This window comes from Anopheles stephensi, chromosome 3, assembly GCF_013141755.1.
Source record: "Anopheles stephensi strain Indian chromosome 3, UCI_ANSTEP_V1.0, whole genome shotgun sequence".
In the NCBI taxonomy this organism is placed as follows: Eukaryota; Metazoa; Arthropoda; class Insecta; order Diptera; family Culicidae; genus Anopheles; species Anopheles stephensi.
In genome coordinates, this window is record NC_050203.1 from 70,364,491 (window position 1) to 70,436,579 (window position 72,089).

At 42.7% G+C, this 72,089-nt stretch overlaps 1 protein-coding gene across 5 annotated transcripts; it reads right to left on the minus strand.

Moving 5' to 3' along the window:
* Positions 1-4,109: 4,109 nt before the first annotated feature.
* LOC118512546 (uncharacterized protein DDB_G0271670-like) lies at positions 4,110-47,064 on the minus strand. Of its 5 annotated transcripts, none has more exons than XM_036057123.1 (9): positions 46,910-47,064; positions 43,531-44,193; positions 18,035-18,804; positions 13,599-14,446; positions 13,403-13,504; positions 7,594-7,702; positions 7,269-7,445; positions 6,888-7,001; positions 4,110-6,004 (listed from the first exon to the last, which is right to left on the minus strand). In XM_036057123.1, the coding sequence occupies exons 3-9, from the start codon at positions 18,189-18,191 to the stop codon at positions 5,880-5,882; spliced, it is 1,632 nt and encodes a 543-aa protein (XP_035913016.1). In that variant the 5' UTR covers positions 18,192-18,804; positions 43,531-44,193; positions 46,910-47,064; the 3' UTR covers positions 4,110-5,879. The 5 variants fall into 5 exon arrangements, with proteins under 5 accessions (XP_035913016.1, XP_035913015.1, XP_035913014.1 ...); XM_036057122.1 differs by having other exon boundaries at positions 43,531-44,186; positions 46,807-47,064; XM_036057121.1 differs by having other exon boundaries at positions 46,807-47,064.
* Between the last annotated feature and the right edge of the window lie 25,025 nt (positions 47,065-72,089).

Sequence of the window (72,089 nt, forward strand, 5' to 3'; positions counted from 1 at the left end):
TGAAAGCTAGGCCAGCTAACCAGCAGCTGGTTCCGGCCTTACACTCCACCAGCCACATTAGTGTGCAAGTATTTTAAAGCTTCAGTTTTGTGGCCAACCGATCGAAGGCCAGCTGGCAACCGTCCCTATTCCGTTACTGCAAACGCCGACTTATAAACTCTTGCCGCTTGTGTTCCGCACTTTTTCCTTCGGGAAAGCACCATTTCTTCCGGAACATTTGGAACCGATTAGATGAGCCGGGCCGTGGTCAGTTCAGGGCTAGGCTGCACCCAGCTGAATAGGTCGACGATTAAACATATCCACTGCATTAAGCATGCGAAAATCAAGTGCCGGAAGTTTGGGCACAAGCCGAAAACGGTGTCAATTGGAAGGGTTAAAGATGTGGGTCAAATAGCGCTTTGCTCATTCCTTTTCCTTTTTTCCAGGGTCAACAACTGACCATTCAGTTATCCCTTTCGGAAAAAAACTGAGTTACTCCAACCAATGAAACAAAGCGGAAGGAAAAAAGAGGAGACGAAGGATGACATCACACTATCTGTCATCCTTTCTACTACAAAATGGAAACTTTCGGCTTGGGTTTCTTGGGCGCCCGGAAAGTGGTGTGCCAAAGCCGATTAGTTTGTAGGCTTAGTCAAATTGCCATATGTTGTGTTCTGGTTGGGTTCGGCGCTAGGAGGGGAGTAAATGGGACGTTCAACTCCTTTTTACGGTACGGAAGCGTGAGTCAAATCAACGGATACGGACACACAATGAAATTGAAAGTGGCAAGCGTCAAAGTGGCTGTCACGGGACCGTTTTTTGTAGAGAAAAAAAAACCAGGCGCATACGCACACTCAGAGGTAATACGACTCTACACAGCAGCCTTGGGGGGGTGAGGAACGGAAAAATGTAAAGCTTCCACCCAGCTTCTGTCCGGTTCAGTGCCGGGAAAAGGAAAAGGGATAGTAGGATGGAAAAACAAACTCAACCATTTTCTCTGACACTTGATTGGCACAACTTGAATCTATATGCTAATCGTGCATCGTGCGTACCGGGTGCAAGAAACCAGCGCTGTGGCCATTGTGGTCTGCTTCTCTCTCCCTCTCTCTCACTCTCTTTCTCTCTCTTCTCTCTTTCCCAGAGATGAAGTGGCGGTACGGTAAAGGAGCAAGATTCGTTTCACCTTCTGTCAAAGTCGGTTATTTGGAGCTGGGTGATAGAATTTCCCTTCGCACGCAAAACGCACTACACCCGTACGCAGCTCGAATTGGGTGCCAAAAATAGGCATTAGAATCGGGTGCGGTAGGTGAGAAAAAAGCGAGGAAGGACCGAAGTCAAGTCAGTGTGTATGACGAGCCTTATTCGACTTGCAAAACGAACCGGGAACCGGCGACAGGTGCGACACAGGTTCGGACACGGTTTGCGGAACCGACCGTTCCTCTGTGGCTGTGCGCCGGTATGTGTAAAGTCAATTTGCACCTTATGTTGAAGTTGCTGATGAACTGGAAACCATACGGGACACGTGCACATAAACACACACGCATGTGGTGATACAAAAAAATATTTGATGGTGATATTACCGGGTCCGATCAATACCGTTTGGCGGGAAAAATTTGTGCGATGGGAGTGTATTAGACGGCAAGCGCGAATATTTTATGCCCGTGTTGTAAATGTATGCATAAAGCGATAATTTCACGAGCATATTTGAATTCGGTGTATTTGCTTTTGTGGGGTGAAAAACGAGATAGTGGAAAGGGATTATCAAAAACAAATAAATTGGAAAGGAGGGGGAAATGGATTCGTGAAATTTGAAATTATTATCATTTTGAATTTTTTAAATTGTAAAAGTTTACTCTGTCTGATGTTGTGAGCAGCATCATTGGCTGCTAGCGCTACTGATAGCTCTATAGTTTTTTTTCCTCTAATGAACGGAAATCGGTTTGAAGATTTAAAGCAACTGAAAGTATGCAAATGAGATTTCATGGTAATGATCCGTAGTGTTTAATGTCTCTTAGCTGTACCGGCTTTTCACATTGCATGACTGGATGTAGATTTTCGCCGCGAGTTTCGTTCGGGGTTACCCAAGAAAGTAAGGAAAACACAGTCTGTAAGGTTTCAATATCATATTATTTAGACCATTTACGCGCGTTATTCGCACTATATGCTTATTTTATCAGACTTTTATTTGAATTTAAGTAAATAGCTATGACAAATTAACCCAAATTGAAGTAATGTACGAGTTAAACAAGTTTGTTCAAAACTAGTCAAAACTTTTGGTGGAATGGGTAGAATTTCTTTATGTATTGCATACATTCAGGCTAAGCTTAGTAACGCTCTTTTGCACGAATTCCTACCAGAACGTATGACGAATGAAACGAAACTTCGATTAAACTTATCCTCATTTGTGGAGGTTTTTAATCCACATATCAACATTAAATCGTTTTCAAAAATTGGTGTAACTTCCATAAGAACTATATTCTTTTTTTCTGTTTTTTTTTGTTGTTGAATGGTAGTTCTTGCCATTGTTGTGAATCATTGACGAGCTATTACCCCAACGACAAAAGATCGACACAACAGAATAGGTGAAAATTAAAAATCCATATGCTGCTGAAATAAATACGCTCGCTTATTTGCTTTACTCTGCAAAACAAATAAAAAAATCCGTTTCGTTATGCCGTTTTTTGTCGTTTTCTCTGTTCTCAGAGTACAAAAAGTCGGTATCGATTTTTTATGCTAAAAACGACCATAATAGCGGTTCAATGTGCGCCTTGGTACATTCGTTTTTTTCCCCTTTTTTGTTTTTCTATCGCATCTCCCGATACACATCGGCTTTCTTCCGATCAATTTCAGGCACGCAACAGAATTGCGTTGGAAAGAAGGTTCTCTTTAGCATACCGGGAAGCTTACACACACACACTTACTAGCCGTTTTTCGATCGCCAGCAGTCGGAAACCTCATAATCGATAAATTCACCGTAATGCCATTCACCGGATTATTACATTATCACTGTGGCTGTAAATACGCTCTTACCTTACCTTCTTCGACTGCTCCTCGTGTTTGGTTCCCTTTTCCCGGTCTCGATTATTATGCATTGAAAACTGGTGTATAGCGAGCAGAGTAAAATGGTAAAAAAATACAGACAAGAAATGTGAAAACTGTTAACAGCCCTGGGAAAGGTGATCGTGTCGATAAAGAGTGTGAAGGGGGTGGAGCAAGTGTGGGGGCAAATGTTCTCCATTGGCTTACATCGGGAAGATGTAAGTCCTGAAGATCTCAAATACAACCACAAACGCATACCTTCTTCTGGACCTTTACCGTACCGGGTGGGAGCCAGGTGCCAGGATCGGTGAAGAATATGCTGCCAAAGTACCCGCCGAATGAGGTCGTTTGAATGAGCTTTTCCAGGCTGGGTTTTTAAAGGAGGATTACGCAGGTGTTGGCAGGGCAGGGTAAATGTGTTTCAGTGCTTGTTCAGTGTTTCTTTCAGTCGGTTGTTGTTCTTTAGCTTTTATCATTACGGTTCGTTTCCGTTTTTGGAACAAGCGTGTTTTGCAGGAAAGATGGAGGTAGGTAGGAGGGTGGCAGAAGGGAATGCAGATGGTAAATTCCATTTACGGAAGTGAAATCACATTGTTAACATTCGGTATCGACACAGGAACGTTTGGACGGGGCATTCCATCGCTCAACATACCAGTGCGAGGCGGTCGGGTTTTTGCTCGGTACTCGGTGGGAAACGGCACAAATGAAGCTAATATAAATAAAACGAATCAAACCGGTTTATTTGAAACCGATCTTTCGAAGCGCATACTGCAGTACGAGTGAGTTCAAAAACGTGACAAAGGTGTACAGAGATGAAAGATCTAGTAAGTCATGGAAATAGCATAACTTCAGGCGTTGATCAATGAATTCGAATTCTTGAAACGAGTTCGAATGATAAACGGCGTCGCTTAAAGAAATAGCCTTCACTCTCTTTTTTTATTTTAAGCTTATTAATTAGCTTGTTAATTCCTTGTTCAAAGTGTGAAAAGAGTCGTGCAATAGGATGTTCGCTAATATTACTAAATTATGTACTGCGATAAATATAACCAATGATAATTTCTTTTCACGCTATTAAAGACATAACACGATAGTTTATAATCCAAATATATTTACTTTTATTAAACCGCTTTTTATCTCACAGTGGTACGCGGATGGTTGATGTACATCCGCCACAAAAAAAAATCATCGTTCGCCTGCACACTGTTGCATACATTCAGGCGAAAGGTGGTTATGTCCCTTCTCTATCGCATTCTGTACTCTGTTGTTGTTGTTGTTGCTGATGTTGTTGTCGTGTCGTTTTTTTTACTTTGCTTTAAATTTCTTCTTTATTTCCTACTCATTTGTTGGTTGACTTTACGAGAAGTACGTCTTTCGTTTATTCTGTGTACACAGTGTGTTTTACCCTCAATTTTCCCCCTCACCGCTATTTGTATTTGGACATGCTTCGTTTCGTTCTTCCGTTTCCTTTCGACGTATCATTTTCCACTTGTTTAGTTGTTTATTTCTTTTATTTACAATTGTCTTCTGACAGAGTGATCGGCAGGATTTAAAACCTTTGCCTCGCTATGAAGAAGGGTTTTAATCCGTTCCGTTTGCGTTAGAAGGAATGCTTTCAGTAGGTTTTTGGTTTGTTTTTTTTTTCTCTGGTTTTAATGTAGTGATTTTTGCTTGTGGCTCTTTTGTTTTTAGTAATACAATCCTTCACCGCTTCACCGGTTCACCGATCTACACTTAGCTAACAGAGTGGGTTTTTTTTGTCTTCCTTTGTTTATCATGTTTTCAACGTTTATTCTTCACAAACAATGTCCATCAAAGATGGGCAAATGGGTTTTACGGTTGGGTTTTTTTGTGTGTGTGTGCATTTTCGCTCGGTTTTAATTTTACATCGCATTCAGCGTCCCTTTTAAGCTTCGCCGTTGAAGTTAAGTTGGAAGTTTGAAAATTATTTGCTTTACGTCTATCGTTTTCCATGCCGGGGGGTAGTTTTTCATTTTTATTTCTGCTGTTGAAAGAATAACTTAAGTTTGAAGTGTTTTGATATAAGAAATTAAACCCAGCTTTGTGATGTTTCTGTTGCACGAAGAATTTAAAGTGAAGTCCTCAGTGATTCACTCGAGAAAATGGGTTCACCGATTCACATAAATTGTGTTTTTTTTTTTTAACAAAATAGTTTGAAAATTAGAGCTGGCTACTGTCTTGAACAGCTGTTCCTTCCTGTTTTTCTGCAACTAGAGCAGAATGTGGTTTTCGCTCGATAGCTTTATCGGTTCGTTCACCTCGAGTTTGCCACCGATGCTTTATTTACTATCTTTTACAAATACCATACAAAGTTACATCAAACGCTACGTTAAATTTGATTTATGCCATTTCATTTACCTATATTTACAGTGTGTTACTTGTGCTTCGGGGATTTTTCCTTCCTTTTCTCCATGCTCTCACACAACGTTTTTGTGGCTCGTTATGCGGATGGTTACTCACCCGAACTACATCAGCTCGGGTAATTACGATCAGATTCTTTACACATACATCACTCACTCACTCACTGGGGGAAAGAACATTCCCGCTTTGCGTAGAGAAGTGGAGCTTGAATTCGGAAACTAAACTGGGCTCGACATTACACTAGTTTGTTTTTAAAGTTCATTCGAACTGGAAGCTGCAGGGAGCAGCTGTTTTTTCTGTCTTGTGTCCTGGTACCGTTACATCCGCTGCACACCGTACATTTCACACTCCGAAATGCACATGCTTTTAATGTAATTTTATGTGTGTTTGTGTGTGCGTGTTTCAGTTTTATTTTCCCTGTCTCACTACCACTTGTACGCCACTGTTAGTTCGCATCCGTGTGTTCTCGTTGTGCAGTGAACTCAATGCATATTTAAGACGAAATTGATGACCTGATATGTTACAATTGCCAGCGGCAGATGAATATGTGATGCCACCAGGACCGCATTTCCATGATCACCGTGTTGCATGGCTGCCGGGTTTTCGCCTGCAGTGCGAGACGGGGTAAGAGCGGAAACGAGTGAGAAAAAGGGGAAGCTTATATGTGACACAGCGCGAAAAGGACTTGGAGTGGGAGGCCGCTACGATTGTCATACACATTTATCGTTTGGCCCCGTTTGTTTGTAAGGATCATCAGGGGATGTAAAGGGGAGGAAAGGATTGGAGAAACGGAGTGAAAACAGGCGAACAAAAGGTGCCGATAACAGTGAGATGATTGTGCGTGATGGCTGTGCCTGTTAATCGAAACGGTGTATTTTTTATGGTTGTTTGAGATGAAAATAATAATTTAAGAGCCTTTTATCGTACGCTACGTATTTTCTGGTTTTAAAAAGTAGTAAAAACGAAAGATTTATCCCAATTATGGATTAATCAAATTTAAAGAAATAGATATGGCATGAATCGGATTTTATTTAAGTCCTTTGCATGAAACCAGAATCAGATTTTTAAGCCTGAAAGTATGCAATTAATAAAGTTCGAAGGAAAGTCTTATGCAAGACAAGAGAATTGTAAAATGTAAAGCATACCTTCAGGCGCATGCGTTGCAGGAAAAAGATCAGAACTGAACAATAATGGACAGATTTATTGTTGCGGGCGAAATAAAATCTTCAGTCGAGCATCCGACTGTCCCAATGTTTTTTTCCAGTCTTTTTTTTACTCATTTTCTCTTCTCTAAAATATAACAATGAATTCTTAAACCCTCCCAAAGTTCAATAAGAAATCATAAATGTGAACAAGGTTAGTGAAATCATGGGAAAATAAAATAAAATACGATCAAAAACGTGAACAAATTTCGCTTCGAAGATAAATAAGCAACAATCCCCAAAAATACAATTCTGTTTTAAATAACTCAACCATTCAACGCTACTTACCGTTCAGAATGTGCACCAGCGTCGATGCAGCTACAGCATTGTTCGAAACACACGAATAGTTTCCCGAGTTGAGTGTATTCGTGTGTGAAATGACAAGCTCCGAGTACCGGTTGTCTGCAGACACAAAAAAGAGCGAAAAAAAGAGGAATGTGTGTGTTTGTTAGCAAAATACGATTACGGTTAGGGCAACGTCAACAAAAAGCTGAATATGTAAATGATAATGCAATGCAGTCGGGCTTCCCCGTACTGGCTGCCCTGCCAGCTCCGGAATTCAACCAAAGTAAACAAATTTTCATTCGAATTGAATCGACATTAAGGGTGCTGATCATCGTTGTTGTTTGGCAGGATAAAATGTTTATGTGAGAAAAATAAATAACATACCCGCCTCCGTGGACACGTTCACGCCCCGGTGTGCATCGTAGTTGATCATGCGATTGTTGTGGTACCAGAATATGTACAACGGTGGCTCATTGCTCTGCACGACGCGACACGTTAACCGCAGCATCGAGCCCGGCTTGAGATACTTTTCCGACGGTCCAAATATTTCCGCTTTCGCCTCTGCGTGCGCAAAGAATGATAAAACACGAGTCAAATTAATAAATTGGAAAAGGAAGTAACAAAAAAAAAAAATGCTTCATAAAACAACACAGCCCTGGGCAGTGAGTGTTTGCTCGAGAAGAGCAAATGAATTTGGACGTTCACGTACCGACCACGTCGAGCTTGACGAAGATTGACGTCGGTGGATGTGTCGAAACCTGACATTCGTAGAGGCCGGCGTCTCGCAACTGCACGTACTTGATCTGCAGTGGCCATTCCTGGTGAGAAACAAAAATGGTGCAAAGGGAAGCGAAGAATAAATCAATCCATCATGGTCATTTGATGGGGCTACATCGGATTCAATCGTTAAAAAGAAATTTCCTTAATTTATGGGTGTGTCATTGCTAAAACGATTTCATTTCAAGTACTTGAACTGCATTGAGAAAGAACGCTTAGTTGCATACCTTCAGGCGTTTTGATTTCTTTGATCTATTTGTAGGATCACGCCAACGATTCTTATTGAAATAATCAAACTATCACGGTTATGTTTACAGCTCAATTCATCTGCAAAGTGTTTTACATCGGCACAGCAAAAAAAAAATGGTTCATTTGATTGAAATTACCAGCGTATAAATAACCTTTGCCCACCATTATTGTGGCATCATGTTTCGCATCATGCTTTTCTAGCCGGAAAACGACAATAAACATCAATCCTAGCGTTGGCAGTAGAGTCAGATCCGAGGCCGTTCAGCATGCCGTCCCGCCATCGATCGAACGGTCGGTCGGTCGGTCATTATTGGCCGGGTCCGATCGATACGAAAGGCGCTCACTGATAGGGAATGCCGGTCACGACTTAGCACGCTTAATAGTGGCGGCTTCAAACGTTGACCGATGGGACATTATTTCGCTCCACGCCTTCCCGGCGGGACGTGTGGTCTTTCTTGTTAGGTTTTTTTTTGTTGTTGTCGTTTCTTCCCATTGTTGCTGTTTTGCTTCTCGAGCCGCTTGATTCGCCCAAGGACAACAACGAAGCCACCACCAGGCAGAAGGCGATAAAAGCAAATTTTATTGACCACCGTTGCGCTCACAGGAAACGATAGAAGGTGAACGAATCCGAGAATTAGCCCAATTGGGCTCGCCCTGGGTACGCGCGTTCCGTCCCAGTCGTTTAGGGAACTAATGGTTCGGCACGGTACGGGGGCCCACATACACCCGGACCGAAAATTGGCCACACGAAGTTTTGCGTGCTTTGGGGGCGTAAAGCAGAAAACAGAGGAACCAAAAAATAAACGCATAACGAATTCATCTTCTTTCAATGCTTCCGGTTCCGTGTTTGGAGGTTGGAGGAAAAAACAACATCTCTCGCTGCATACCATAACCTTATCCGAAGCAAAACACCACGTACACAAGCTCAGTAGCCGTCCTGCGCACCTTGCCCCAATGCCAACAATCACAAAGTTAGTCCCACTGGTACCTGTAGCAAATTCAGCAGCAAATCGTGCTTGAATAGAAGGAGCACGTTTTTTTCTGTTGCTTTTTTGTTGCCTCGATTTCTCTAAACACATACAGTCCCGACGGAATCTGCTTGTCTTTCGTCACGAAACCTTTGCCGCTGGGTAATTACCAGCTACGTTTGAGCGACGTGCCAAAAACAAATAGGCTACAAAATGTTTTCGTACATCCGTGTTTTATCGTCGCGATAGGAAGCCTTAAACGAAGTGGAACATTTCCTACGGGAGGCTAAATGTTTAAAAATGGAAGCGAAAGTAGATGGTAGAGATTCTGTGGGAGTTTGCGGGGAAGTGATCAGGTAACATGTTTTGAATTTTTCCCGTAAGGAGAAGTTTAATTATGTACAGTAGTTGATAAACGAATGTCTACAGTTTGAAGATAAATATTAAATGAAATTTGAGATGGAGACGCATGGTCGTTCACTGTATTGATCTGGCTGTGTACGTGAAAAAAATCTCTTACTTTTGAAGTAAATAGTAATGTAATAAAATTAATGTTCATATAAAGCTTTTAAAATCTTAAAAATAGTTAAAGTATTGGATAAAAATCGTTATAAATATAAATAAAAACAGCAAATAAAAAAACTACATTTTAACGATTTAAAGGCTAGTAATTAGTCTAATCTAAATTAATGTAATCTAAATTTAATCTAATTTAAGACTAATAATAAGTGAGAGAATTTCACTTGCAATGCTCTGTAATCTGCAAAATTTATTTTTCAAGGCAGGCCTTTGATCTCTATTCAACAGCTGAATTTTCTAAAGCGGCAACGTGACAGGAGGTGTTCGTTTTGTTTGGATTTGTTTGGCGCGGTTGATAGAATTCATTGAATTCCAGAACACAATCACGCTTACAAATGACACCACAAAAGCTCTAACCTGGGAGGGCTTATTAAAACCGGTTGGGCTTGTTAAAATTGCTTCAAATAAAATCGATCCGGTGAGGCTTTGCAGGAAGCAAAGGTTAATTAAGCGAGCAGTGAATAATTGTTCAGCTCGTTCAGTTCGACTGTGGAAACGGAGGGGAGTGTCGAGTAACGGTGAGTTAAAAGAACATACCTTTTTTCGTAATCGTTTTTTTTCTTCCTAACAACAATTATATGGAAAACAAAAAGCAAGCGGAATTTAATTGGATGTTGTTCGAAGGAACAGTTGAACAGGTGAACAGAACAGTACTTAGCGGTTAAATTATTTAACTTAATTGCGCTACAAAACATTGCTCCGTTAGCTGTCGAATCGAAAGCTTCTTCGGTTACGCGAACCATTTGGATTGTTGATTTGCGCTGGCTCATCACTCAACGGTGGTATCCAGTTCCTATTGCCATTCGCTTTGCGTATGTGTGTCTGTACCGTGCTCGACGGATGGATAGTATAATTAACGAGGGCCGAGTCTGGCCCGGCACTCTCACACGGGCAAAATTTATTACAACCGATTGACGGTGAATGATGGGCGTACGGTTTCCGCCTCGGTGCAGCTGCGGTTTCGGCAGCTAATGCATGCCGGATGCCCGAATGCATCGTGTACGTCCATCTGCCTCGGCTGCGGAGCAGTGGTGCAACGATGATGCTGATGATCGGGATGATGATGATTGAATTTGCACGCGAGTGCGGACGGTTATGGCAAGAAACACTAGGGACTGGTGCATAATGTAACCGAGGTGAAGAAGAATTCCGCACATTCGGTGCTCAATTGAGTGCACAGTGGTATGAGTGTGGATCAAAATTAAGATTTTTTAGTTGCAATATTTTAATTTTGAACCAAGTTGTTTAGAATAAAACTTAAATTAGACAAAAAAGAGTTCTTAAGAACGGTTCAGGTAAAATACTTGATTTTTGAATTTAGTTTCATGCTTGGCTCTGCTTTTGATTGTCAGAGTCAGCCTGAATGTATGCAATAAAGGTTGGTTTTACATGTTAGTTTGAATAAATTTTGCAGCTCCAAACGTCGAATGGCGTTCCACCAATTCACCAAGCGAAAATGCTTTGACGAAAAGTGACTTTCAAAAATCATTATCCCATCCAAAAGTCATTCCCACTGTGCAGTACACGCTAGCGACGGGACATTCCAAATGGCGCGATATCGAAAAGTGAGTGAGACCACAAACCCGGAACGCTGACATGAGTGCGTGTGTGGGTGTGTGTGCGCGCTTTTCCTGCAAGCATTCACTACACTCGAATAACCCAGCCGTGCTCACAGTGCCGGGCAACGCTTGCATCGGACACAAAACGTTGGCGAAACGGTGCTGAAATGTTCAATTGCATCTGCGACGAGCGCACTCAACATGCCCGTTAGACAGGATGGGTTGATTGATACGGTAGCTCCCGGTTGGTGATGAAATCAAATGTGTTTGTGTGTGTGCGATGCATAAGAAGGCACTGGGCAAGGCGTTGCCTCACAAGTGGGCTGGCCCCACAAGTCTAGTGTTTTGAACGAGTTTAAGACTTAAACCACTTGTGCTGTACCAGCCCGCGTTTAAATGGATTCAGATGAATTGCTTAAATTTCTACGAAGAGGAATTGGTTGGTTGGATCGAGGCAAGAAAAAAAAAAAAACAAACCAACATAAAACGGTACCAACCAAAGCGAGTGACGTACTAAGCCTTGCGTCGTTTAAAAATGACTTCCCATCTGTTAGACGTCCCGGGCGTTCGGTGTAAGCCAACCTTTTCACATCTTTCATCTGTCTCAAGTCATGAATAATTTAAGCTCACCGTCACTTATCGCTATCAGCGTATTGGCTTGCTGAACGTACACACGCACACCGACATGAGAGGAGAGAGAGAGAGAGAGAGGGAGAGTGAGAGCAGCAAGCTCAGCGTCTTTTTCCTTGAAGAGCACTTAATGCCAGCCAACCAGCCAAGTGTAATAATTTCGTTTGTTGCAAACGCATTCTACCGTAGTTCATTCACACTACGGTCGGTGCAGGTTTGCTGACGCGATTGTGGAGAACGATTCGGTGGAGGACGCTTACGCACGCACGAGCAAACGGGATCCTTGAGCAAAAAGACAAAAAAATAGACGACAGTACAGTCTTCTCCGAGGAGGGAAGGCTATTCGTCAACTTAAACTGCGGTTTGAGCAGAGAAGCATTCTGGCAGAGTCGTGATGGAGAATAAGACAACTCATTAGCATGAATTTGATATGAAGAGCAGTAATTGTAGGCATTTTGACTGGCTGATTATGATAAGTATGTCTAATTAGAGGGTAATTTATTAATTGTATTATTTTATACACTATTATATGACGTGTTGTGTACGCTTATAGTTCTAAATAAGGCTTCGGCTAAGCTAACCTTAATTTTAATCCAAAAAATGTATTACTATTATCGATTGGTAGAATACTTTATTTTTATATGATAGTTTTAGTAGCATCATGATTATTTATTTAAGCTAAGCAATATCTCTGGTGTATTAGTATGCCTGTATGGAATATTTTCATGATAGTTTGAATCACACATTTTCCTCAGTCAAGTTGCATCCTTAATAAAATGTTATAAATTTAATACAAACTTGATACGAGTTAGTCCCGCACTTGGTCCTCCCAATTACTTTATTTCCGGTTACTATTTTAACACCAAACATCTATGTAGAAGCATCGCTTACAGCACCCGAACGAGAACAGCAACCCACCACGAGGACAAACCGTATGATTCCATCCAATGCAATCCGTTTCCCGTTCCGGCACGTTCCTGAAGGATGCCTCTTAAAATCCCATCGGTAGTTGCACATAAAACTCGATTTACGCTCTTACAAGCAACCATGTGCTTCACAGGACGAAGAAGGGGAAGACAAAAAGGGAAGGAAAATCACGCCCAGAATGATGGAGCCCGAAACCGAAATGGGGTAGTAAAAATTGTTTACGGACACCCGCATCCGGGTGACACCTAGACCCTTCAACCGTCGAACCCCAGCAAGGAGAGCTTCGAAACGGGTGATGCGAGATAAGACGTCAGCAAATTCTAAGTTTCGTCTCACCGTTTGACATGCACCCCCAGAAGTCACTTTGATGATGAGGAATCTTTTTTTCTTTCTTCCTGTGCCCTGAAAGCGACCACACTTGTGTCACTTGTAGTTGAAGTGTTTTCGCCTGGGTCGTGGTGTACTTTTTTCATTTCCCAATGGAATCGTCACATCAGACGGGGAGCGTTGCTCCGCAGAGTTCTTAGCATGATCAAAGAATCGTCACAGGCGTCAGGCTTGGCGCTTGGGTGTTTTTGCTCACACACACTCATACATTCCGAGTATCGTCACCGCATGAGCGTAGTTTAAGGTGACGCTTAGTGGGCATTCAACGCAATCTTAAATTCTATTTCATTTGATACTTCCTTCAACGTAGTTTGTTGATTTAGGCAGCGTACGAAACTCAATCAAAAGTAATTTAGAAATGGAGACGCATGGTCACTCACTCCTTCCATATGGCTGCGTACGTGAAAACTTCCCAAATGACCCACGCTCCCCCCACACTTACCTCTGTATCCTCCGAATGGATGATGTTAAACCGTTCGTCGCTACTGTACGTGGTGACACCGATCGTGAGCAGGTGATAATCTTTCCGCCTGATCCATGACACCTAAACCACACGCAAGCAACACACGGATAACATCATTAATGAGCCAGCTTCACACCAGGTTCAATGCATCAACGAAACGGAAGCTAATACTCACCACACCTTCGCCGATGTTACGCACCGCACACGGCAGCACCGCTATCGATCCGACCTGGGACGCGATGGTCGTGTGGTTATCGGTTTCGAAGTACATCTTGCTGAAATTACCCTCGGATGTGGTCGTCACATCGCCACCCTCCAGCCGATGACCGCTCGGTTCCACCTCGCTCGATGCACCCTTCGCGTTGGAAGATTTGCCAGAGCTCACCTTACTGCTGCTGCCCGAGAATCCCACCGGTACCTTCTGACCCGGACCCACCTTACCGCCGGACTCCATGGCATGGCCACCTTCGGCAAGTATTAGATTGGCGCTAGTGATTTTACTAAAACTACTGCTCGCTCCACTACCGCTCGGACCCACGACCACCTGGACCAGTGCCGGTGTGATGGTTGTGTGTGCGTTGATGCCATCGGTACCAGACGCCCACCGGGATGTCGGGAGCGAATCGTAGACGCTGGTACTAGTGATACTACCTTTACTGCTAATAGCGTTACTACTACTGCTAGCCGGACCACGCTTGCCGGTCCCTAGCCCTCGACCACCGTCGATCGCACCCGACTGGGGCAAGGTCTCCCGGAGTGCACCCGAACCCAGCAGCGGGAGCGTTTTGCCCCGGGAGCTGTTTGGACTTTCCTGCACGAGTGCTTCGAAACGGGGCAGCGTTTCGATGGAAGGAACTGTGGCTGTGGGTGTGGAGTAGGGTCCACCAGCGGTGCTGGCGGGACTCGTACTTTCCAGCCAACTGCTGCTACTGGGGATGGTGTTGGTGGTGGTGGTAGTGCTGCTGGTAGTGGTCGCTGTGCTGGTGGTACTGGTGCTGGTGCTACTGGTGGAAGTTATTAAACCTGGAAACGAAATGAATGAAAAAAGTCAAGTTTAAGACGAATCAAATCAAATCAAATGTAATCAAATTTTAATAAAAACTCTCTCAAGTAAACATTAAATTGAAATTAAAATTTAAAGCTCTTCAATTCCTAATTACATTTGTAGATTGTTTACTATGAATTTCATTTAAAACGCTATCAATTTCAAACCCTAGCACTATGCTTCCTACAAAACCCTAGGCAAACATTAATCACCGGGACGTCTCTGGGAGCAGCTTCATCCTTCATACCCATGATTGCATATTTTCATTTCAATTAGTTACTCTTCCCTACTTGCGCTATTACTCGTCTGTCCAACTCGCGAGAAAAGTTGCGTTAATTGAAATAAATCTTACACGATCCTAGGTACGCGAACAGTCGCTTGCAGAGTCATACCGGGAAGACTGAAGAGCCCGTAACAATATCCTCATCGATCATGGAGCGTCAAGCTATTAAAGCGCACGGTTAGGGTTGTTTTTGTTTCCCTGACAAACCCAACCTTTACTATGCCGGCCGGCCGGTGAGCGTAATTTTGTTAAGTAGTAAGTATTTTGTGCGTTTCGGTGGCTGTGCTAAATTTTTCAATTAGGCAAGCAATTTTCACGCAAACTTTTTTGGTTGCAGAGGTGCGGAAGATAAGAAATAGGTGGGAGATGTGAAACGAGAGGCTTTACCAGCCGTTATCAACATTCTCTGTTGATGATGGAGTGGCAAACATTTTGAAATATCGCTTCAAGTGAGCGCATGAGATTCTGTTTTAAATATATCAAATAAACCCCATTTTTATTGAATAAAACAAACAAATTAAAATGATTGCATACTTTTGGGTTCTGCGAGTACTGTTTTACTTGCAATCCAATCACTACCTCTTGAACAGGAGGCACACAAAATCGGAAATAAAAGCATTCCACACAACCCACGATAGTTGTGATACTCAGCAAAAAACTAAAAACATTGATCATATAAATACTTATTGTCTTGATTACCTGAAGTCAATATTAAATACTACTGATTTGAGAGCAAACTTTTGTTAAGCTACATTGGTCTAAACCGTTTTCAACTTAATTCCATTACGGCAATTGATTCTTGTGGATTTCATGTCTGAAAGTATGCAATTCATTTTGTCCAACGTCTCAAGCTTGTACTTTGGAATGCTAACGAGTATTTTCCTAGCTATTGAATACATTCAGGCGTATGAAGTTCACACACGAGAGGAAAAGCAATAAGGCCCCACCTGTCTTTGTAATGTTCCTCGAAAGCGAAACGGGATGTTTCCCATTTTCAACTAAGTACTAAAATTTATTTCACCCAAAGTTCACAAGTATACCCAGTCGATTAATTGAAACTCAAAACATACACACGAAAATTGCGTACCGCTTCATTCCCGATTCTTGTAAAAGATACGCTTTTCTGCAGTAATTTAATAGAACAGGAGGAACAAATACTGGAAACACAAACGCATGTTATTTCAGCGAACTCATAGACGTTGTATGATGAAATTATGAGCCCACTCTTGCTGCTCGTTCCATGTCCATATCGGAGAACACAAAAAAACACACACACTTTTCCACAAAGCGAACCTTTGCCCATCCCAGCCGAGCGTCCGATTCTGCTGATTCGGGATGCGCTCAATCAGGTTTTGCACAAATTTTCAACGGAACTCATTCGGATCTTGACAAACCATCACCAACCAGCTCCACCCGCAAAATCGAAATGGAAGACGAAATAAAACACAGCAAACTTGCCTGTCTCTGTTGGTTAGATTTCGGTTTGGACGATCTGGTGGGGGGAAATTTTTATTGTTTCCCCCTCCATCTCCACAGTGTTACATTTGGCAACACTTTACCCAACACGAAAGAAGTAAACAAAACGGGCAAACCATTTCTGTGTGCCTGTGTGTGTGGGGGTGGATAAGTGGGAAAGCTCTTTTCACTTGCGCTCCAACCCTAGGCTCATCCACGCTACGGGATGATCCCGTACAGCTCTATTCTTGATAATCGATGAAATGGAAAATTCAATTTCAGCAAGTACTAACTCGACAGAGGGCTTGACTGTATTTTTTTTTTTGTGTGATTTAGCTAGGAAGTTTTTTTTCTCTTTCTTTCTTCGTCATTCTGTCAGATCTCCGGCGATGATGATTGTCGAGCGGTGTTGGCGACTGGCAAGAAATGTCCTGCTTCGAACCTCAACGATAGCCCTGACGGGCGGAAACCCATTTTGAGTTTCGGCTCGGTATTGTGTGGGTTCTCTCGCATCATTGGGACGATTTTTGACGATAGAGAAGTGTAGGACTTTATTTTATTGTTATCCGGCCCTGGGTTCCGTACGGACTGGATCGTCCATGGAAAGGAACAAATTTTCCAGCACACACACACACATACACACAAAGCGTTCATGCCCGAGCATTGATGGCATGATACTCGGATGTCTGTCGATCGCTTTCAACAGTAGCTTCTAATCCGGTGCCCAAGAACAGTTTGGAGGATTGTCTCGTAAAATACACATACACACTCTCATACACCAAATCCCATCAAATAGTATATCCGGTGTGCAGCGAACGATGCCGACGGAGAGAGAATCGTCCTTAAAATTCGCAGAATCCATTTTTTAATCATTGTAACGTTATGGAAAACTGTCACTGGTTCGACTTTGACGAAATGGAATACTCGGAAGCTGGGTGTTTCTGGCTGAGTACACTTCATCACCAGGCACCAGCAGCTGTCAGTTCTGTTTCATTGGACAGTGTGGTGGGACGATACATCATTGGGTCGTTGGTGGTGACAAGTAGCAAAAAAAAAAAAAAAAAACAAAACGAAAAAATCTCTAGTAAACGAACAATCCTCAACAATCACAGACAACAGTTTGTGTTCGTTCTCGTTTTTTTTAGCTAGCAGTTAACTCAATTGCGTGTCGGAGGTGCGATTCATTTTTATTTCCAAGAATTATCCTGGAATAAGCTCCCCTTCGCTAGTTCCTTTCCAGGAGGATAACCTGTATTAAGGTGAGAGCCTGGTAAATCCTGGAAAAAGAACTCACCCACACACACACACACACACACCCATCCCCAGTTTGACACATTTCGTTGATTGTTTTGATTGCATTACGTTATTTCTGTCCCATGTTGTCTTCCGTTTTCATTCTTTCTTTTTCGGTTGGTAGATGATTTCATCACTAGACAGTTTTTACTCCGATGATGGTTTAGATTACTGCTAAGCCTTGGTAGCAAAAAAAAAACAAAAAAAACCGTTGTGACGCCGTATTTGAGCGGAAAATTGATTACCTACGGTGTGGAAAGAAGGAGAGTGAGAGAGAAAAAACCCCCACTGCTCGATTGGACTTATTGGATCAACTCGAGTGGAAGGATAAAACTGTCTTTACTTTCTTTGTCGCACGACCTTGGGAATGAATTTTAAAAATATTGACCCAACATCCATGACCGTTAAACTTAACGAAGCATTGCCGCCTTTCCGGCGCACGTGCTGTCGTCACAATCATTTAGTGTGAGGAGCAATAAAAAAACAAGACACAAAGAAGAGGCGAAATAAACAATGGGAACAATTGGCCACTTACTGCTTCCAACGCTCGTAGACTCTAAAATGATGAAAAGCGTGCACCATTTTGTCAGCTGCGTCAGTCGTCGTCGATCCAGGCTGGTGATCCGTCTGCTACTGCTGCTACTGCTGCTGCTGCTGCTGCTGCTACTGTTGTTGCTGTTGCTGCTAAACATTGGTCCGGTTGGGTGACCGTCGGAAGTGGGCGATCTCTGCGTGTCGGTAGGCCTACGAGGATGTGGCTCGCTCTGCTTTGCACGGGCACCGTCTTCGGTCTTTCCACAATATCAACCGTGAAGGATTTCGTGCTATTCTGCTATCAAGAGCCTTCGCTTTTCGTCTTAACAACGTTTGTCTGTATCTGCACCTTCTGGGTACGAACTGCAGGAGGCAACCGTTGGAGAAATGCGGGACCGAATGAGAGAGAGAGTGTGTGTGAGAGAGAGAGAGCGATAGCTAGAAGGAAAGACGCGGGAGTACACTGCACAGGAAGTCGTCGCTACCGTCGGCCGACTAGCCGCAGCGTGTCAGTGCTCTCGGACGACCTGAAGTAGTCGTTCGTATCCAGTTCGGTGGATCCATTGTGGAAAAGCGGTTGGAAAATTGGTTTCTTCGGCAGTCTTCTTAATCGTGATGCTGTCGGTGAGTGGCTCTAGTTATTTGCTTCCTCTTTTTTTTTTTTGAGATTTTTATCTCGTTTCACAATGATGCATGTGGCGCTTTTCACATTTCAAACTCTGCTACATGCCGTGGTTGATGACGTCAGCGGTGTTGGGATCCGGTTCGTAGCTGGAATTAAATGGATTGAAGTGAAGAGAAAGCTTTTATTAGTAAAACATGAAGAAATTGATTTTACCAGGCATATTAGGGAATGTTTAAAGGTATACAGTTATAAACTCTAGAGATCTTGGGTTGGTGTAGCTTCTGGTAGAATATTTTGTAGAGTTTAAGTATGATTATTTTTATTTAATTAATATTTTCACACGCTCTCAAATTATTGAAATATTCCGCTTTTTTATTGATTTTATAGTTTGGATGGATTATTTTGATAGTGGCTAGCTCGATTTTCCTAAAAAATCTTAATTTATTATTTGATTGCAGTTATCCTTGTACGTTGAGAGCCTCAAAATTCGTCTAGACAAATTTACATCTCTCTTTTGATAATATGAACCACCTTTTTGGTGGTTAGATTCTCAACAGTCTAAAGAATTGTTTATTAACCGAGACGGATTGCTCGGAAGACTATATGAAGTGCAATCAAGATTTTTCGTAAAATTATGTAAGTTTTGTATGGCAATATACCAAACTCCGTCAGAATTTTGAAGAGAGCATTCAGTTTGCGCTGCGAGCTGAGCTTCGTGTATACCGCCTTTCAGATAGATACACGATATCTGAGCTTTTGCAGGGTTAGACGCGCATATTGAGTTCTGATGATCGATAACATAAGATATTGCAGAGGTTTCAATATTGGTCATGAGATTCAGCTTGAATATAATTTTGCTATTCTTCAGCTTTAAAAATGTTTGGGCCATCCAAGCACACCCAGAATAAGGTACAATTTTACGCTTTGGAAAAGGAAATGCCTCCCAATTATTGATCGACAGAGCCCGTGCGATCTTTCTATAACTTCAGCCGGAATAGTTCAAGACGTGTTTAAAAAAATCCCTTCAAATTTCATTTCAAATTTAATTGAGGCTGCCCATGTTTGAAACATAACTTAAATGAACTAAGAAAAATCAGTCACTAGAATTCTGGTTCACGAGTGTCTTTGAGCCAGATTTTTACAAAACCATACTTCTACTACTTTATTTTGAAGTCTTATACAGTTTGTTTAAATAAGCATCCACATTTTATGTACATCTCTGAACTTTGATCGTACATTTTTTCTACGCTAAAAATAATTTTCTGCTTGTGCAAAACGTGGATCAAAGCACACAAACTTGACCGCCACCAATTTTCCTAAATCATGCCCTTTTCACTGGTCAGTTTTCTTAGGATCGTATTTGCACTAGATCCTACCCCTCGCTTTTGCTGCAGTTAACACATTTTCAGTTCCACTTTCAAGCTTCTCTAGCAGCTTGGGTGAAGAAACACAGCCTGTTCATTAACTTCCATCCGTCCGAATTGCCCGGCGGCAGTTTTATCCCACGAATCCGCAATGGAAAGGGAGAAATTCAATTCTACCAATCTACGCTTGCTCCAAACATTTGGTGAGGAGTGTTGGGTGGTGTTTTGTAGGCCGTAGCCACAGACAATCGCATCACTCGTCCATGAGCTCTATTTTCGGATGCTTCATTCCAAGAAAGCTAAACCTAAAATTCAATGTCGAAGCTTGTTAAACTGGAGAAAAGCGAAAGATTTTTTATGAATTTTAAAACCACCCCACCTACGGGATGGAGTGGTTGGGGAAAGTTGGTCAAGGAAGTGGAAAAAATACACCATAAACCAACCCAATCCAACCTCGGCAGTAACACGTGCAACTTTGTCATCAGGAAAAAATAAACAACGACGTGGCATTAGTTTCGACATTCTCGGTATTGTTGCTACTCTGCGCTGTTGCTTTTTTGTTTCAACAATGTTTGGTGATTGTTTTTGCTCCTTCTCTCGTTTGTTGTGTCTGTGCGGTGTGCGTGTGGCTGGGCACACCGTGATTCGGCGATACGTCAGCTCAGATTACCAGGATTTGTTATTGTTGTTGTGTTGTTGTGTGTTGAGATTTTTTCTTTCTCTTCATTTCATTCCACGACATTAAAAGCCTGCAAACTGCATAAAAAATATTATAAATACATGCCGTTGGGTTTGGATTAAGGATTATGATATTGGATGAAACAGCGTCCCCGGGTTGGGGAGTCCCTGCTGTGTAGTTCCCGGAAGGGACGGTCTTTGTGTGTTTGTGCTGGCGAGATTTAGTGTTGTTCCCTTAAATCAAAATGGAAATTATAAATCTGAGTTTTTGCTGTCCCGGTTTTTCGTTCATCCAATCTACTTCTGGCGCTTTTTATTACCTTGATGCAGTTCCTTTCCCCAGTCTTTTGTTATATATTGTCTACCTGTCTGTGGCTTATTTTTTCCCAAATCCTGGGCAAATACTGCTTAGAGTTCTTGTGAGAAAAAGTGTGTCACTTTTTATGACACAAAACACGCTGAAGAACTTTCGCAAGGTCGCCAGTGAGCCAGAGGTGACGTATATTAATTGCACCTGTTCTCAAGGTTCGCCGCACAGCATTGGTACGTCCCCGGGCACGTGATGGATGAGCAGCCCTAACCGAGCAAGCGTAAAGCGACCGTAAAAACCGAAACTCTTCAGCGACGTGTCTTGCTGATTATGCTATCTCCCAGCACAAAAGGAAACACACCACAAGATCGACGCAAAACCCCTCTCACGCACAAACACACAACACGAGTTGCGAACTAATTAAGTCATCCATTGTCAAACAACGTCTTGGACAGGCAGTCAGCCAGCACCTCTGGCCCACCATTTTGACCCACCCTACGTTGTCGGGTTCGGTTGAAAAATGTCCTTCCCGATTATGGAACCCGGGGATGGGACAGAAGAAAAACTTTTCCACCCGCCTTTGTCTAACTCATCGTCTCTCGATCTCGTTCTCGACATCAACCTTGTCGTTTGGAAAACGATAAACAAAGCACCTGTGCCGGTTCCGATCGTTCGGTCGGTGTGTGTGTGCTGTTCTCGGCACGTCACCATACCATTGCCGAAAATTGCCACTCATTAGTCAAACTCGACAACTTTGATGCGTCGTGCAGGCGTCGTGAAGGCACGCCGTTAGTTGCTCGGGGAGGAGGACATTCCACTGGTTTTTTTAGGATGTTACTGTACGGATTCACTTTTTTTCCTCCATTATCTTGTAGCGGTGACATCTCCATAAATCAAACACCTCGCTTGCGAAAAATAATGATCCAATTTCGTCGCTTTACGCTGCCGTTACGCAATGAACCGGAAACCGGAAAACTGATGAGCAAGCACGCGAATCGAACTTGGATTGGCATTTACGGGAAGAGAAGTTGTAGAAATTATGTGCTGGGTAGCATTTTTGAGCTAAGGTAATGGGTTTGGAGTTCATGATGTATCTCTTGTTGAAGTTCGCTTACAATAAGTTAGGAATCGCGGTAATGGCTTCTTAAGTACAGTCTGAGTTTGAGACTTGTTTTGATAACGGCGATGGATCCAACAATCATACCAAGAAGACCTTCAATACTTGTAAAACTAAGATTACAAGAAACAATCAAGACTCAAAGACGTAGGAATAATCCTTTTGAACGACAAGGTTTCTTGTTCAAGTTTTTGAACTCACTTAGAGCCTTTTTTTTTTGACATAAGACCACAAGGACCAATTAGCCCAATATAGAGAGTATGAGGGGTGGCCCGGTGGTAGATGCCACAGCGGCACCGGTCTTCACACGGCAGGACCGCCGTTCAAGTCTCATCTGGGCCGCTCCCCTGTAGTGAGGACTGGCTATCCAACTACGTGGTATCATTAAGTCTAGTAGGCCAGAAATGGCAGGCATGACTTAAGGGGTCGTTTGGCCAAGAAAGAAGATGAGGAAGAATAAGAGTATAGAGGGTATAATGTGCTTTATTATAAACTATTTATTAAGTTTATAACAATGCTACAATCTCCCAACTTACCTCTGATCTTCCTTAGCATTTCAGTAAATTTTGAGCTAGCTTTAGAGTTCATAACATTTCAGTGCTCTTCTAGGCGATGATATGATAGTCTCATAAAGATAATCCTTCCAGCTCTAGTGTTCTATCCCTGTTTTCTAATATGTAAGTCAAAGCTAAGCTGAACGTGAAGATGAAGACTTCATGCTGATCCGATGCCTTGCTGAGTAGCAAAAATTTGGCAATGCCTGTTATTATAAAAGGCTTCGCATTTTGGAACACTAAGGGACAAGAGAAAAACTTCTGAATTAACAGTTTTCTCGATGAAAACCCAGTTTTAGTACGATCGACCTAACATTTGCATATAAATAGAGCTTTCTCTTTCGACAAATTCATAAAAGGGAGCATAGGAGAGATCTTTCCCCACACACGACCATATGATCCACAATTGTTTCATACTCATCATCACTTGTCAAAGCTTCCCAAAAGACACCCAGTTTAAGTGAACCCACTGAAAATGGCAGCTCATTACGGCCGTAGGGAACCGGGCCGTTTGCACACACTTTAGAGAAGGATTCAAAATTAACACGAACCTCAGTAATGTACAGCATTCGCTCTAATGAGCTGTTGTCAGCTGCCTAATTTGCTAATGCCTTCCAGAACCAGAGCAGTGAAGTGTCGGATGAGCTCGTCCGCCATTTCGAACCCACTCGCACCTCCCCGTCCCCGCCCGGAAAAAAGCTTATGAGCCCGGACGACATCTAACAATCTGTAAATGAACTTTTAACGACCGAACATTGGCGCCATCGGTCGGCTGTGTCTGTGAAAAGTCGAAAGGAAACGGCTCATCATCCGGATGGATCCTTCACCGAAGTTCCTTTTTCGGCAGCCCGGCTGACGTACCATCCCTGTCAGCTTTCACTTTCAATTAGCAGCATTACTCGGGCCCGACTTCCGCCGTCTGCCCCTTGCCCCACCATTTCTCTTAAGCGGCGAATCCTCCACCTTCAGGCACGAAAAGGATGTAAAATAAAAACAGAAAACGATGGCCACCCTTTCCGACTGAAGAGCAAGCTAACCATCAAACGGTGCGCGTCAATCGTGAACAATTGGTGCTGTCATCTTTCTTGATTAACTGCTCATTCCTTTGGAAGCCCTTTTTACACGATCTCCGTAGCTCCAGCTCGTGCTGGTGCCTGTTGGTCCGGATTTCGCATAGCTCCAGCACACCTCCGTTAAAATGTGTTTCTCCCAATCAGCTCGGGGTGTCGGAAAATGTCCGGAAACAGATTTCAGGCGCCTTGCACGCCGGTGAGTTGGGGATTTGCTTCTCCAGAGACTGGGAACGTTTTGCTTTGCCTGGAGTTGGTGGAACCGTCCGACGAGGTGAGATCGTTTTCCGAGAAAATTGTCCCCCAAAGACACCATCCGGATGACCTCCCACTCACACCCCTGTGTACCCCTTTTTGTCATGATTTCATGGCCGGGGCATTAACACCACACGAAAGTTAGCAGCTTGGTTTTGCAACTTTGTTGCTATGTCTCCAAGGTGAAGATATCCCATTTGCTGCCATCATCACCAACCAAGTCTCTGGCTCCTTTCCTTCCCGCTAGTTGTCGTCCCGTAGCTTCCACCCAGTCCAGTTCCGGGGTGTGTTTGTGTGAACAGAGAGCAAGCCGGTGTGACACATGAAGAGCGAGACAAACATAATTAATCAAAATAATAAAGTCGTCACATAAATTTCCTTTATGATTACACAACATAATGAAGGTGGTTTGGGGTGGCTCGATGGTGGGGTACTTTTGGCGGAAGAGCGACCGAGCTACGACAGGGTCGGGCGTCCTACATCTCCAATTTCCCTCGGTCCGGATCAGGGAAAACGCCCGGCCGATTAAGTGATGTTGAGATTTGTTTTTGCTTTCGGAGAGACCGGAGAGCTGACTCGTGCAATGTTGGCACTTTTGCTCTTTTGCTTCTTCCGTGTTTTATGCCCCAAACCGTTAATGCCCAAGCGTTCGTTGTCTTCCGTTGCGCTCGCCATCTTGGGGGATGTTTTCTTACCCAAGACACAGCACACACCAACACAGGCGTCCCACGCGAACGAAGTATGCGGTTTCGTTCTGGTTCACTTAACGTTCGTGCTCGATGCGAGCGAGAAGAACTTTGCCTACTTGCCGCTTAAATTGGCCCCGATTCTCCTAAGGTTGGAGCTATATGCGGTGGTATGGTAACGATACGATCCGCAAACACACGCTCACACGCACAATGCCTCTACACCGTCCTCACCACGTACATACCTTTTCCTTTTTCCTTCTCTTCGGCAGTTGATTTGTGATTTTTCGCAGGCGCAGCTTATGAGTGGGGAGCCCGAATGCAGGCAGCCCGAGAGATAAAGAAGCCACCGCGTGTATGCCGAAGTCAAGGAAGGAAGGCTTATGTCCGGTAGGCGAAAGGTCTGACATTTATGACAAAGTTGACATGGCACGTCATCAAATTTCATTAATCATAGCTACTAGCGAGCCGCCGCCCCTGTGTGTGACTCCTGTCGCTTGGACGTGCTTGTGGCGTGGAAACGTAAACTATACCGTGGTTGGAACCGGTCCGACAGGGTTGATATCATTTTTGCAGCTGGTAGAGTGAGGATTGCTCAAGTAGCAGAAAATGGCAGTATCTTTTTCTTGGCAAAATATTTAGATACATCACCGTGGGGTTGGGTTTTGGGGAAAGTTTGCATTGATAAGTGATGAGCTTTTTCTTGTTATTCTCCTTCGTTTGCACCACAGCCTCGAAATGACTCGGACATAGAAGAACTGACTGCCATGTGAAATAGGTGTCTTCATCACACTGACCACCTGCCTTAAAACTGGTGGACTTTAAGATTGAAATTATATTAACCAGAACGAAATTTCTGTTAATTGTTGATACTTTGGATGTATAATTGACACATTTGTGTTCATAAGATAATTAAAAAAAATTAAAAAAAAATGCTTTTTAAATCGATTTGAATACTCTTAAACAAAACCTTATTCTTACCAACGCATTAGAAAATCAGGTTTCTCTTATTGTTTAATGTCTATCTGATGATTTTATTGATGATTGATATTTTGCGCCTAAAAATATGCAATGTATCTTGATGATTTAATTTTCAATTAAATACTTGAAATCGATCTAAACAATTATTTCTCGTCTTTAACCCAAACGGTACTTAACAAGAAATATGGATATAAACAATAAACAATATGCCGAAAAGAGTGATTTAAAATACATGAAGCAATTATTTTCCCTACCGTCAGCTATCATCATCAGAGAGCAGTACCGCTAACGGAATGCATTGCACGCAGCATCAATAACGTTTTTCGCCCATTTATGAGCCATCGTTTATAAGGTCGTGAAATGAAAACTCAAAATTGCTACACCACCACGCCATTCATTCAACAGCGTTTCAAGCAGTGCAATTTGTGAGGTTTTTCGGTTGCTTTAAAAATATGACCAAACAAATTGTCCCAATTCGGCGCGGTGATGATAGGGAGGAGGAGGAAGAGTTAAAAAGGAGGTAGAAGGGAGCGTGGTCCATACAAATAAATAAAATATGCTCACATCGAAAGCTATTTATGACCCAAACAACCCGAACGTTAACGTGTTTCTTCGTCGTACTCGATGCACAGTGATTGAATGTGAGGAATGTGGTTTCGGCTGATCGAACCGCATGTAGGCCGGGGTCGAAAGAGTATTATTTTGCAACTGACGACTGGCGACATTCGATGGTATGAGGCGGTGATTTTCCGTGATCCTGGTTTACCATGAAAACCTCATTTTTTGTTTATTTAAACAGTGGAGTCTGAATGGAGGAGGGAATATGCCGGGTCACATTCAAATCGATGGAGGTCGTTGGTAGCAAAATGAAACCAAACGAAATAAAAAAAAAAAACTGGAAAAACACTTCAGTCGACTCATTTTGATGGCCCATTTTGCGCTTTAAAAGAGGAAAATTTTACCCTGCCAAGTTGGGTTGGGTTGGGTGGGACCCGGGCTCATGCTCGCTCCAGTATCGTTATTCCGAGCGCATGAAGGCATCGTGGCAAGTGCTTACGTAAAAGGCGTGTACATCATAAATATTGATCCGTTCCCTTCGGTCGCTGGTCCCGGGCTGCCGAGGAGAATCTGCAACGCTGGCTAAAGGAGCAAACGAAGTACCAGACCGTCGCCAACCGCCCGTTTGCTGTGGGGTCGTTTGTCCCGTTTGCACAATTTCCCACTCTCCCCGGTGGCTCCAATAGGCGGCAAGTGGAACGATTATTTATATTAAAAGTTGGGACGCGTTCCAAAAGCAAAGCTCGAAGGTTAGACCGTACATGGGTTGGCCCCGTATCACGGCCGACTCGTCCGGAGTCGAGTCAGCTGAGCTATCCTGTGTGCACAGACATACGCTCACACACACACACACGGGCAGAGGGCGCATTAATCGGGTGATGATGTGATGCGCCTCCATTTGCTGTCAGAGAGCTTTGCTGCAGGCTTATTTGAGGCCCGAGGCTGCTGCAACCATCCTGCCGGCACTGTTTGCTGGTATTATTATCTCTCGCATGTATGTGTGTGTGTATGTGCATGCGTGTGCAGTGAGTGCTTTCGGGCTTGTTGGCACACGTACTCGTAACCTCTTCACCATGGCCATCCGGACGTATGACCTCGAATGCCGGAGGAAATCAGCCCGAGAGGGTCGGTGACGTGACTCCTAACCTTTGACCTTGGCTGTGCGTTGGTCGGGTTTCGGTTGCTTCCTCCGTATTTCTCTGGAGCGCATCCTTTCCGTGGTCCGTGGCATCGCAGCCACGATACTCTGGAAGCGCACATACGCATCACACTTTACCGACACACACACACTCACATTTCATCTTCACCCAGCTGTAGTTGGCACGACGCAAAGCGAAAAGCATTCCAGGGGATAAAAAATGTTGAGCAGAATATTCCGCATCGCAATGTATGATGAATGGACCGGGGTTTTTTGCTTGTTTGCATGAGCGTATTAGGATTCTTGTTGGGAGTTTTTTTTTGCGTCCTTTCCTTTTCTTTTCGATTTAATTAACACTCGGCTCCCTTGTTGGGAAGAACGTTTTCCAGCGGGATCATCATTGCATGAATAATGTATTGCACTGCGAACTGCACAGTTTGAAAGCTGTTCGGTTAAATATAGCACCTTATTCATCACATGCAGAAGATGTGCTGTAAAGAACGGTTAATTGAATTGCAGAAGCAAGGGGTAAAGGAAAACTGCTAAAACTGGGAAATATGTAATAAAATCTGACGTAGGAGGTTATGGTTCCGTGATTAGTATTTCGTTCAATTCTTTCTTAAAAAGTAAAACAAATTAAAAATTTATAAAGCATCATTTGGCATCGGCCCACGGTCAATCGGCAATTTTAAGGTGCCGGCATCACTTATTTCAATTTACTTATGGCTAAAACTTTATTTTGAACTTGTAATCGTCAACACATGTGGTGTTGACAATTCGGGGTCATGCCGCAATACTGAAATTATAAATAAATAAAGCTCTATTTTGCATAAAATCAGGCGTTGCATATCCTTTGTTTCGCGTACGCCACGGTCCACGTCGTCTTGACAGCGGAGCGGAGCGAATCCTTCCTTAAGCTGCGGACACAACTTTAATGTTGGAGTGTACTTAGAGGTAAATTGCATGAATTTTTTAGTATTTTTTATAATAAAAAAAGTCCTCATGTTGTCAATTGTTGTGTCAAATCTCATTTGAAAAATAAATCTAAGAATAAAGATTTAATCAAATTAGAACACACTGATGCTTTTTAAAACAAATGTAATTGATATGTTAAAAAAAACATTCAACTGCAAATATATTTAGTTGCTTAATTAATAAGACGTTTTCGGCTTAAGGACAATTTTTTAATTTTGAATGACAATAAACACAGAATTCAATGTATTATTTTTTGTTCAATTGTATACCCAAGAAGCATTGCATAAAAATAATTTAAACCATTGTTGGACAGCATTTTTGTATACTAGAGGAACTTGAGCCATCGATGTTATAATAAATGATCACTTATTCAGTTATTTTTAAGCTTCGACTATTAGCTGACGAAGTGGGTCCTAGCTAGAATCCTAAAATGGTCGGATAACGCTCTCTGATACGAATCTAGCGAAATCTAGAGATATTTAGAGAAAATATTAAAATAGTTAAACATGGGCTTAAAACAATTTTAAAAATCGATATTGGTATCCGTAAAATGCGTTAACGCAGTTCATGATTTAATTATCGATATAAATAGACGTCACTTGTCTGATATACAACAACAAAAAATCTCTATCGTCATTCCAGCGTATTGAGCGGAAAACCCGTTAGCTTTAGTGGTTCCCAGGGAAAAACATACAACGACCACATACGCTAGAGCAAAAAATCACCCACATAACGTGTGGACGTGTGGGAAATTACCTTCTTACGTACTATCGTTCTCTCTGCAAGATATCAAGTGCGAAGCACAACCTTACGCCTACGAAGCACCTGCAACCATCAACACAAGAACTCATCGCCTAGACCCGCACACACACGCACAAACACACACATACACACCCTACCCTCTCTTGATGCGGTACGAAATGAGCGGCAAAAAAGGGCACATTCCAAACCATCATTACTGTCGAAGATAATCATCATCGCATCATCGTCGTCGTCATCGTTACCGACACTGCACGGTTAAAGCACACTTCAAATATCAACAGACAGCAGGAGAAAGAGAGAGAGAGCTTGAGTGGGAGAAAAAATGGCAAAACAACACCGGCAACTGGCTGATGATGCAACACGGTGCATATGCTTCATAGGCCCACATGCCCAGCGCCATGCAAATGATGAGGCAGAACGAGGATCATCGAGCGCCTCGGTGATAAAGCGGTGAAGCACGTGAGATGCACTTCCCGAATCCATCCACCAGTTGAGTGGTTTTGTGATGGTTTTTCTGCCTCGTTCAGCTCTTGCGGTTGTTATCGTCCTTGCATCCGGCTCAAGTGGCACTGACGTTGGGGTTTTTTTCCACGTGTAGTCCAGTTTCCCCTGCCATGGTAGTAGATTGCGGCGAAGTGATTGAATTGTCTAGGCCTGGACCGAGAGAGAGAGCGAGAATTGCAGCCGGAAGTGAAGGGCAACCGAGACAGACCGAACCTAAAGAAAGTGGTGGAAAACGTTGTTTATCATATCCGTACCGGTTTTTTTGTTGCTGGCTCGTCCCCGATTTTCCCCGGTGCCGTTATGCCGTGTCTCACTTGAGCTGAGGTCACTGGAACGCCATTGAAGTGTGAGAGCTCAGCTCCGGTCCAGAGATGAGTTGTGAAATGGATAATCCCGAGCAAAATATTGACAAACGACCTGGGAAAGTGGCGTTTTTTTCCCGGCGTTCCTTTCCTTGCTATTCTGAAGGTATCCTCAAAACCTTGAGCTGCATCGTTTTCATCTCGCACGTGCCATGAATATTTTGCCCCATGAGTTGGAAGATGTTTTTCCTGACCTCGGACCGTCCTTTAAACGTATCCTTTGATGCATGCAAAAAAGCAGACATCAATTTAGCGCCTGAAAAGGGTAGATTTTGAGAGTAAGCTCGGTTCATTTTTTTACAAATGAAGTGTAAAAGAGATTCGTAAATTCAAACTCATTTTGTGGCCTCTTTAAACCGGGGGTTGGGCAAAACGAGATCTTCAAGGGAAAACACTATTAAGAGCTTGCTGCCATAAATCAACATTCGCTCCTCAACAAGTGAGTCAGCCTGAAGAGGGCTGCTTCCAAGATTCAAAATTTTACAACCGATTCTATGTTTTCCCCGAATGGCTCCACCAGGAAGCTATATTTAAGTACATACGCAATTACGATGAAACGGATTCCGAAGCGGTCCGTTCTCCAGATGTCGGAAAGTACTGAGCACCGAATTATCATTCTTCCTATTTTCGGCCCCACTTTACCGCCTCAACTCACCCTCAGGTCCGCCCGGTAAGCAAACGGTACCAGTACGCTGGAATTGAAAGCTAATAAAATGGGAATGTAAAAACCTATCCGCCATTCCATTTCCGGTGTTGAATGTTGGCAACGACTGGCTGCTTCAGGCCATGTACTGGAGACGGCCATGTACGTACGACGCTGTAGCAACAGCTGGGCTCCTTCACTGCTCGCGGCTATGGGTGGCTAATGAAAATTGGGTTCCGTTTTTAGAATCTGATTGAATTTTCTTCGACTGATTGTTGAACAATTTCCTGCCATGATTGACGTAACGTCACTTCACTCACGATTTTTGCTGCTCGTATCCACACACACACGCACGCACCCCCACATATCACAAACAGCATCTCTCGCTTTTCCGATTCTCGTTCTGACTCACTTCTTTTAAAAGGAAATAAATAAAACAAACAAAGCTCAAACGATTCATCTAGCTCAGGCCCATATCGAAGTGAGTGACAGGAAAAAGTCGTTATCACGAATCCGGGCAGCAACAAAAAAAAACCCCCGTGATGAGAGTCGGTATGCTAGGAAAAGCGATAGAAAGAATCGGGAAATAAAAAGAGTGGACTCTTTTATTGCATTTTCAACTCGATTGGATGATGAGCGAAAGCTGGCCGAGTGCGTGTTCTGGAACCTGCTGGAAAAACAATGCCAAACTCGTTGGAGGGGTTTGTACTTTTTGTGCTTTTCTTTTCGTAAAATGGTGGACTTGAACTAGGTGCCAGAGTTTTGTGGGGGCGCGAGAGTAATTTGATTTCACGCTACCATTAGTTAAAAATGTCTGCCATCGAAAGGCGTTTAGTGAGTGCGTGCCCTGTAGAGCTTAAAAGTGGCTTCGGTGTGTGTGTGTGTTTGTTCTCTTTGTTTGAGCGAGAATGAAACATCAATTGGTTTTGTACACACAAATTCAATGAAACGTTCTGGTTCGTGTTTCGAGGAACGTGGGACGTGCGCAAGTGATTAGGTAGAGGTGTAGCAGTGACGAAATTTTAAAAGCACAGGCTTACAAGAGTGATTGATTAGATTATTGGTAATGGAACAATTTCAGTAAAAGTAAATGATTTTAGCACGGTTTTACGCAAATTTGGATGGCTTTTTTTGTGTTGTTGGCAACTATGTCAAATTATTTGCATTGAATATGGACCGTTTCCGCTTTGAATCGTCAAAATTAAATTTTTTCCTTTACTAAAATTTTAGTATCCACAATATATTTAATCGTCTTTAAAATAAAATTTAAACCACGAGCAAACATTTAGGAATTTCATGCTTGTTTGTATGTAAAAAATGCAATATTTCGCTAAATAATGAGGGCAGCGTCCGAAAGTATGCAATTATGTACTTTTTACCACCTACGATAATTAATCAACATAAAATATTATTCCGAAGTTTGTATTATAAAATGTTAATATTTTAACAAATATTCAACCAAACAGACATGAAATAGTTGCAGATGAGAGTCGTTAACTTAACATGTAAACTAATATATTACAAACCTCTTTTTTTCAAATTCATTCATGTACTCTCGTTTCAATTTTTATTTCAAATAAGTAATTGTTTTAAGAATATATTATTTTACTTACATTGTCTGATCAGTGCAGAAATTTTACATTTTTTCATGCTTTAAAAAATCAAAAAATGATAAATTAAATTTTTCGAGTAAAGTTTCACTGAATTCTTGTCAGCACAATGATCTGCCAGATAATGCCGGCCCTCTTATGGCCTACTAGACTATTTATACCACGTATTGGCGTAGAAAGTCCTCACTACGGGGAGACTGCGGCCTGAAAGCGATTTAAATCTCGGTCTTTCCATGTGAAGATTGACGTCGCTAACGCCTTGGACACCAGATCACCCCAATTCTCATTATAGGTAGACGATAATATTTACTTATCAGAAATAAATTACGATAATACTCAATTTTTTTATTGTACTCATTTACACCACGAAGCCAAGCATTTTTGCTTTATTTTGAAGGAATGGTTCGGTTGGGATTTAATTGCTTAGCTGAATAAAAACGTCTGTATGCGCCAAAATGTATGCAATCAGCGGCACAATGAATTACACTGAATTATAATATAAGTATTGAATTATAATATTATAGTAGAAGCGCTAAATGAGAATAGAATAAACAGTAGCAACTGAACTTCCAGCGTGACAACACCCCTTCATCGAGAAATCGTATTCAGAGTCATTTACCTCTCTCAGGGCCACAAAGCTCTCGAAATGAGCTCCTGCCCTTTAACATAAATATTCAATCGTGATTATATGAGAAGACAAACGTCAGACAACCATGTTAAAGATTTTTGCCCTAAGAACCTCTTCAAATGCCTATGGATTGATTGTGTTGAGTGTAATGCCCCCGGCGTAGGCAATTATGCAAACAAAAACATAGGATTTCCGATGCAAGCTCGCACAACTGTTTCACCTATGTGGTTGATGCCCAACCCGACTGTTGTGATGATAATGACAGGTGTTACAAATTCTACAAATCAATGTGAAATGTATATGTTTAAACTTCAAAGTGAACTTGACCTGTTTAAACAAAACAATCCGATTTGAAATTGATACTGTAACATTGTCAAGTTATTATCTTCCATAAAAATCAGCCATCATTACTGATTCTAAATGTTCGAATGCTCTTATCAAAACCACTTTAGCGCCGCACGCAGTAAAATCATTTACGACCATTTGATCCTTTTCTGTCCCAAATCTCCACCTCAAAAAGTGGCATTACTACAATTGAAATGAGATCTCGAATGGGAAAATAATTTCCCTTCACACCACACAGACTGCATCCAGTTCGGCCGGTAAGCTTCGAATCCGAACCACCGTACGCGTCACTGAATAGCTCCTTAAATATCAATTACACATTCACGTAATGCGGTTTCCAGCCCCAAAGTCCCTCATGCCTTTGGCTTTGCTCCCACCGAATGTAGTAGTCAAAGCCGAAAATACTCACCGGAATGGTGCAAAGCGCCAGAATAAGTAAGTAAAAGCCACTCGAAATAAACCAGACACAACACGCCGGGTTGGATCCCCGGTCCTCGACTACACCACACAGTGAAAATACCAAAAAAGCGCACGTGTGGCTGTGTGCAAGTAGAAGTCACGGGACGGATTTTTGCTTAAAGACATTCCTTTACGCCACTTTCGGTCTCGAAAGCGATCCTCCCGAAACGCAACCGACACGTTTCGATCGTAAATTCTACCAAAGTTCCATACCCGGCGGATGGGTGCAAGAAACAAACGAAAAGAAGCTCAGCATTCACACCGAAAAGCTTCATCCCCCGTGTGGTGGTGGGTGTCTAGCCGAAAGCATAGCCTCGCGCATCAAACCGGACAGGAATCCGGTATTTTCCCAGGTGGCACAGACAGAGTTTGGTGTGGGAACGTGCCGAGAGCAAAAAAACTTTCACCTCCAGCTTCGGGACCAGAGATTCCTTGGGAGGACTCTTCTTCTTCGACACTTCGGAATTTGGTAAGCTCCTTCGTTCAGGGAATCGAAGGATCGGGGCCGGTTGGTGAAGCGGCAAAATCGATCCCGGTAACTTCCCGTTCGCTCAAACCGCTCCAATATATGGTTCGGTGGCTTCAAGGACACTTCAAAGGATGCAGGGTTGGAAAAAAGTTCGAACCGTAACTTCGAAGTAGGCTTAGCCAAGTTTACGGAACAAAGCTTCGCCGCACGGTGTAGTAGCCGAATCGGAGGAGGGTGCTCCAAATCGGGGCTCCATTTCGGGTGAAGCAAATCCACCCGCAAATCTAGCCAACCTTGATGCGATCGGAAGGTCCGGTTTGGGGTGAAAGGTTGGAAGCTCACTGCGTGGAGGAATATTCTGTTATTACATTGACATATTTACATTTTTTCGCTCCACTGAACTTTGGTCTGGTGAGTCGGGTCTTCTGTGTATGTGGGTTATCATGCATATATATATTTCCATGTCGGATCGGCCTAGTTTTGTGTTTACGTTCACCCTTATTGCGACCATTGGGCGCAAGGTCTCGGTATACATTAAACATTATGGTTTGAAACCGCGAGTTGAAACAAGGTTGAATTTATTGCATTACCATACCCCCGTGGGCAAAGAATTATGACGCCGAGCGCCTGGAAAGTCCTTCAAAACTGTTCAACAACGGCACAACACACACCGATACAACAAACGGCAATACAAAAAAAAAGCGGATCTCGATTTTTCCCTCCCTCGAGGGTGCCTTGAACGATGATGTTTTGCGAGCTTATAATGGAATCTTAGCCGAAGTGGTCCACTCCAGCTGTCAGTTCCATCGGTACGTGACCGGTTCCGGCGTTATCTTCCCGCCTTTGGCTGGTGGCCAAATTCAAGCTCACGCTTTCCCATTTATTTCGTGCAAGGGTGAGAAAATCACCTTCCCTCCTGCCATCTTCAGTTTTAGTTTCCTCCGTTGATGAAAAACTCGGAACTTGTCGTGTGGCGAAAAAAAAACTGAAGCAGAAACGATTATACTACCACCGACTGGCTTGGTTCTTCGTTGTGGCGAGAGTGGTCTCAGGACTGCTTCCTTTCGCGCGAGCGCACGCTTATGTCCTTGAGAAGAGGGAAGCGCAAAGTTTTCCAAAGCGTGGCGCGGGAAAGTTGTTGCCTGGGAAAATTAAATTTTCTGCCAGTTTGTGTCGCTCGGTGTTGCTATTGTTTGCCTGGAAAAGCCAGATCCGGCACCAGGGTGGTTGAGGTGTAGATTTCATCGGAAATTTTCGATCACATTTTTGATGGGAAAAGGCGGTGATGGTGTTGGTGAGACGGTTCCGGACGGCAAGATGGAAGTGATTAATTCGAGCGAGAAGACAGACCGCAGTTCAATTTATCAAGATAAGCAAAAACTTTGCGTTTAGCGATCGCGCTTTCGACGGTTTAGCGTTGAATTCTTCCGGTAAAGGTGGTGGGGAGGCTTCACGGATGCCTGCCGGTGATTTGAATGTCTTTACAATTTACGCAGGGGTAGCTTTAAATCATTTGAGTACCGCCACGAGAAACACGGTTGCGGTAAAGCCCCAATCTATTCGCTTCCAGACACTGTTAAAGTGATTGTTTTGCCGTTTTGGGGTGTGTGGGAAAGTTTTGCCCTCAACTGGCTGCTGGCAGCAAGGCCGCAAGAAGGTGAATTTTACGCATTTTCTATACCCAGTTTCTCATCGCGTCAGCAGGATGGTAGCGATAAGCAAAGTGCTTGCCCATTACTCACGATCTATTGAAATTACGATAAGAAGTCTCGCTATCTGTCTGGTGAAGCAGCTTTAATGGTTGAGTCTTTGGTACCGCGCGATTCAAATCAAATGGATGAATAAATTTAATTCCACCCGTCGAGCGTGGAACGGTCTTGGACATTTTCTATTTGCCCAAATCATTAAAGATACCCCATCTAAATAAGAAGCTCGCTCCCGGTCGGGTCTGGACGGCAAGTGTTTTCCGGGAAGACAATTATTAATCGGCAGCCAAAACCGAAACGAGGGCATATGATGGGACTCAATGTTTATTCTAAAGCAAACAAAACATCGCTTCCCTCCTGTTTTCTTGACGATCGGATCCAGCCGGAACGCCTGCCCAGTGGCGTTCGAACCGAGAAAAGCAGTAAATTATGATTTATGAACTAGGAATTTATTAGATAACTGTTTAATTATGGATGGAATGCTGGATCAGCAGCGGCAGCTCAGCGGGAGCTTTTCCCAGAACAGTGAAAGCTTTTTCTTATCGCATGGAACAGCGTTGTGCGTGTAATCCGTATTCGTGGAGTAGAATATTTATGAGATACTTTAGAGGTCCCCTTTCCCTATTCGGGATGATTGTCAGGAACGGTTCGCGTATGATTATTGCTGATTGGTACGTTAGATTAATTCACCGCTGATGATGATTGCAATTTATTTTTTACAATTTTAAATTCGCGAATTTGTATGTACATTTTATGATATATATTATTTTCGAAAGAAGAATTACTCTTTTCAATTCAAAAAAAGTAAAACGCCGAGATGTATGCAACATTATAAGAATTTGATTGCTTTCATTAGTAAGGCTGGTAATTTAACCTTATTTAATGCATCATTTTGTGTTGAACATATAGGAAAAATTATGTTTAAAAAAAAGAAAGCACTATAAACTATAAACCAAACAAATGAAAAAAGCTAGAGGCAATGGAGACGCCTGGTGTTTTAAATGTTTTTTTTTTCCATTCCTCGTTTACTTCGGCTTAGCTAGCATACGGCCAGTCCGTTTTATAAAAATAAAAACAAAATTCTAGGGCCTCAATTCTTAAAAAAATTAAAAATGTTTTTTTTTACAATTTATCAACACATTTTAAAAAAAATTAAAATAAATGCCCTCTTCTAGGTACATACATAAATAACTTTCTATTGCTAAATTATTCTGCACACGTTCCAAATTTCTCAAAACCTTTTTGTCATGAAAGTAGTAAGCCCAAAACCCCATTTAAAATAGTATCTAAAATTCTTGTAATTATTCAAAGTGTCCAAAAGATTGTTTTCCCTAGAAAACTTGTCGTCGAAACAACAATGATTTACTTTAAAGTCTAAATTGGTGCTGTGGACAATGTTTCTCATCAAAAGCTCAACAAGCCGTGCAAACAATTTATAAGCCGCACCGGCAACCTCGGTTGAGTGCTCAATCCGGCTTTAAAATTGCTTTCAGCGCGCGTTCCGTGTTTCGTGTTTCCTAGAAAGGAAGGACTTCTAAAAGGAGAAGGAGAAGACTTCTAAAATCCTACTCAATACTTGCTTTTCTTGCCAAGCATACGAAAGCTCGCCCGGCCGATCACAGTCCCCCCGGTACGAACAATCACGCAGCGGTTCGTACATTTTTAAATCCGTTCCCTAAAGCCAGAAACAGAGCGAGGAAACGCCGGCAGCGTCTCAACAAACAGCGCTCCGGCATGGTTCAGCGGTGTGGTGTGAAGGAATTAGAACTGAAAATTTAATAAACCAAGCGCATGATTACAGTGTAGAATGCCCAGTGTGACTGACCTACAGGGTTAGGTTATAAGCGAAGGAAATTTATTATTACACAAAAACCCCTACACCAATTTCAACTTCAATTCTAACCATCAAATTCGCACCGAATGGTTGATGGTGAGTTTCTGAGGAGTAGTGTTTTCGAGGCTGTATAAACCACTCCTTTTCTCGGCAACTTAAGGTGGAAGGGTGAGTCGGAGCTCTGGTTACCACAGAACGTCCAGCAATTTGGACACACAGTAGCAGCTGTGGTCGATGTTGGTTAATTGTGTTACAGCTCAATTACATACACCTCTGCCAACGGGCCCCACATTGAAGGGTTTTGGGGTGTGTAGTTGACCCCCGGCTGGTGCTCACAGTTAACGGTAACGCTTCAACATCTGGTTCTGCTGTGCCTGGAGGCCGTTTTCCAGCACCAGCACAGTAAAGCGTTATGGCGACGGACGAACCATTCGAAGCGAAAGAGAACGTCCCGCTTTTTGGGTTCCGCACAAATTTCAATCAAATTAAACAGATTTTTGCGAAAAACTCGTCCACCAGTCTAGGGCCAACTCGTAGCAATCCTCCCAGGCGGGGTGGGTTGGTGTTGGAGAACGAAAATTGAATTTAATTGAAATAGAAACTTCAACAGCACAACGGCATTCGGTGTCGGACTCTTGACGATCGCTTCGGGTGGTCCAGCAAAATTCGGAACGAAAAACTTTAACTGTGCAAATGCAAACGGTCCACCTCCGGTCAGAAGGTTGAGCTTTGAAGCAGCACATATCAGTCCCGGTGAGGCTTAACGAATGACTGAAATAAAAAAAAAACGAAATGCAAAATCAAACAGCATACAAAATTAAACAGAATCGATTATAGCCGTTTCGGGGTAAAGCATTACTGAAATCGTTTGTTATCGATAGGCAACATGAGCGTGGAAAGAAAAACACCCCAATCCGACACCCGTGTGTCGGAAGCATAACAGTTTCATGTGCGCATAATATCGTCAAAAAACACACACACAAACGCGCGCGCGTTGCCGATGCAGACCGGATAATCTGCAACTGCATTTCCGAGTATCAACTTCACTGGTGTGCGCCTGTGTGCCGATTTGTTGGTGTGATTTGTAAGCCAGACCGTACCGTATTAACGGGTGCGGCGAAATGTGCATCCGTTTAGGGGTTGTGAAACTGTCGTAATGAGCGCCTGGTTGGGCGGTAGGGGGAAATTCATTTTCCGATGCAACGATGCATTCGTAAGCGAGAATTGGATGAACCGCACCGAAGGATGCTATTTTGCCTCCGAAGCGAACGGAAAATATTTAACGATCGTTTCATTTCACACGTTCGCATCCATTTCCACATTTCCGGTGGGTCCGGCCCTTAATGCGTGTGTGTGTGTGTGTGTGCGAGAGATTGGAACTGTCGGCGTCCATTAGTGGTACGGATTTTAAAACATCCTTCGAAACGGAAGTAAGCACTACATGCGTTGAGCAGTGGCAATGAGAGTGTGTGTGTGTATGTATGCCTCTCCCATCGGTTGGAAGCGAAATGGACAGTTAGGTGTTCCTGGTGCTCCTTCGTGTGTTTTTACCACATCCATAGCCGCAGGGAGGCTGCTGGATTTCGATTCTTGCGAAGGGAAGAGAGAAACTTCCACCAAACTGCAGCCCGTAACAAGCGTACATTAAGGATGCAATGAAAACGCATCCCGAGGGGGAAATCGGTCGGCAGCGGTAAACCAGGTACCAACGTAAACCTTCACCGGAATGTACATCATCTTAAGTGCTTTTACACACTCCAAACAACAATGCTTTTGCCCGCCAGCGTTATGGAATGTGAATGGATAGAAGAGCGGGAAAATAAAACAAAGGACGAGATAAGATGCAATGCACGCAAATTGCACAGTGATGCGGGCGATAACAGGGGGGGCAAAAAACATGTAGGCAATTCTTTCGGCATCAGGCGAGTGGAAATAATAAAAGCCCCCCCGGTGCAGGGGATTTACCGGGAAGCAGTTAGCCGGCAAGAGGGAAAACCATTATCTGGTATTTGTTATCGTGTGGTTTGGATGGATAAAAAAATAAAACCCATCCAAACACACACACACACACACACACACACACACACACACACACACACACACACACACACACACACTTATAGAACGGCAAAAAAGCAGGTGGATTGTAGAACGGTTTTTTCATCTCGCTTTTACATCAGGCATATATTTGAATTTTAAATCTGCGCTTGCATGCTGCATGTTGGAGTTTGGATGAATATTCTATGGTCGGTAGTTGAAGACGTGAAGGAACAAAAAAAAAACAGATTTACATGAAGTATGACAGAGGATATCGCTGTTTTACAGAACTCGGTTTTTGTTACCTCGTTTCAGATGTTAACGAACTTTCGGTGTGTTTTAAACAGTTTGGAAGTTAGTTTAATTGACATCTAAATCGAATTTGCCACAACAGCTTGAGCTCGACTGCTTGCATTGCAAGTGACGTTGCATACATCTAGGTGGTTTTTCATAGATGGATTGACTTTAATTAAAAATGGGGTGATTTGCTAACATTTGAACAATATGTATCAAATGCTCATCAAATAGTCGTTAATAACTTCACTTCTCTCAGGTTCAGCCAGCCAACACTTACAAAAGCATAGAAGTTGAGATACGTCTTCAGCACTACAACTTCGTGGGATATTGGCCTGCCATCTCTGGCTTGCCGTGATTTACCCATAGCAAGGTATTATAATCCCAGAACTCTCCTCTCAGACAAGGATTTTGTTTTAAGCTGAAAAATAAAACTGAGCCTCTTTCGAACAAAAAATGCTCGCAAGGATTTTTTTTTCTCCGTATGTGTGGAAGGACAATGAAGAGCTCAAAGAACTTTACGATGATCTTATCGTCTCCGGTAGGCTGGTCATGTCATGAGTATGGCACCGGACGACTCAATCTGTAAAGTTATTTTAGATTAACCGTATGAACAGAGGAAAAATGTACCTTTTGAGGGAGAATTTATTTCCGTATATTATGGTGAAATAGTCAAACATTTTCTAATTTATATTTTATTAGCTGATCACGTTGAATGATTTTTTCATTTTTTTTAAAGGAATACCTTGGCTGCTTATTGCAATTTGGAGTTCAGAGATAAAGAACGATCTGATATGTGATAAAAATTTGAGAATAAAGACTTAGAGGCATGGCTCAAAGAAGACTAAGGTGCTCACAAGAACACTGAAGGCACTCGAACAGACTCCCAGTTCTAAAGAACCACCCCACTAACCTGATAGTCTGGACGAGTCATCTAATGCCGTCGTTTTGAAGTCCTACAAAGCCTTTTCCAATATTTTACCGTCTTTCTTCTTTCTTGCCCCATTCCGACGCTTATCCATTCTTGCTCATCTGTTTTGTTTTGATTGATTAGAGTGCAAATGTATCAGTGGTAATCAGAGCAACAAGCTCGGAAGTAAGTGTTGTCGGTGTACTCTGAGCCAATTTTGTAGATCAAAAGCGTTTTTTTTCTCATGATCGAACACAATATAGAGACAATCCTAGCAAAGTTACAAACAATCGTACCCCCATAAATTCAACATCCGGTCATTGCACCATCCTCTAACTGCATTACCTTACGTTTGATGTAAGAACACTAAACGGTAATTGAATTGCATATTGTCAGGCGCATTCACATAACATATGTTGTGAGAGCCATCGAGATGAGTAATATACTTGACCCGGTTAGTAATACACTTAACCTAGGGAGTAACGGGTCTTTAATAAGTGTAATGTAAAACCAAATTAAATTACAGGATGAAGCTACAGGAACATCATGAGCAGTGGACGTATTTTATACCTCATTCGAAGAGAAAGCGATTATTCTAGGGCGAACTAGTGCCATTTATAGTTTCCTACAATCGGGGGAAAATAAAACGAAAGGGAAAAATATCGGCCATTGTCGAACTGTCATTAAATATTTAAAATTAATAAAAAGGGCAAAAAGGAAATAATTATCTTTTCCATCAATCATCTATTAATTATACGATACTAAAATGAATACAGTCGTTTTTAAAATACGAAACGAATAACGCCTTAATTGCGCTTCTGGTCAGTTAACTTTAGGGCATTCTCTAGGCTCAATCAAGAATCCATACTTTATGTGTTTAATCACTTGACAATGTAACAAATTAACCTTTCGGCTTTTCCGTATTCAATCGTACAGCGCTACAGCTGTGTTTTTCACAAACAGTTGAACACTTAACTTAAAAAAACAGTTGGTAACAACAGATTTTAACCTGTAACGTCGCCATTGTTTAACAGAAAGCTTTCTGAAATGGGCTCAGGGTTTTTTTTTGCGTACCACAAACTGAAACTCGGACTGTTGTTTGCTGTCAGATGTGGGACAAAATATGATTATGTTTTTTGGTCTCTGTCCCCACCCACCTTCCTACACCACTCGCCTGTCCACCAATTTCTGGCGAGTGTCGCGTAAAACGAGTCCCAGCGGGCTGCTCACCGATCTGATGTGGGTATGGTTTTTGGTGTAACGAGTTTCACAGCTGGAGTCACACCGGGCAGCGAATCCTGGGCCGGGGAAACCAGCTGGTGTCCTACATGTATGTTACTGCGTTGTTTTTCTTGTTATCTTCCTCTTTTTTGTTGAACGCCATGCCCAACACGGTTGTGAGCAATTTTTTTCAAGAAGCTTGTTAAAAATGTGTCAATACCATGCGCTTCACACGCTTTAAGGGTGTGTTGTTTCATTTTCATCTCTCCCTTTTTTTTGGAGCCCTCATTCATTGTAGCTTCACAGGCCCACTTCAATTCAATTATGAGTCCACAAGTAATGTACGCTACATGTGCTACACGTTAGTGCGGATAATGCGCTTTATCAGAAAAAGAAATAATGTATCACAAATGTCCCTCAACAACGAACGCCAAGGTTCTTCGGAAGTAGGTTCAGTTTTCAATTTCATGGATTAATTTCGCAAAGAAAACAAGCCCCAGCTGCTCCCAACCTTCCAAGGCTCCATTCCGTCCTTTCTGCACAAGAGTGCCGGAAACCAATCTGTGTTCGCCCTGATTTGTACCTAATCTGCTGTAACAATAGCCATGCGTGCTGTGGAACGAACTCCGGGCTGGGACGTTGTGGACGGTTTAAATAAACGGAGAATCGTTTTCGATCGTTTTCGATATTGGGATATCCTGCCAGAATCCGTTGCAGAGATATACCTAGCGGGGAGCGTTTTTTTTTTTTGCTGTTGCGGTTTTGTGTGTGTATGTGCTTAGAAATGTGTTATCCCGGTTCTAAAATACGACAGTACAGCAGGATTGGACAAAACTTGCTGGCGGCTATCATACGACCACTCGACGCGCGCTTCACGAAAACGGAAAACCCACATCTGCCACAACCAAATACGTTCATGCTTTCAACTCTCGCCCCATTAGCCTTAAAGCTCCCATACCATCCCACTTTTGTTCTCCTCCAATAATATCTACTCAAAAATGGTTTCGAAACAATGAAAGAAGCTGAAACCTGGGGATGCTTCGAGCTGCGTTGAGTTTTTTATTGTTTTTCTTATTGGTTTTAATAATGGAAGCGTCTGTTTTTCTTTTTGTTTGAAGTTATCTTAAGTGAAATGAAGGTCAATAGCGGATGGTTTCAAGGGTTTTTTTCTCTTTGCTTTTGCTCTTTTTTCTTCAAATTCTCAGTAACTAAAACTGGAACAGAGAAATACACGATTAGAAAGAAAGAAAGACAAAACGAAGAGCTCGCGCCGAGAAAAATGTATCCCATACTCTCCTGTGCGCTGGAATCGAAATTTTCCAAAATTGAATCTAACCTTAAAAACCGGAAAGAACCCTCCTCACGCGCCTTAAGCCACTTAGGGCTATCTGGCAGGACTTACCTTTCTTTGGGTGTTTTCACTTGTTTTTTGCTCCAATTGTTTAGCTTGTTTTGGGTGACCTTTTGCGTTTATTTTCCCATGAGCTGGCGGGGCCAGATGTTGAAGATGCTCCTCGTTCAGAATGAGCCCGAACTGTGTGCGTACTGTTATCCGCACACTGAGTGGTCTCTTAGCACAGGCGCACTATACACATGCACACATACACGCACTCACACACGTAGATTGGGTTTCCGCTACTTTCCTTACACACACGCAGATTGGGTTTCCGGAGGCTTTTTTCCGATGGGACAGCGGAACGTAAATTCCGACTTTACTTCCTGCGGCGTTACGAAGGTGGGCTAAACAATCAAAAGTGGTCCATTTTAATTCTGACCACCACCACCGTCGTTTACGACCAGTGTGTTGATGTTTTTTTTTTCTCGCTCTTGCTATTCACTACTACTCGAAACCTTTGATCTAGCAACTTTTTGCTGTTTTCGTGCTCCTCTGGGGAGTCGCGGATATTATACGGGAACAGGGAAAATTGACAGTCTTTATAAACGTTTCTCCTAGGCTGGAATTTGTTGTGAGGACACTAAAGTGTAGATTGGCTCTGGGAAACTATCCATTTTCTTGCTTTCTCCTTCTCGAATACCGTTGCGATCACTCGTCGGCTTCTAAACGCTTGAAAGAGGATAAAAACAAACAAAAGATAGAAAAGGGTTCACACACATTACGACACGAGGCGAGCCTGTTGACCTCCGCAACACCACACACAAAATATGAACACGCAGACACGCATCGACGCTCTTAAACACTCGAAGCAGGGAGTGTAAACACTGACAGCGTCAAAGATTGCTGTGATCCTTCGTACCCCGAGCACACGGAAAGTAATATTTTTTCGCCCTCTTGTTTGTTGTTGTTGTTTTGTGCCGTACGCCATTCGTCCTTGGGTGGGTTTCCTGCTTTTCGCAAACTATATTTTCGTACCTCGTTTTATTATTTTCCCGTAGCTGAACCGGTACGTGAGAAAATTTTCTCCACACCTTTCCACACCTACCTACACACACAAGTCCACCTCACATGGGAATTTGTGTCTAGCTTTTTTCTTCCATCCGTAATGGCTTTCCATTTATCACTCGGACGACTAACAGCCCACATTGGTTGGCAAGCCCAACGTGGTATAGAGAGAGAGAGAGAGCGAATGAGATCCAGCAGAGGTTCAGCATCAGGAAACCCGTAAAGGTGACTAGCTTAAGACAGACACGCATACAGTAGCGCTTCCAGCGCGAAGAAAGCAAACGTGCCGGAAAAGGACAATACAGCAAAATTACACTCACCCCAGCAGGTGCTTTTGATTGTGAATTTTAGTTTTATTTTTCTCTCTGTCTCGTTCGCGCGCTCTCCCTCATCCTCAAGCTTCCCATTTATCTTCTTTTTTTTTCGATTATCGTTCAAGCTTCCTTCCCGGATGGTGTCCTTCGAGGTCGGATATGAGATGCCCGCCGGTGACATAAGAGAGGAGCGAAAAACTCCTTCGCTGTTGCTACTTCGTTGACCTTTAACCTTTTGATGCTGGGCGTTTGCTATCGGACATGGTGCCTTTTACGCTTTGGGTTAAATTAAAGCCACACCACCAAGGCGATCGCCACGTTTTTAGAACGAAAAAAGGGAAAACAAAAATAGAAATTCTGTGCACAGCACATCGAGCATCTGCTGGCATCGAGTTACAGTCAGTTAATCTTTAAACACCTCATCACACGGCTCACAGGGTGGTGGATGCTGTATCAAGTATCCTTCGAATGGCGTTATGGCGATATAAGCGATACCTTTCGATATTGGCCACCTCAGTACGCTGTGCTGAAGACGAGGAATCTGTGGTCTCCTCAAACAGATTTGGCGACTGGTGAGATGGATCAGCAGTGAGGGAGCCGGGCTTCTTTTACCGTAGCAACGCATTTGAAGTACACTTAATCACGCGTTTAAAGCTCATGGTTGAATGCTTCAAAGAATTCATGGAAGAAAGTGAACGGTAGTACGATTTTAAGGGGGAACTTTCGGCTTCCATTTCTTTGTAAAATGCCTGAATTGCATTTCTTGTCTTTTGTTTTGAATAGACTTCGGGTTAACGCGTCAAAGAAGAATGAATGTTTTCCGCTGAATTCCTAAAGTGTCTATCAAAGCGCTAAACAAGCTTTAGTGTTATGAGCTTTTCCCTCATGAAATGAATCATAACTGCAGTTTCTTAAGAAAGTACACCAGAAATGAAAATTTCAGTATTTTTCAAAACTGGAAAATTTTTCTAACGAAAACTTCTGGTTAAGAAAATCTCTTTGACAAAAAAAGAATCACAGGAGAAAGAACTAAGAAGAAACAAAAATACAACAAAAAGTGCAAAAAGCTTAAGACAGGAAGTCAAAACGAAAGTGCCAAAGAAAAACACAGGCAACAACAACAAAAAAATCCCAGCTTTTTCCACCCAACAAAACTTTGATTGCATTGCAAAATTTTGCTTAAAAATACGGGAATCACGTTCATTTGGCTGAGTCGCATTTTTTTGCTTCCATTTGTATGCTTTTTTCTTGCTCTAGACTTAAGCTGAAAATAAAATCATCGAATGTAGAGGGGAGGGGGCTGAAAAGTTCTGTAGCCGTGAGAAGGAGGCGTGAACCCGGAACTGGGAAAACGGAACCATCCCACAACCGGAAGCCGTCTGGGGTGGGACGGTTCGGATCACTCTTCACGCTCATCATCATCATCCTCCAACGGACACGACAGTCCAGTTGCTGGCAGTCTCGAGAGTAATTGGATTTATCCACTTTTCCGATGCGGTTGCTGAGTGATAATGATGAGAGGATTTGTTGTTTTCCTTTTTTTTGCTGTTCCACCTCCTGTTTTCGCTGGCGTTGTGCTTGGTACTACACTTTTATCCAAAACGAATGCATGCGAAACCCCGGAAAAGTTTGACCACGCGAACACGTTGCGAACTTTCCGGAAGCCACAAACACGACCGACGACTCACCAGGCCCATCGCCCATTGTAACAGGCGTTGATCAGTGATTTAATTATCACACGCATTTGGGACTTTTGTCCCAGGTTTTGGGCATCAAATTCTCACACTACATCCCCACGTGCACGACAGACACGATACACAGCGAGCACGCTTCAGAAAAGGCACACCCAGTACGCGACACGCACAAAGACACACCATTTGACACACATGCACATCTTCGAAATCGTAAATTTATCTTCCGCGGGGATGCAAGCTCGCCCTTTTTCTTGGCCACCTTCACTAACCTTTAATGCTTCGCCATCCAAAACACCCGTTAAGATTCGATCGCGTAGGAGTGTAAAAACAAGGGCAAAGATTAACCACGACACCACCGTTCGAATGACGCACCACCAGGAATTGATCGCTTGTGCGGAAGCAAAACGCACTCCGGAAAAGGTGCGTACCACCGTACGGTTTAATGGGCGCAACACCACGGGTAAACACGAGTTGGCGTGTAGATTCCGTACCGAAACGGGTCGATTCTCGTTGGCTACTGAGAAGCGGTGGCACCGGTCGCGCTAGTCCTACGGTCGATCGGTCGGGAAGAAGGAAAACCCCACCCAAACCCAGCCTCCCCCCAATCATGATGGCCTTCGTTCGTTCGGTTGCGCAACCATTTGTCGTGCCAAACACCCGAACACCCGGGTGTAGAAAATGCGATGCTCAACGGCCGAACACCGTTCGGGAGAGTTGACAGAGAGCGGATGGGTTCGGTCTCTAACAAGAGCAGCGTAAAAGCAGAACGTCAGTAGAGACCGGGAACGCTCGAGCATGAATACCGAGCAGATAGATGAGCGCGAGCGGGAGCTTTTAATGGAAGAGGGTAAGATAACCGTTTAAAGCGCTGAGTATCCTTCTCTCATCTCGCTCAATCAAAAGCGAACGCTCGAGGGATGCTGTGAGCGAATCCGTTTGCGAGGTACGTAAAGAGAAGCCTTTGCTCTCGGCGACTCAAATTTCCATCTTCCACTGCATGCTCTCACAAACTGTGTTGCGAAGCGCACTCAATGCCTTGTGGGGTGGTGTAGTAGTTAGCCTCCTTCGTGTTACTTCGTTACTTGGAGCGGGACACCCTCTGGGACACTTGGGTGGACTTTAAATTGAGGTAGGCAAAGGCAGACGACTAGTCCCAAGGACCCGGTTAGTCCTTGGTAACCGCAACGGAATTGGATGGGAATTTTTGAGCTAGAAGCCAAAGGGGGGGATAACCTGTTAAGGTTCGTCTCGAACGGATGAGTAAACTGGCTGAAGGAAGGCTGGTGGAGATGTAGCGATGGAGATGACGTAGTGATAATATGATTTATCCAGATTATTGGTGTCTGTTTTGGAGTATCTTTAAGCGAGGTGTGTTAGTATTCAAATTTGAAGAAAATCTTCGAAGTATTTCTTGGTTTACTGACATATGTAAGGCTTATCTGTGCAAGATTCATGTCTGTTCTTTTCAGTCAGCATCTTTAAGTATAATTTGAAGAAGGATTCAATCTCTTCAAATTTGGTATAATTTTGCCTACCAATTGATAAATGTTGCTAAACTTGACATGATATAATTGATTCCTGTCAGCATTAAATGTACAAATGTTAAATCCTTTCCTAGAATTCCTCCCATTACTGTACTGAATTCCTTTTATAATAAATGTGCCTCTTGCAAAGCATGTGCTCGAAAGGATTCCATCACTTCTCCGAACCATAAATAAAACACATTCCCCATACATTCCCAAACGCACACACGCAAAAAACACAACTCCACCAGTGAAGGCTTTAACTGCACATAGCAATAGGAAGGAAAAAGTAAAATCTCGCATAATCATACAATAAATGTCGTACAAAAATCACATTAATGGTAAATCGTGTGCACTAAGCAGAAGCACAAAAACACAAACAGGGGTCGAAAAAAACATCATCCCAGCTACGCAAACGCAAGAAGGCAGAAAAAGCAGCCCAGGCCCAGTACAACGCACAGCACGAATCAGGAAGCATAAGAAACGCGAAACGTGTAAACGGATTCCGGCCTCCGGTGCAGCGAGGGTGCCCATGGATTACGTTGCTCGTTACCATTCCCTCCCTCTCCCACTTGCTGTAAGACTGTTGGAGGGAGGGACTGCTGACTGACTACTCGCACTCGCAGCCGGAAACGCTTCATTTTCTACGACTCCCGGCGTCCCTGTAGCGTCTCCCCCAAAATGGCCGGAAAACAAGTGCGAGTTTGATTTATTTGCGATTTCGGTTTTTTGTTCCCCTTTCCGGTACCGTCATTTGCTACAGGGTGCCTAGCGCTTTTTTGTTTTGCTTTGCGTTACTTGTGCTAGTACGGCAGACGGGCACTCACTCATTGGATTGATGATTGTTTAGGGGGATATCGTTCACCGGAGCATTGCGCGAGCTGGTACTGTTTTCTTCCCTTTGAGTACTTTGATGGCTAATAAAGATGGAATCATTTGCCTGATTTGGTACCGTATTTTATGAGTGATTTTTTTTTACTGTAAAGATCGTTGCTCAACACAAATTGATAGTGATAACAGTTTTGTGGTGGAAATAAAATTAATGATAAGTTGGAATAAGCCAAGAAACGTTTCCTTTCACACAGTTTTTTTTTATTTAAAGTTGTATGGTATTCTTTTCACATGCACCAAGCAAAGGAGGGAGCTTTGATCGGATTATTGCGTTGAGAAATCAAAGAAGCATACCTTCAAAGCAGCTTGTAAGAAGCTGTAAGAGCTATTGAACGAAAATGCGTTGTAAAGCAAAGCGCTCAATTTGCAAGTAATTGGATTAGAAAAGTTTACCGATCAAATCAACCAACCTGGTCTGTATCTTGATAGTTTAATTGATGTGAGTATTTATAGTATAAGAGCGTTGAATGCTCTGCTATGGAAGGCTAATGATGTTGGAAATTGATCATTCATAGCTTGAGACTATGTATAGAGCCTGAAGACAGAGGGTGACTGAGAGAAAGAGTCTTGGAAATATGTCTGATGCAATACATGAGGTACTAACTGACTCTATCGTTCGGAATAACAAGTCGATGCTTCCGATGTGGATTTCTACATTAAGGAAAAAATGAAAAAGTTATGAAAATATCATGAAGAGGACACTTAATGTTTTCTTCTTCTTCTTCTTTCTCATCGTTACAACCTCGAGAGGTCTCGGCCTGTCATTTCTAGCTTTCTGTGACTTGATTTCACCCGGAAAATAGTAAAGTAGTCAGCCCTAAGTACGGGGAGGCGGTCTGGATGGGATTTGCACCCCGGTCCTGCCGTGTGAAGACCGTGGCCGCTGTTGGACAGCAACATTAAGCCCCAATGTTTACTTAATGTTTAAGGGAAATAATTTAAAAAATCCTACAAACCTTCTTAATGTCTAAACGCGTGACAATTAAACCTGATCCGTCCATCGTTCTTTTCATCGAAAATGTTCAGGGCAACGATTTAGGGGCAACATTCCAGATTTATAATTTTAACATGAGGGCCCGAAGCCGTATTGTCAACAATTCTATTTTAAATGTTATTATTATTAGTTTGATACCAGCAGCTAGATACTCCTAAATGCATGCAATTTTCAAAGTACAGTTAACAGTGTGTAATGCTGATTCATTCGCTCCTGACTTAACTTACTAGTTGAAACAGTTGAGTACCAAATAATGCAGGAAGAATATGCGATGAAACCATCAAATAGGCTAAAAAGGCATAACTCTCTTTTGTATAACAAAAACCAAAAAAAAATCCAATACCAACTTAAGCCAATTTCTTTAAAGCGTATCATTTAAAACAACGGACGAGAAATTTGGTAAATATCACAATCACTCACAGGCACTTATTTCAAAGGTTCTAGGTTCACTAGGGTCCAACCTATCGGATGATTTACCCCGCCTTCCGTACAATAATGATTAATGTTATTGAAAGCATTTAATGGATCGTAATATTTAGAAGAAATCAACAAACCCCGTAGAAATTTCCGTTGGTCTAGTGGGAAAATATTACTAGTGCAAAACCCGGTTCAAAAATTCATCTTTTACTCAACGTTTCAACGGTAGGCTTAAAAGGATACTTTCGGTGAGTTGTGCGAATGTCATGGGCACGAGTTAATGATGTAAGTATGACACTCGAAATGGAAAAGTTTCCAAACAACGTTTTTCTTCCATTTCTTTCCGTTTGCTTCGCATTGATTTTTGGTTAAATGAATGAAAATGGCCTTTTTTTCCTCCTTGCTGTACTTACCGAAAGTAGGCCAGTGGTCACATTAAGCAGCCAAATGTTAAAACAATAAGAGAGGTGTGTGTGTGTATGAATGTTTTAAACAACCGAGAGCAATCGTCATTGAGTCCAAGGTCGAAAGGAATTCAGGAGAAAAAAAAATAAAACAACGAGAAAACGGTGAGGGATTTTTATTTTCTTCTACTTCCACCCCTTTTTTATTGCTTTAATATTAAAACTCATTTCGCATCATTTTCAGTTCAAAGCGTCGGATGGTTGAATGAAGAATGTTAACCATTACGAAAGCGTAGAGAAGGAAAAAAAAACACAACAGCGACTCATAAAGGAATGGTCAGATGATGGCAAAAGGGTGAGCAAAAACAAAACAAAAACCCCCACCTCACACTGCTGTGCCATTTAAAATTTGGCGCACAGCATAAAGAAGCCGTTTATTTCGGGGTGAAGTTGATGGAAATGGTCGGAAAATGAGCTACTTTTCACATTGGAAAAAGGGATGTGCTACTGTGAGTGAGCGGCTAATATAACCTTCATTAGCCGGCTCGCAGTCTTCTACCCCTAAGGGGGCGAATTCGGGTGCTTTTGCTTTCATTCCTCTCCACACCTCCTCATCCCTCCACCCTTTTATTTGGGGATGCGTTTTCTTAACTTCTTCTTCCATTTATGTCTATCTCTTTCTCGCTTCCATTTTCTCGTTTTTTTCTCGCTAGAAAGAAAAGATGAATGTTGAAGCTTTTGTTAGGTTCTGAGCTGAATAGTGAATGGAGAGTTATGTTTCTATTCCCCGTATTTTCCTCAACCCTCAAACGCACAAAATACTCCCTCGTTTTGGGGTTAAAACTTTCGCGCGCTTCACTGTTCGCTGAGCTAATTTGGTGCAAAGTAATGCCCCGGACGTTGTTACCACAGAGCGTGCCCGTGCAGGGCAAGCGTTAAAGTACAAAATCTGCAACCCATTTGCTTCTGCTGCCCACCCACTCTTTTCCAGGATTTCCAGGGGGGGGGGGGGACTTTGGAAGGAAGCAAATTATCTTATAAAAGGAGTGATTTCTTGCAGGAAGCTCCATCTATTGCTCCCGCGAAACCAACCTTTTGCAATTGTTTCATCACACAAAACAAGATGGATGCGCGAAGTAACGCACAAATGGGGGGAGGGGGGGAAGCTCCCTAACCCCTCGCTACTGCCTGCAAAACTGTTTACAAATGCTAAATTATGAAATTATGCGCATAATGAAAACTACATTCACGAATACACAGCTTTGCCTTGCGAGTAGGTTCCACCACATAGATAGACGGCCCCAAAACTTGTTGGGGGGTTTTTGCTTTTAATCGGCGTAGAGAACCCCTTTTTGCTCTTGCCCGGAATACTTAACCTCACCAAAGAAGCTTTCACGGTGCGAAGATATGCAAAGTAAGGAAAGAATTTTCGTCACGCTTAAATGTATGTGTGTGTGTGTGGGGGAGGGGGGGGGGGGTGGGAAATCTCATACTTGTGTGCGGACATTGTTTCGGATGTGAGGAAGCCGTTCTTTTGATTTGCACCGAATGGAAACGCGGTTCCGCGAATTTGTTTGTGCGTGCAAGCTGCTTGGCAGTCATTAAGATGATGTATGGAAAATCGAACGTGCGGAAAAGCATTGCTCTTTAAGCTCGTTATGCCCGGGCAAGGCACGCAATAACTCTTGCTAGCCGATTTCGATCGGGTTGTCACCGGTTATAATCGTTTCACACGGCGACGGAAACCCCCCCCGGGTACTTTATGCTAGCTGTCAGGCAGGCCGTTAATTTATTTATCCCATCGCTTCTCTTCTAGCCGTGAATGCTTTGCTGTCAGTAAAGTTGGGCCCGTTCCGAAGGCAGATTTTACGAATACTTAATACCGAACCTACCGCATAAGATACAGGTGACAATCAGTTGCTTCATGGTACGGTAGGCCAATAAAACACACCGTCCGGAAAACCCGTTTGCCGGCAATGAATTGGCGTTGGCAAACAAATATGACACATCATTAGGCGGGCCGAAACGTTAGTGAACCTTGGTCACGTAAAGCTCGTTATTTTCGAACATCGCTTTTCACCACATTCTCACCATGTTTATTGGGCTGTAAGCACCGACGGCAGCAGATTAGTCGCACGTATCAAAAACGTACCGAAAAAGCGCTCTGGCTGACATTGGCACTCACGAGCACCTCACCACCACCAGTGCGCTAAGCTGCGTGATCTAGCTCGTAAATCTCGCTAACGAGCATAAATCATACGGCAAGGTGGAAAAGTTAATCCACACACACTCTACACGCGTCCCGGGGGGTGGGGTTTTCAGGGGGCAAAAGGGGAGGGGGGAAAGCTTTTAACGTTGGCTTAAAACAATTCAGACTAAACTATTACTATTCGGTGCACAATAAAAACGCGGTGAAAAGGTCTGTCTGGTAGGATGGTGTGTGCTGGGATGTGTTTGTTTTGTTGATGGTGGCGTGTCGTGTTTGATGTCTTTTAAGCGGGAGGTTAAATTGATTTCGGAACATCACCTTTTGGTACTTGATTTGAAGTATTGACTTTTTGTTTTAGCGTGCTGTCTCACACGTTCAATTGAACTTAACGGTTATGATTAACAAGCTACCATTAAATTGGTTGCTAATTAAATATTTTAACAGCATAGCATAGTATATTATTTACTTTGCAGTTCGTAATTTAAAGGTGGCATTATTTTTTCTGTTAAAGGTGGCATTATTTTTTGTGTTACTGTCTGTAGCATGCATTACATAAACAATGAAATTTATAAGAAATTTCGTCTTCAACTCTCTCTTCTTCTTTTCTAGATTTAAATTTGTCATATTTTCATGAGAGTTGCTGAGATTGGTTGGCTTAAAAGACCGTCATTGTCAGGCGCGCAGGCTATTTATTGCCAACATCCTTCTTGCCAACGCTCACTCCCCTACCCTCCTGGCAGTCATTCCCATCTATGTCCCATCCTACCGCTTGCGCGTTCGCCCTCCACTTCTCATCCTATTGCGGCGCTCACGGTTTGCTCAAAATGACCCTTGGATGCGCGCATTATCTGACTTCAATTCAGTAGGTGATTTGTTTGACCACAGCTTGTCCTTTGCTTCATTCCGTTCCCTTGTATTGTCTTCCTTGTCCTAATGTGTTTCGTCCCGTGCATTACGTTTTAGTTATATGTTTATTTTTTAAATATTTTATTGTATCTGACGCTACTGGAAAGCCTCGAGGCAACCAGTTTAACATAAATAATAATAATAACAATAATAATAATAATGAGATAAAAAAATAATTTTCCCTTACACGAGAAAGAAAACAAAAGAAAAATAATTCAAAAACTACAAACAAAAAATTTAAAACTTAATTGAAAAAAAAATCAGAGAGTTCATGGCAAAAATTCAATAAAATTGGGAGGAGCATAAATAACATACAATAATTACATACAAATTAAAATGCCCAGAGTAACCATTAATACAAAATCTTATAAAGCCAATCAGCATAATATAATATTAAAAAAGAAACAAATAAAGAAAATTCCACCAAAACAATTCTATGAACAGCTTCATGAATGTCAAAACAAGAACATATTTCTTGTTCTTAGCAGCTTGTAGCTGTTTTCTTTAAATAATCTTCTTTGGTTTTTTAAACAGGAAGAAAACCGGCAGTTTTAAAAACAGAATTATTCATTAAATTGTTGCATGATACCTTGAAAAATATTATTCCAACAAGTTTTCATTCTTTTTTTTCCTATTGAAAGCAGTTGAGAAAAATGGCGCTTCAAACTAGCAACGTTTCCCGTTCAACCACTTCAACCCTTTATGCAAATGTTGCTGAAAATTCTGATCTATCTAACCCGATAGCGACGCAAAATACCGAACTCAGCATAATCACTCCCCTGAGCATCCTTCCCTGTTAATCCTTTCCCCCTCACATTCTCCACTTTCCCTTACAACCCTATTAAGAACAGCAACGAAACGTCGTGACTTTGCGTGACTTTATCTAGACAAGCGTAACCATTCACCAAACAAAAAGCCATACCGGGCGCAATAAAACCCACGGCCAACGCCGTTGGTGCACATCGAAAGGAGAGAAAAGCGCGAAAGAAAAGTGCCCAACACCGCCGAAAACACCCTTCCCTCTCTTTCTCCCAAGCATTACTTTATGAAGCGTTCCATTACTGACAAATTTATCGTTCGCATAAAATCAAGCAAAAAATGGTCCACCGTGTCCGCGCGACCCACCGGCTGGGAGGGAAAACTAGTGAAACCCCCTTCTGCTGGTGCGCACCACCGTAAAAGCTGCAAACAGCGGCAGTAGCGGTAACACCAACAACCATACCTTAACCCTCCGAAGCAGTAGATTAAGATCACTTAAGAGTGAGAAGAAATCCTGAGGTCAAAGCTTCGAGCGTCGGAAGTTTGCCCGTTTCTTTTTTGTCCGGCTACTCCAATTTCCAACGGCAATGGGCAAACAATATTTGCAACCTAATTGAAATTGATTCGAAACCAAATCAAGTGAACACAAAACAAAGCGTAAAAATCTGGAAGAGAGCGAAAATCTCAATTCCACGCGGTGCGGTGGATGAACTTAATATGGGATGGCGTCATGATGACAATGCGTGTGCGGTCCAAATGAAAATAAATGACTTTGCTGCGGACCGAATTGCCGCATTGCTCTTCGGCGTTGTTGATGTTTGTTTTTTCTTTCTTTTTGGTTTGCTGCCCTTCCTGGATAAAAGTTGCAGAGAAGCTGGCCAGCCAGCCAGCCAGTCAGCCAGCCGCATTCAACAGTAGCGCTTTTATCGTGCGTCTAATGTGACACTGCCATCTTTATTATTGTTCTCGTTTTATTGGAGGTCATTGCTGCCGATGGAAAGGAAGAAAAAGGTGAGGCTTTAAATCCACTCAATATTTGGAATGTGAAAACAGGAGTGAGCCACACCGGCCCGAAAAAAAACAGTCGAAACACCACAAAGAGAAAGGGACACAGAGCATAAAACCCGCGTAAGTGGCATAATCGTATGACAACAGTGTACTCAAGCACACAGTATGTATGGCTGAAGCCTTTCTCATTGTACACGCACCATACGCACTCGCACGCGGTAAATGGTGTGGACGAGTGAAGTGAGTAGCAATTTTTATAATCCATCCACATAAATAGATAACCTCGCACATTTCCATACATCGTCGGCCTGGGGCAAAATATATTTATGACCTACCCTGGGTCTGGGTACTTGCAGTGGCTCGCTGAAAGTAAAACCCTGTTACGGGTGACAATTTTGAATGGGTTATTTTTAGGCTTCGGTATCTAAATCATACGTTACACTCGCTTCTCCTCCCCCTTGGAAAGGGTCAACATGAAGGATGGTTTTATTTATCACCGCTCTAGCGCTAACCGGCGGAGAATAAATTTTGATGGTGAAAGCGGCTTAGACCGCAATCTCGTGACGTTTTGTTATGGTTGTTAAGGGGGGGGGGGGGGGGGGGGGGGGGGAGGGGGGGTGTCAAAGAATTTGCATTCCCACGTGAGCGGATAAACATTACGACGAGGCTGTTTGACAGTGAGTAGAGTGTGCGGTACACAGTATGTGAGTAAGTGCGGGTTATGTTATTACTTTTTGTTCCGGAAAAAGCTAGTGCATACCTTAGAGCGTTATGATTCTGAGACGACTGATCTATGGATTATGGAAGTTGTAGGAATAAACTTATAACATAGTTGTCTATGTTCTTTTCTTATCACTAAACACATGCACATCCTTTCCATGAATTCCATAAATATAAGGTCAAGCCCAAATATTTTGTATCCTTATTAATAAAAAGTTTGAGGTAGTAACCAACTATTGACAATGACATAAAAGAGGTCCATCAAGGTACATTTTGGCTAGGCATAACAATTCAAACCATTCTACACCGTTGGAATTACTAAGAATGCGAACCAATCCCACTAAACAAAGCACACAAAAAGAACGTTATCCGTTTTCCCACTGCATCTCATAAATCATGCTAGCCGTCCCGCTTCTACCTGACAATTGACGCCCAAGCCAGCGGATCTTGTAACCAGCTCAGGAATAATCTCTCCGATTCGCCGTAGCTGATGGCATTTGCCGGTAAAAAAAACGAAAGCCGAAAATTCTCCTTCCTTTCTTGCACCAACTCAACGGACAAAGACCGTCGACCGATTCGCTAATGCTAAACCATTCGCCGAAGGGCCATTCGCCGGAGCTTTCCATTTGTGAAGTGTCTTTGTTTATCATACAAATTACAACCGAACGGAGTCTGTGCCACTACCTTTTGCCACACGAACGTGCCCTTTGATCAACGGGCAGCTCTTCGTTCTTATTTTTCCTGGGAGTTCGGAACGGAAATAGAATTAGCCCTTTTGAAGGTGAAATTTACGCCCAGTTCCGAAGCATTCTTCAGAGATCAGACAATTGCGAATTATTTGCCTCCCTGCTTTCACTTGCCCAAACGCAGCGCTGGCGGTTACGATCTAGCCTCCAAAATTATTCACCATTTTCCGGTGTGTCCTTGGACGGGGTGAGTGAGGGAAAGAGGGCGGAAGGAAGAAGGAAGCAAGACAGCGTCCCTTAGCTCTAGAAATGGTGCTTCTTGGTGCCCTTAGGAAGCGAACGCGATGCTTTATATTTGGTCACGTTACCCACAGCCGTCCTAGACGATAGATTGAGATGATGGTCTTGGCTGATTTGTCCTTGATAGTAAGATTATTCATCACATTAGTGTGCGAGTAGGAAGTGCTCTTGTGCAGCATTTGCAGTTGCCCAAACAAACGCAGCTCATTTGCAGACCCATTAGAGTAGTTGAAGCATCAACTGCAGACGAACCGCTAGCTGAACGAGACGGCTCAATGGTGATGGTAAAATACAATTTGGAACAGGCCAAACGGTTTCTCGCTGCTATGTATGAGTTGCTCATTTCATTTGGAAGAGTATTTATATAAATGAGTAGTTTATGGAATTGTTGTATTATCAAATACATTACATAGTACTTACAAGCATTCGTTTCCTTGCAGAATCATAGTAGCCAGGAATTAATTAATATTACCCTCAATGGAGACGCATGGTTGTTTACGACAAAAGTAATTATTACATTTCTTTTCTTATCACGTTTTTTTCAAGACGTAGTATTCGTACTAAACAACTTCTTTGAAAATTCTGATGAGGTTACAAAAATGAGAAAGCAACAATTCAAAATGTGTATTTTTACCATGGACCACAACTCCATGGAGACGCTTGGTGTTTTTCCTTGTCTGAACACTCAAGTTTTCTTTCGGAGTTTCTTTCGGTGTTTCACTTACCTTATTATTCATGCAAAGTGAGTGAAATAAACTTCCATTCAGTACAAGCACCTGACATGAGGATTGTGCAGTACTTAAATCGCTGCTAAGCATTGTAACGCCAAGCCAGCAATGAGAAAGATTAATTGCATTTTTACTTCCCCGAACACTGTCGCATTTTCAAAAACCTCAAGCCAAAGATTTTTTAAACGAAAATAGAGCCCTCAATTCAATTCGTATTTATAAAAAAATCTCATGAGATTTGGTAAACACTCTGCTCCTTTAAACTGGCTTACTGGCAATTACTGATTTGGCTCCCTAAGTGCCATCGAACAGTGGGTAACGACATTTAATAACTACAAAAGTGCTTCCTCTTTAGCACCTTCTTCCCACGTTACTGTTGTTTCTTAGTAGAAGCATAAGAGGAACCCCAAAAAATCCAACCATCCCAACGTCTCCACGCACGCTAGCTAGCCTTTTGTTTTCCATCGCACGCGGGGGACGCTTGGCATTGTTCAAAGTTCGTTCGCATTATTTCACTTGTGCAAAATTTCCTGCGTATCGGACTGCCAGCACCAACAGCATTTGGTAATGCAAGCAGCAGTAATAATGCTGCTAAGAAAGAAGGTGAAAGCGACAAAGACGCACGAAACAGTGCCCACCCGAGGAGGGCGCACGCTTCCTTGTGACATAATTAAATTATAATTAACAAAATACAAGTTCCGGAACCGTGGCGTTTCGGTTTCCGGGCACATATTTTGCCGACCGTGACCCATGTAACCTCTTTACTCCTCCCAAGTGGGTAGGGGCTGCGACAAAAACAAAAAAAGGCAACAACCGTTTCTTATGCCCAACTGTTCGTTCGTTCGGTCGTTGGCTTGCCATTACGCTTTATGCATGCGGCCAATGCGAAAAGGAAGCATGAGATGGCAGTTTTTGGTAGGCAGAGCAGGATGCAGGAAGCAATGAGTTGGGAGGAGAAACGCGCTAGGAAGTAATTGAAAATTTAGCTCATTCATAGGAACAAGTACTCCGCAAATGATCGTTGAAAGATGGGTCACAGCCTAATAGGATGATATTTTTTGTGTGCGTGTGTGTCTGCTCGTTAATGTACATGAAATCGATAAGAAACTGAAAGAATCAAGCGTCTTTTTGTTTTGGGAAACAACTTAATCCTAGTCTTCTTCTTCTTCCTTGACACTACAACCTCAGGAGGCCTTGGTCTGCCATTTCTGGCTCTGTGTGACTTGATTTTACCCGTAGCAAGGAAGTCAGCCCTGTCTACGGGTGAAGGGTCTGGATGGGATTTGAACGTCAGTTTTACCGTGTGAAGCCCAGCGCTGCTGACACCTCGTCAAAAAAACCTGAAGTTGCCAGAAAAAAGAAAAGAACAGAGCATTTGATGGAATACATGTCACAGTTTCTCTCAACTGAGCCCAATCGCGATCAATATAATCTGTGGCATTGATATCTATCGAAGGGCCTTATTAAATAATTTTGCTTCCACAATAAAGTCGCAACTGGCAGCTTTCATTATCCAGATATAACCGAAAAAGAACACAAACATTATACTTAAAGCTGTAATGGGAATGGTCCAAGCTAGTATGAAAATAGTCGCAGTGCATACAAATAGCAAAATTGATTATGCTACTTATTCTGCAATATGGAGCCTAAATGTATGCAATCAGCATGCAAAAATGGACAAACACAATTTTTCTACGCTTCAAAATCGTTTTACACCGGCGACTAATGATTTCCCCCATTGACCCACAAAATAGCAGTTCCATAAACTGTTTCCTATTTGAAACTATCGACACAGCACCACAATAGCTGTCAATAATCCATTATCAAGCTGGACAGTCACACGAGGCACACTTATCGTATGCACTTCCCGGTGCAAATCACATTAGCTTTATCGATTCCCTTTTTTTTTCAAACGTATCGGCTTTTTGTTAGTTTAGCTTCCAGCACAAACATTGTTTCAGTAAACATGCGCTCACCGTACCATATCGGGTTGATTAGCGTAATCAACGATTGATACTGCGTACTGTGTACGGTGTCAATGTCAAGCATCTGTTGAGCCTGGGGTCTCGACTCGGCCGTGTCAACACTCGCCATTGGCTGTGTCAGTTGATTTAGCGTGCTTTAATTATGTGCCACCCACGTGATGATGATGGTTTTAAAATTCAATCCACACATATGCGTACACCGTATCCACCTCATCTGACACACAAATCATCTAAATCTATCGTCCTTCTGTACTTCGGCCCGAGTAACGGGTTATTTACATCGTTGACGAATGGGTACGCCTCTTCGGCACTGTGACCGGTTAGGCAAACATGTGAGGATCACTCACTTCAACGACAACAACTACAACGACAAACCGACTAATTGAACCTTTGGCAACTTGTGATTATGTGAGTGTGTGTGTGAGCGCGCGCCTGCATGTATATGTACACTCCTTCAGATATTGTCCGAATATTGCTGCTCGAGAGTGAGGTGAAATTGTACACACTTTCGGTACAAAGTTGGTTCTCCTTCCATCGGTGTACAGGGGATTGGGAAAATGGGATGATACCGAAACCCTCGGAAAAACGGATCCCTAGCTATCCCTTTTACCGCAGTACGAGCGTACCGCATTGTACCGGTTCTTCATTACAACTAGCTTCAAACAGCAGCAAATCCTTAATTTATGCTACGACAACGATGCCCTGGACAAACACCGTACCCCGTACTAGTCGCTGGAAAACAATATCATTCCGGTGTGGAAAACATACAAACGTTGATTTGTCGGTTTGGACAACCGGAAAGCAAGTTCCGTTTCCACCCGATTGCTCCGGCCAACGGGAGCTCGTAGTGCCTCCCGGTCCCGGTCTGTCCATCCTGTTCTTGCTTGCGCTCCGGTTCATTTTCACGACCGCAAAACCACGACCAAAATTCTTCTCTGTAAGGGGTTGTGTGTTAAGGGACGCACAACGGGGTACGGGGGTACAGATTTTGATTTCAAACAAGATGTTATTGCAATCCGACGTTCCCGTTCGTTCGAGAGCCTCTTTTCGGGGCGATCAAATCCGGGTGTACGGTGTTTCGTCCTTCGGCATTCTGGTGGGCGAGAAGATGTTTCGGTTGTTTTTCCCAAAATCCGAACGGCCTGAAGTCGTGTCATTCACTGACCTGCACCTTACTGCTTCATCTTGTCAATCCTCCTCCAACACATACACACACACTCAGACCCATCCGTTTGCCAAACGTGTCAAAGATCAGCTAGGAGCGGCCAGGGATGCCGAGACGAGTGAGGATCGAGCATCTCACCGAGTGTACCAATCTTCAGCGAGTGGCTTTTCGGCTTTGCAGCAAACGTATTCCGGAACGAACCGAATGACAATGTGTAGTTTGTTTTGAACGAATGGGAAAGCGTTCGGTAATTTCATCTACCATCTGGTCGTAATGTTAAAACCGGTGGTACACCGCCGCACGTTACATCTTCATTCGGGAACAAATTATTCAAGGACAGCTTTGGGTTTTGGGAGCGGTTCGGTAGTACTGTCCATGTGGGTGCAAAAGCGAGACATGCTGCTGCCAGCCTGTTTTTCGTACATCTGCCCTGTATGATGCGTTTGTAAAGTTTGTGATTAAACTCATGAATATGAATGACGGAAAAATGAAAACAGTAACTGACACTTTCGTTGGTTCGTAAATGATAGTTTGATTTGTAGTTTCGGAGGCTCAATGCAGAAAAGTAATTGCACACGACATCAGCATTAAAAAACGATAGCGATGGGATAGTTTGTAATTTAAAAAAAAGGTTTGCAATACTTTAATATTTTTTGTGCGTTTTAAGAAAAGCTTTTAAACATAATAATTTGATTTGACATGGTGTAGCTTCATTCCCAACGATTGATTGACATAGATAATCACGATTATTTCTTAACTAATTTTAAAACAAAAAATGAAATAGTTCATGAAAAAAAGACTGTTAAATAATCATGGGTCGTTCTTTAAATAAATAAATAAATAAATAAATAAATAAATAAAATAAATAATCATGGGTCCATAGTCCAATGAATGTATGGAAGATATAAAAAATGATATTGAAGCTTAGAAAAAAAAATTAAAACATGGGCAGATTTCCAAATATTCCAGTTCCGATTAATTTTGCCACAAATGTAATAGGCCGGATATTTGTTTGGCTTCCAAAACCCACCTGACAACGGAATTTGAGTAAGTATGAAGTTCTTAACAACAACACAAAATGGCTTGAAATTTGAAGATTAATTTCTAGGATTATGGCTATCCGCTTAAGGATCTGTATTTGTTAATTTATCAGTCATTGTGATGAATTGATACTCATTTTCAAGGTAAGCTGTTTCACATCATTTGGTACTTATCTCCTCTTAATTAAGGTCTTGATTAAAATACGCAATAATTAGATGTCCTCTGACCTGTTATCATAAAACATATTCATACGTTTGTTTGTGAGTCTTTATCTCCACCAAGAAAGTTGTGTGATGCTTGTGTTAAAAATGGCAAAACAAAAGAAGTATATAAACACGCCTAAAGTTATGCAATTCGCAAGTCAGCTTCAGTTTTTAAATCATTTTCTCTTTAACAAATCATCTCTGAATGAAAAACTCTACTGTTTGTGACGGCTAACAAATTTTCCTCTCTTTAAACCGCTTTTAAAAGCTCATACGTCCCTTTTCTAAGCATTACTTGTCGCTACCGCTTCCCATTACTGCCCGGCTACATCGGTGGCTTGACCGCACCATTACCAGCAAATTATAATTCATTTCCGCTCCGAGAGGTTATCCTGCGATCATATACCGGGAACGCGTGCCGGACGAGACAGGACTTTTCCAGCTCCGGAAGCTCCAACCGACCCGACCGGACAAGCGCCGCGCAAAATCAACCGCAACAGCCGGATGTCATTTTGGGGTTGGTCGGCCTACTGGTCAGTCGTAATTTTCAACTCGCGCTGAACGTTGTGAATCCACCGGGTGGATTTTGCATTGTAGCGCGGGTTAGAAATTGTTACTTCCGCTAGTTGATTTTTTTTTTTTGAACTGCTCGTTTTGTGGTGAATACTAAAAAGTTTTACTATGATTTTGCTTTTTAGAAAACTCAGCATAATTTCATTATTAAAATTATTTATAAGGAATTTGTTATTCTACTCTTTTCCCTGTTCATATTGCAAAAATGTTTCCACTGATGCAAACTTCCCCATTTCTCTTAAATCCTTACCACCCGTTAACGAGCTTGTTAAATAAATTGACTCTATTTACGCCTGGTGGGACAACTTCGCCCAAACGATACCATTCCAAACCCAACTCCCAACCACATCCTTCAGCTACTTCAGCAAGAGCGAAAGGGAAGGAGCCTGTATTAAATCACGGCATATACCATCGCTTTGACCAGGTGCCAAAACGGACAACACAACACACCACCTTCGTGCACAGTTCATTGGATCGCCGTCCGTGGCTTACGGAATCATAAATCGAACGACGGTGATGTTAGCGCTCGCCTCGTACTCGGAGGCTTAAGGGGGAGTTTTCAACAACCTGCCAACGATTCGAGCCACCCAGCGCCGGCCTCTTCCTATCTCTCTCGCGCTCTGGTTCGCGAACCGAGTGAGAGTGAAATGGATGGGTAATGGTGCCCAGATTGCGTTGTTGTGTTGTGCTGTCCCAAAAACCCACCGGCTAGTGCCAACTGCATGGCAGTAAAAGATATCATATTTTAATCCTGCTTAGGCCGTGATTTACACTGTTTCGGCGTTGTCGAGCGAGCGTTAAAAGTCTCGCACGTTTTACGCGGAAGGTTGCACACGTTGAACAGTGCAGTGCCGTTTTTTAAGCTCACAGGTTTGTGCACGTTTATCTGAACGTACTGCAAGAATTGTTTTGTGTGAAAATCGCCGAAAAACAGCAAGTATACATGGAAATCACAAAGGTAGTAAATAAAAATAATATTCTCCTTCTCTTCTCTTCTCTCATTCTCTTCTCTTTAAATATATATTTAAAACCATGTGAGGATCGAGCCTGTCCAGCATACGGCAAATAACAAGGCAGGAAATGTCTTGTTAATTTTTGTGAATTTGTAATCGTCAGCACATGTGATGTTGACAAAAAGCTTGTATATTTATTTGTTCCATATCCTACAACAAACCTATTTTTTATTATAGTTGTGCTGATCAATTAAGAAAATTAACAATGTTTAAATTTGATTTAACGATTGCTGTTCAAACAATGGCAGTGCTGAACTTCCTTCGTCCCAGTGCTGAACATGTTAAGCGCCTAAATGTATGCTATTGCTAACATGTGTACCTTGTCTTATTTTTGCTCCCAAATGCTTTCGTTTCATTTGTCTATGCTAAAATTAGCTTTAACCGTAAAATTTTAAGTTTCAATAATGTTTATGAATTCTTTATTTGATTCTAGTGATACAAATAGAAGCGAAATACTCATAAATAAACTCAAATCATACTCATTTTATAACACCCTGCTACCACAATTTTGTTACGAACTGTGTCTGACAAAAAATCATTCTTAAGCTAAAACCATATTTTGGTAATCTTCCATTTTATCTGCTTTTTTACCACCCATTCTTCTCACCCAGTTTTTCTTCTTACAGCCACACTCACTTGTGCTCGACCACATTGGTAGCCCGCCTCTAGTTGATGATGATTTACACGTTTCGGGCCGCGAATTTCTACTCGCGTTTCGTCGACATTTACCACCGGAAAGCCTCGGCTCTAAGTCAACCGTTCGTAGGGCATTAGCGAGCATGTATGCTGCTGCACACGTGAAGAAGTGCCCTTTTATCTCATTTTATTTCTTACCGGCCCCCGCTTGCGATCCTCCATAACGCCGTGCCGTACACCACTCAATCAGACACTCGGGTAGTTGAGCCGTGAAATATGATGAATTATGTTGCCACTGTTTTCGCCGCACGCTTTTGATTCAACCCTCACTCGCTTCAACCGAAAAAAAGGAATCTACTCCATTCGGTATGGATGTTAGTGGACCAGTGAAGCGCTTCCGTTTTATTACCGGACGCTTGGTCTTAAGACGCGCACACTCATGCCGAGGACAAAGTACTCTCATTCCTCGTGTTCAGCACTATAAATTTACCGCAATCAAAAATCCCGTACCCTGTCAAACGGGGACCGAAGAAAAACGCTTCGGCGAAAGATAAAACCGGCCTACCCCGCCGTTAGCTTCGGTTCAGTTTTAGGGGTTAGAAAATAAGTTATTGCTGCGTGTGACTCCCGGGCACATATGAATCTTTGGGTTGATGGCTTTGACAGGCCGCCAAACGATTAAGAGGGCGAGTTTCGGGCGGGCTGGGCTGAGCGGAGGGTGAGAGAGATTTTTGATAAATTTTTCCACAACAAAACTGTCCAGTTCTGGGAAGTGAAAGACAAAGAACATGTGCTGTTCCAAACGTAAATAACAATCTGTGCTCGTGAGAAATCTGAGAGACTGAGGCCCGGGCTATTGTTTCGTGCATTCGTTTGCTTTTCTCCGAACGACGGCCCGTATTCATTTATCAACCTTATTTAAACAGATCCGAACTATGCTTCTAGCATCTTCCGAGAAAGTTAGCCGCTTCTCGCAATACAGGGGAGGGGAGCGTATACACTCCGGTGTCTGTTGCTCCAAAATTGGCCGACGGAACGCAATCACTGTGTCTGCCAGCCCCCGATACGATACGATGTGTGTGTGTGTGTGTTTGGGCTGTTCGGTTTTGGAAGAAAACTTCCAAACAGTGTTTGAACAAAATCCAATTGATTGGGCTCCGGTGTACCTCCGGTGGAAAAACATGGCAAAATGTAGCATGTTGATTTTCTTACAACAACCTCATGCAGCAATCAACGAACGCTATTTCCACTGTTTGATTCTCGTTTCACCCGACTCGACGCTGCACAACGTCAAAGTTGCTTATCTTGATAGAAATAAAACCTCGAATCGACTCACATGATGGCTTTCCCGTGCCCGCGCTGTTGGGCATCAAGTATTTGGCAAACTTTTTTCCCCGTGCATCTTTTCCTCAATCTATAATAGTTTTCTCCTGCCCGTGAACCTTCAAGGATAGCTGATTCTTTCTTTAATCGTACCATCGCAACTCTTCCGTGGAGCTACCGTTGGTTGAGTCAATTGCGTCTCAATAGATGAAGCGTTTCATGAAGCGTTATGAACTCTAACCGATTGGTTCAATAAATCACTTGTTTGACGTGACCCGCGCTTCTCGTGGGTCGAACGCACAACGGTACAATGAAGCAAGTAAATGGAGCCAGCCAAAGCCCACGCACCAGCCAATCGAAAAAGCTCACTGTCTTTGTGATGGGTCGGTTTTTATTGAATTTTTGCCCTCTGCCCCACTGACTTGACCTGTGCGAAATGTGAAGCACTACCGATGGGCAAAACTCTCTCTCTCTCTCTCTCTCTCTCTCTCTCTCTCTCGGTGAAAATGCAAAGACACTTTCAACAAATCGATATCAGTTTACGATCGAAAGACAGTACCACGAGTATGGTCATCCAACCGAATCCTTCCTACGCGATCGGTACACGATCTGGGCAGATGGGTTGAAAATTAAATTGACCGACTTGACAGAATACGCCGCCCAACCGAGGGTGTCCGATCGACGGAGAAGAAGGATAGATATAAATATTGTAATAAATAGCATTCCACCGGCGCATTCGACTTACGAGCATTGCCTTGGTCCGTCTGCATTCCGGCACTTGTCAGAGTATGTTACTTATTTACTTCCCGGAAAAGGTGATGTGTGAATACCGATCCTTGGATCAGGGATTGAAGTTTAGCTTGGAAATCAATCTTGAAAGGGAATTTAACACTTACCATGAACAAAGTTATGGTTTGTGCTTACTCCAAACTAATTCCAGGAAGACATGTTTAGGATTTCGCACTGTATGTTAATCTGAATCATGAAATGGCCATTTTGAGACCATGTGCACGATACTCTACATGACTAATTAAGGTATCCTTTAGCCATTCGTTAAAGAGATTTTAAATGACACATAGGGTAATAAATCCTTTCAAGCGTTTAAATTTCAGCTAAACTAAGGGAGCTTTAAGAACGCTTTTTCCATATATTCCTCATGTTGTCCTCATAGTAGCTAGAGCTTTTCAAGGAGTATAGTTTCGCAAGAACTCACTCTAGCGGCTTACCAAAGAATTATACATCGTCCTGAGTTATTGGATAAGGTAAAGTCCTGAGTAGGAACAACGATTTTTATACATGAATTGTAGAGAGATGTCGATCCATTTTGCATGTATTTTAAAATTTTCGTCGAGTAATAGTTTGCAGTGGAAAGTGACCCAGCCTCTTACTGAATTCTTCTAGCCTATCGAAAACAAGAGATTAAAAAAATAGGAGTGAAAGCTTTCCCTTGTCCATCTCAGTTTTGCATCTCTCTTGTCTATTTTAACACAATGTCTCTGACGTTTGTGGGACACACGTCCCTAATGCATAAAATATATCAAAACTTATTGATAAAAATATGTATAGCCTTTAAACTTAAGCTACCTTAAGTTAGCATAAAGGTTCCAACAAAATGGGACAAATTCAATAAAATAGTTTTTCCAAGAATATTAGTGAATTACGATATTAATGAATTAAAATTAATTGCAACTGTTGCAAATGAACCTTCGCAGAAATAATTCCCATTACTATCTGGATGGATTAGAAAGCTCCACGAATTTCCTCCACGGCTTATCGAAAACACGGTGCGATGAATTTCATTTATGTGGAAGCTCTTTACATAATTCTAAGCTAATTCTCAAAATCCGCAAACAATATATGCTTCATATGCACAAATTTGAGCATAGCTACAATATTTGCTACATTTTGCTAATCCTGATATCCTTCTGGAAAGGATTGCTTCCCAGCAGATTAGTACGGGAAACCCACTGCATCGCATTCGCAATTGATATGTTTCTCTTGAAGGATTTATGATACATCAGTGACATGAGATAATGTATCGTTGCTTACATGCTGACTGAAACACAGACTGAAATACGAATTTTCCCTCACACGTTTTGGAAATGGCAATTCCATTCTGCCTCCAACCCACACAACTTACACGCTGCATCTGGTCTGTTAAACTCTGGCGTTAACGTGGGCTGCAAGTGAGAAACGCATATAGTATTACAGTAACGGTTTTGGGATGGTTAAATATAGTGTTGTGTTCCACATAAGCATGATACAAGGCTAAGGGGGAGAGATAAACCAAAACCAACATTTCTAAATATAAAATTCATCCAAACTCTAAAGCTCTAACTGTAAGCTAGCATCTGAAGCTGAAATTTCCCATTTTATGATGGCGAATCACTCAAGTACTTGTATTGTTTATGTTTACAGTATTTTATTGTTATTTTTTGTGTCTAAACTAGAACAAATTTTAATAACAAAAACATAGCACAACTCTACACACAGCCACCGCCAATAAGCTGCTATTGCGTTGGTGAGCGCCTGATTGTAGGCAATGTTTCGCTGGCATTACATTTGCAGCTTGACGTACCGAACAGATTCCGGGTATGCGAATAATTCCACTCGAGCCATAACAACAGTAACAAACATCCAATAATATGCTAATAATGCAGCCAACACCTACCCCCAAGCCCCGTCCCCACCACAGACACTGCCCACCGAAAAAATGTGTCATTGGAATTTTGTTTCGGCAAAACATATCGGCTCGTAACGCGCACCAAACAGTGCGTTGCATGTGATTGCTAACGAAAACGAGTGGCGTGGTTCAAGTGCTTGTTTTTGTGTGCCACGATTCTGCTGTCGCCTTGTTCGTATGATTTATTTTTGTACTTCATTTCTACTCCAGCGTGAAGGAACACTACAGCACCGGAGGAAGGAAAAACAAAACCTCGCCACTCAGTTGTTTCGGCCCAGAAGCCCTGTACGGAGACCGAGAGAGAGAGAGAGAGAGAGAGAGAGAGAAGCACCGAGGATAATAATTTTTCCCACTGTCATCGTCTTACGCTGCATAAGCTTCATTAATCCAACGTTGTTATTGTGCAAAGCGAAAGCCGGCCGGGTCTTCGCAGGCAAGCAAGAAGCGAAGCCATGAAGCTTCAATAAAAATGTCTCGAAAAAATGGCTACCCCTACTTCAAGCTGGTGGCCGGCAAGCAGGTGAGGAATTGGGGTGACGTGCGTTTTGGGGTTTTTGGATGCAAAAAAGGAGACCAAAAGGTAGAGGAAATCCTTCTTGACGCTACTAAAATGTGACCCGTTGCGGGTAGAGTTCATAAATTCCGGCTCAAGTCGACCTCCGGCTGGCCGCAAATCAACGCCAGTTCTACACACACACACACACACACACACACACACACCGATGATGATAAGCAATGGAACTTAAAGAAGAGCACAACAAACGAAAATGGGTAGAAGAGGACGATGCGAATAATAAAGCTGCCACAGTACACATCGGAATTGCGACAGGCTCATTGTAAGTGGCAACGGAATGGGGAAGCATTTTTTCTTCCAAGCATTGCGAAGGGAAGTGGATTGCGTCCCAGTTTTTCGCTTCCCGCAACACCAAGACACGTTCTGCAGCTAACGCCACGCATATTTCTTAGAACGGCGCTTTTTATGACACTTTTCCGAGTGCAAACGAGAAGAAACGCACGCATCGTATTGTTCACACAAACACACACCCGCGCGGGAGGGTTGGGTCTGCCCAGCCACCTGCAGATGTGGGATTTAAATACTGAAAGTGGAAATTACCTCCTGAGAATAAAATTATCGTAACGAGATCAGTGCCCGACGATAGCGTAATCGGTGCGATTACGCGGCTGCTACTTTACGCGTTCCGTCGTTGGCGTGTTTCTCCAGCTCGGGGCAAAGGTGGTTCAGTGCCGTGCCGTTACACTGGCCCCACTGGGAGGGGGGTGTAGACTGGGGACGCGTGGGGGACCATTTTATGCGACAAAGTTGCCTAATCCTCACATTTTCCTTCCGCCGGGGTACGGTTGTGTTATGGGAGCGTACGGTCGGTCGGTCGGTCGGACGGTCGGTCGAGTGTGTGCCGAAAGGTTTATGCCTCTAGCGTGTAAGATTATGTGTGCGTGGCTGTGTGTGTGTGTGTGTGAGTGTGCATCTGTGTTTAATAGGGTTTATGAACGCCACCTTCTTGGCGCACATGCACACGGGGGGCGGGCAGACCGGAAATGATGATTATGCTATCAGGGCTGAAATGTTTATTCAATGCCAATTTCCATACATCGTTAAGCACACGGTACGGTCTTATCGGAAGGTGAATGTGCTGAGAAGCGGGGGAGTTGGGGGTAGTGATGCAGGGGTGAGGAGCAGAAAAGGTGAAAGTGTTTCTTAAAAATGAAAGTAAATTCCTTGGTACGCAATTGAAGAAGGAGCTGCTTTAAACATGCTATATTTTCCTCCACAAAAAAAGCTTCTAACACCCCAAATAGTTTAGAAAAAAACAGTTTTCACAGGAAACAGGTTCTGCTTGAAAAAACTAAACTCTTCCTAGTCCTTAAACCATTTACCATCATTCAACAGATTACAGAGATTGACCCAGATGAATAAATGTATTTTGCAATGCAAATTGCCTACTCAAAGGCAAATCAATCACAGTATTACTTTGCTATAAATACATGTTCTGATTCGTAAATTCTGCTGAAACGTGAAGCTTTTAAATACGATAAGAATGTATCGATAAAAAGCTAATATAAATGACCAGGCTCGCGAACTTAATAGGTAAGGCCTTAAAGTATGCAAACATTTTTTTTTTAATTCTGATTTTATCTACGTATGCTTTGGACCTCAAAGGAAATTAAACTTAAAATTCTAAAAACTACGTAATTTTTGTAACAAATTATTGCCGTTTCTGCTTAGCTTGGCTATTATAAAAAAATGTATGTCAGAAAGGTGTTTTAAAACTGCAACATAGGGTTGTCCCTTGGTTTTGCCCTTGCCGACAATTGCATACCATCAGGCGTAGATATCCTTACCCACGAACTAACAGCTATTAGTTCTGCCTTTGAATAGTTTATAAGCATAAATTATTTTGATGTATTGCCTTTTCTATTCTAGCCATTATTATCATGCACCAATAACATTAATTTATATTAGTTATCTTGTCCTTTTAGATACAATTGCTTCGCATCAAATAGCTGCATCCAAAACTGTCATTCCAAACTTCAACCGAAAACATACGGAAACATTGATTCGTGAAACCAAGAAGCTAATTAACCATTTTCCCGATCACGAACAATCCCTGCTAATGGCCTCCATAGCTACCAGAGCTCCACAACAAGGTAATCAAATAAACTTCACCGAAATCCCGCACGCACACACACACACACACACTCACCATCCAAAGGATACACACTTCAAAGTGCAAACAAACAAATCCTTGGGCGCTTTGCTTGCCTCCTTCTGGTGTTCTGATTATCTTCGGGCGACACTAACACACCACACCACAACAACGGACACACTGGCAGCACCCGAACCGACCACTCACCAAAAACGGCAATGAACCGTTTGATGCGCTCTGTCATCGAAGCAGAAATCTACGATTATGATAGCGTGTAATGCGTTCAGAATGTCAAGTGTAACAACACCACCAAACCGGCATTCGGCTCGTGCCCGTTACTATCACCGTGACCGTATCATTCTAACCATGCATAAGTGAGCATTCAATTATTGTGCAAGCGCACTGGCGTCGCGTACGAGGCCGACGGGGTTGATGGACTGATGGTTTTCCCGGGAGGGAGGAGCTTAAATCAATTTCGAACCCATTGCCGGTGGCGTCCGGCAACAACATTACCCGCCTGCTAATGACTTTTATTAGTGCAAATAATCGAATCGACGACGACTCGACGGCATTACTCGGCCGTTTGACACGGATTCTGTCTCTCCCGGTTTATAATTAATATGGACATGGTGGTAGCGAAACGGTAGCTGCTAAGTGCTGCTGGTGCATTCCCTGTGTTTATTTGTATAATTCTAAGAACTGGGAATGTGGTGATTGGC

Coding starts and splice junctions, on each gene's coding strand:
- LOC118512546 (XM_036057123.1), bottom strand. CDS start 18,191: ATGTTTAGCAGCAACAGCAACAACAGTAGCAGCAGCAGCAGCAGCAGC. Junction 14,447..18,034: donor GTCTACGAGCGTTGGAAGCA/GTAAGTGGCCAA, acceptor TTTCGTTTCCAG/GTTTAATAACTTCCACCAGT. Junction 7,446..7,593: donor CGTCAAGCTCGACGTGGTCG/GTACGTGAACGT, acceptor TTGCGCACGCAG/AGGCGAAAGCGGAAATATTT.